The sequence below is a fragment of the Helobdella robusta genome (genome assembly GCF_000326865.2).
Source record: "Helobdella robusta unplaced genomic scaffold HELROscaffold_2, whole genome shotgun sequence".
In the NCBI taxonomy this organism is placed as follows: domain Eukaryota; kingdom Metazoa; phylum Annelida; class Clitellata; order Rhynchobdellida; family Glossiphoniidae; genus Helobdella; species Helobdella robusta.
In genome coordinates this window covers 8,615,490-8,687,578 of record NW_008704083.1, presented here as the reverse complement: position 1 = coordinate 8,687,578, position 72,089 = coordinate 8,615,490, and the positions used below count along the sequence as shown (strand labels likewise).

Below are 72,089 nucleotides of genomic sequence, written 5' to 3'. Positions count from 1 at the left end.
ATCCTGCAGACGGCCTCATCGGCGTGGTTGTCCTCCTGGTAATGAATGTCCAGCAGCATCTCCACGTTCTGCTCTCTGCAGTGCTACGTGCCAGCAGTCAGTAGGTGAATGAAGGAATGAATGAAAATGTGTGTGAATGAATGACTGAGTGAATGAGTGAGTGAGTGAGTGAGTGAGTGAGTGAGTGAGTGAGTGAGTGAGTGAGTGAGTGGGTGGGTGGGTGGGTGGGCGAGTGAATAAATGAGTGAAAGATAAGCTATAGCATTTTATCGTCAATGAATGAACGCATGAACAAGAAAAAGAATGGAAAAATAAATGAATGGATAGATGGATGAATAAAAAAATAAACAAATAAATGAATAAAATGAATGAACGAGTGAATGAGAGAGTAAACAAAAAAACTTAACAAGAAACAAACTTGTAGGTAGAGTTGAAACGCAACAGGAAATAATCTTATGGACCTCAAAAATTCCCCATGAGCCAACTTATCCTTCCATTGAAAGACAACTAAAAATACTGATGGTAATGGTATGTAGGTAGGTAGCATACTAGGATGCATTCGTATAATAATTGTATACATACAATAAAAATAGTCCAGCCATCCAGCCAACAAATCAGTCAATCAACCTAATTAACCAACCAGTCAGCCAATCAATCAATCCAATTAGCCAATCAATCAATCAATCAATCGGCCAACTAACTGAGATCAGTATCGCCGCTCTTGATGGCAGCATTCAGTGCATCAGCTTCCCTGTTCAACTTCAATAGCAACGGTACTTGTTCGCAGACTCTCACTTCTCTGCTGATCAGCTGATTATTAATTAATTAATTAATTAATTCACTCATTTATCGATTTATTGATTGATTAATTAATTAATTCATTCATTCATTTATGTATTCATTCACATATAACAACAACAACACAAGCAACAATATAAACAACAACGTAAACAAAAATTATATAAATGGCAACAACAACAAATCAACAACAACAACAGATCAACAACAACAACCTTAAGAGCAAGATCAATTCTGTTATGTGCAATAGCCTTATCAATGATATCTCTATACGAAATCGGTTGTTGCTGTTGATGTTGTTGCTGGTGTTGCAGCAGTTGATGTTGTTGTTGTCGTTGTTGTTGTTGTCGTTGTTGTTGTTGTTGTTGTCTATTTTCAAACTTCTGCGCTATTGTTTCTGCTAGCTGGTCGTCATCAACATCCAGTCGCTGGATCTAGAGCAGAGGTAAGGATATATAATAATAATAATAATAATAATAATAATAATAATAATAATAATAATAATAATAATAATAATAATAATGATAATAATAATAATAATAATAATAATAACAATAATAATAATAATAATAATAATAATAATAATAATAATAGGAATGATGATAATAATGAAGATGATATTGACGAAAAAATCGGCGGATGACCATGCAGATCTTGACTTGACGATGGTGAGGATGATTTGTGATGCATGAATGATAAAAAAAAATGATGATGATATGTGATAACGTAAGATGATGTACAATGATGAAGATATACGATAAAGATACTAAAGAATGATGAAAACGAGTGAGTAAGTGTTTCACAGAAACAAACCCCGTAACGTCAATACCACCAACCTTATCGCATGCCCAAACAGACAGCACAAGGTGGGTGCCATTCTTGTCATTCAACTTTATGTATCTACTCATTTCATAGGCAACCCAGTACAACTTCCTCAACAGTAACCTCTTTATTACGTTTTCCATTGTTAGCTGGTTTAATCTGGCGATCAAAACGGTGGTAGTGAGAATGATGATGATGACGATGATGATGACGATGATGATGACGACGATGATGAGGATTAGGAGGAGAAAAATGACAACGATGAGAATGAAGATAGTGATGAAGATGGCGATAAAGATGGCTATGAATTTTATGAAGATGAAGAAGATGATTTCAAACTTAGAAATTTCATTTTATAGTTATTGTCCTTTATTTATAGTCAACAAATAATTTGTCTCAAGGTATCGTGAATCAAGCAATCCCAATCATCAACCAACCAACCAACCAGTCAACCAACTTACCAACCAGCCAACTAACCAGACAATCAGCCAAACAATTAACCAACCAGCAAACAAACCCACCACCACCCCCACCACCAGCAGCTTTACTTACTGAAGCAGCGTCAATGGAATGCCGACATCTTTGGATTTCAACTCGTTGAGAACTCTCAACATTCTACACATCTGTATAAACGGCTTGCTGTCGTAATCTTTCAAGAAACATTTGCCGAATGATGATGCCTTGGTAAGAAAATATCAATTAAGATTCAAATTATTCGTCAAAATTGACATTATTCAAGCAATCAAATAATTACGACTTTACCAACCAATCAACCAACAAACCCACCAATCAATCAATCAATCAATCAATCAATCAATCAATCAATCAATCAATCAATCAATCAATCAATCAATCAATCAATCAATCAATCAATCAATCAATCAATCAATCAATCAATCAATCAATCAATCAATCAATCAATCAATCAATCAATCAATCAATCAATCAATCAATCAATCAATCAATCAATCAATCAATCAATCAACCCACCAACCAACCAACTAATTAACCAACCAATCAACCAATCAACCAACCTACCTTCAACAAAGCTTTCTGATTCTTGACATCAAATTCATAACCACTAGCAACGAGGCAGCCTTGTACAGCGTGCAACAAATCATTCCCTATCAACTTCAAATATTCATGCGCCTCCTTCTTACCTTCCTACGCAAATAATAATAATAAAATTTTAATAAAATAATAATTAATTATAAAATAATAATATAATAAAATAATAGCACGTACGATGAAGAACTTGGCAGATTCGAACAGGACCGCACTTGGCTCTACTGACCCTATCTTGAATACGTCTTCTAACTCTTCTGTAGATGTTTTGAATCATTGTTCATTCATTCATTCGTTCGTTCGTTCGTTTGTTCGTTCGTTCATTCATTTATTCAAAATCAGTAAAACAAATAACCAGTGAATAGGAATTAAAGACAAAAACAGTTCACAAATTATTCAGCCAATGAGAATCGAGAATAAATATAATTTCAAAATTGTTAAGTCAATAAGGAGAAAAAAAAACAGACGTAATTAAAAATTTATTTAGCCAATCAAAACTCACTCGGAACTTTTTGAATAAATTCATGCGAATACACACTCAACACTCTCACTCCATCTCTCTCCTGGATCAAGTGCACAGGTGAGTCATAATCATACCTGTATTAATTAAATAATTAATTAAACTATGATTAATAATAATTAGTAATAATTTAATTACTACATCACATACATCATCGTCGTCATCATTCTCATCGTCATCATCTTCACAATCACCACCATTTATGCCGTCGTTGTCGTCATCATCATCATCATCAACGTCATCATCATCGTCGTCATCATCATCACCATCATTAATAAACCTGACGTCATCCATATTCGGACCGACTAGCAAGAGGAACATTGGTCTGTTCATCAAGACAGCTCCAGTCCCACACCTGATCATGGTAGTGATCGTGTAATGGTCAGGATAATGATGATGGTGAAGATGATTGTGATGATGATGACGATGATGATGATGATGATTATCGCGATGAAAAAAATGATGATATTGTTTAGTATGATCCTGATATGATTGATTATGACGATGGCGATAATGTTACGCTGATGACAAATTACAATGAGTTGGAGAAAAAATGACGATGACGTCAACAATGATAAAAAAAAACAAATAAAAATGAATAACTGAATGAATGAATGAACGGACGAACGAACGAATGAATTACGCGATGGGCTAATAAATAAATGAATGAACCAATAAATTAATTAATTAACCAATCAATTAACTAATTATAATTAATTAATTAATATTAAGTAAAATATAGAAAAATCAAACCAAGCCAGTTGTTTAGGCCTAGAATAATTATCAGTGGCATATTTACAGTAGGTATTCTGCGTTTTGAAAGAATGAAAATTATTTATACATACATACATGCATGCATGCCTGCATGCATACATACATACATACATACATAAATGCATACATGCATGCAAGCACACATACATACATAAATACATACATACATACATCAACATCATCATTTTAATGTTTAATTAAATTTGCCTTGCTCTAACTTTACGCAACAATTCAATAGTCATTCTTCATCACCGTCATCATCTTTCTTATCATAACTATCACTCACTATCATCGTTAACATCGTCCTCATTTTTATCATCAACTATACTATCATGATATTAGTCGTCATCAGTCTTATCAGTACCACCACCATCTTCATCACTATCGCTATAAATGTTATTGCCTTTGTCACGTCAAAGATATATAAAGATAGTTATCTTTAATGCTACATTTTAAATTAATGATATAACCAGGGATAGTCGGTAAAGTTAAAACGAAAGCGAAGAATATAATTTTTTAAAAAAATATTAAATAAATGAAAAATTAAATAAATTCACTTTCAAATCAGACGATCCGATCCATAGAGTACCGGAACTGAGAAACATCGCTAAGTATTTGTTGTCCCAGGACAAGCACATCTCCAAGATGGCCGCCGGATGTAACGAGCTGTCGATTTGCTATTGTTGAGATTAGAATGGATTAATCATCATCACAACCATCGTCATCAGCATCAGCATCATCATCATTCTCATCATCATTACCATCATCGTCATCATCATCGTCATTATTATCGTCATAATTATCGACATCGTCACCATCACCATTATCGACATCGTCATCTTAACCATCATTATCATAAGTTGACCTGTTTCTCGCAAGAACCAGTCATATCCAAGAGATATAGGTCAGAATTTCTGGCAATGAGAATTTGGGGCGTCAGGGCGCGATTCAGAATGCACCACGATGATGGTGGGAGATCGCATCCTTGCAGATGATGATGGTTGAATATGATGATGATGTGATGATGAATATGATGATGATGATGAATATGTTGATGATGATGATGAATATGATGATGATGATATATATGATGATGAATATGATGATGACGTAGGTAGAGGAACCTGGAAAATCTGGCAGCTGCCTGACTCTGGCGTCGTAAATATTAGTGACCATGTAGAATCGGAAAGATGCCGTTAGAACAACTACACCTACATTTTTATTATCATCGTCGTCGTCGTCGTCATCATCATCATTATGATCATCATTAATATTATTATTATTATTATTATTATTATTATTATTATTATCATCATCATCATCATCATTATTGTTATTATTATGATTAAACGACGCATCGAAAATAATTATGAAAAAAAAAGAAGAATGTATCTATCACCGATAGATGATGAAGCAGTGATGAATATCTGGGCATCTGTGACCTTCACATTGCTTGCATCCTACCATCATCATGATAATGATTGTGAAAATAATAATAACAATAATAATAACATGAATAAAAACAATAATAATAACAATAATAATAATAAACACTTCAGGAATCCGGTGGACTCTCTGTAGATGCAAGCAAAAGTGGCTTAGGAAAATAACAATAACAATAATAATAATAAGCTAGATAGTAGGCAGTTATGATAATTTAATATTGGTAATTACGGTAATTATAATGATAAGTATAATAATTACAATAGTACTTATATATAATTATAAGTTTAATAATATAATAATGGTAGCCCGTATAATAATAATAATTACAATTACAAGAGCAGTTGTAATAATGAATGAAATAATATTCAATAAATGATCAGTCACCTTTCCCATTGTGAAATTCCTCACAAAGTTACCAAAGATATCGTATATTAGAACATTTCCGTCGTCTTGAATGCATAAGAGTTCCTCTTTTAACGACCAACCCACCTTTAAAAGACTTCCACTGTTCCACTAAATAATCATAGAACATTAAAAAAAATGGTTGCTAGTCTTTATCATATAAATATTTCTTTCAACTATTAATTCATTAATTTATACATTCATTCATTTATTCATTCATTTTATCATTCATTTATTTATTCATTCATTTTCTCATTCATACATACATACATACAATCTTTCATTCATTCATTCTCTCATTCATTCATTCAATCAATCATTCAATCAATCATTCATTGACTCGTTTATAGGATAGTGGATGGATAGTCTAAAAAATGTTCAAAGGAATTTTTGGAAAACACATGCAACAGCACTGACTCTAATTAGTCCTAATTCCTTGCCAGAAGATGACAAAATGAAAATGATTGGCTTGTTGTTAGCAGTAGATGGTTTCAATAACAGGGCTATTAGAAAAGTTTCAGAAAAAACTTGTTAATTTGGTAATGAATGATTAAATTTACTTTAAAGTTTAAATTTAAGGTACATTTCATTTTGTATATTTCCTATTTTATTTCAAATGAAAAACATACAAAGATTTTCTGTTGAAAAAGAATTTTAATTTTCTAATTAATGAATAAACCAATGAATGAACAACCAATGGGCCCTCCAAATGTAGCAGCAGACACTTCAAACTTGCTGAAATCAACAACATCAGGCCATTGCATTAAATACAGTTCTGTCTTTCTGTCATCAACAACAATATCAATTAGTATTAGATAGATAGAATTCAAATTAGTAATTGAATCTTAATGAGATTTGAACAGACACTTCAAACTTGCTGAAATCAACAACATCAGGCCATTGCATTAAATACAGTTCTGTCTTTCTGTCATCAACAACAATATCAATTAGTATTAGATAGATAGAATTCAAATTAGTAATTGAATCTTAATGAGATTTGAACACAATCACAAAACAGTTTCAGAAAGAAACAGCTGGTAATTAATTCAAAAAAATAATATAATTTAAAATTTATTTAAAATTAAATATTTTTAATATAAAATAAACAGATTTTCAATTCAAAAAATTCTACTTGGCTAAAAAACCAACATGAAAAATAATGTATAAATTGAAAAAGTGAAAAATAAAATGCTCAGATGATCATGGTCTCAGTCAGTGTCAGCAGATCATATGATATTTCTTCCAGGATTTTAAAGAGGGGTTCTAGGAAAAAAGAATGAAAAAACACCCAAAAAATTGCATTGAAAAACATTAAATAAACCTGTAAAATACATTTCCAAGCAAACTCCACTCAGCAGTTAGCGCCATTTTGATTCTTTTTTTACAATTTTTTTTCTTTCTAACTGAAAATCTTAAGACCAAGGTTTAAGAACTCTAAAATTTAAATCTCTTCATAATGTAAACAAATTAAAAGTTAATTCGATAAAAACTTTATAAGTAAATTTTTTTTATTTTGGTGAATAAACATTTAAAAACTAACAATTATTATATAAAACTTAAAAATTTATTAAATAATTATTTAAAAATTACAATTTTTTAATTTAATAAATTAAAATAAGGTTTTAAAGAAATAATGTAGCAAGTTAGTTCTTTCCTCACCTACCTTGATTTGATGACATTTTAAAAGTAAATTTTTTGAAATGAGGAACAAAACTTGTGAGAAAAAAAAAAGCTTGGATTTGTGTAAATATTAAAAACTGAAATTTGAATAAATCTGAATTCGTCAAAATAATGAAAACAAATCTTATTAAATTAATACTTCTCACGTCATGTTCGATAGTCATTTTGTACAGTTTTGCCATTTTCATTTTAAGTTCTTCACTAATTTTCGTAAAATATGAGCAGTCTGACAGTGACATTGCCGACCTATTGGCAACTGTAAACGGTTTTGAAAATGATTTAGAACGCATAAAAATGGAAATGAAAGTCAGCATAGATGACGTGGATGAAGCCGTCCGAAGATTTGAACATCCACAGAGAGAAAATCAAAATTTTTGGAAGATCAAACCCCTGATGCACAATCCCTATTTATGTTCAAAAGTTCCAAATAGACAGATGGATGACAAATCTACAAAAGAAAATGATGGATGGATGGAATTGCCTGAGGAGGTTGAAGTGGATCACAGCATTAATTGGATCATGTACGTCCACTCATCTGTTAAAAATACCGAGCTAAGGCAGATTATCAGAAAAACTTGGGGCCAGCCTGATCTGTTTAAAAATTACAAATCAAAAATTATTTTTGCTGTTGGTCGGCCACAAAATGCCCATTGGCAGAGAAAGTTGAATCTTGAATTTGAGATATTCAAAGATATTTTACAAGGGGACTTTATGGATACGTATAAGAATTTAACCTATAAAGCTGTTTTCACATTAAAGTTTGTTTTAGTTATTAATAGTTTTTGTTTTATAATTTTTCGCATTAATTTAAAACTTACATAAATTTACAAAAAAATTTTTAATTATTTTCAACTTATTAAAACTCTTGAATGTTCATACTAATTCTTAAAACACTACACAATCTAGGTGGGTATCACTCTACTGCAAACACGTCCCCATTGTAATGAAAGCAGACGACGATTCATTCTTGAACATCTTCCAACTGAAGCATTACCTTATATACAATTTATCGAGAAGCAACGATGACAACCAGGGGTTCAGTGATGGAAAATCAACAACGACTGCAAAGATAAATTATAATGGTGATGATAATTTAAAAATTCTCTGCCCTGTCTATGGTGATAATGTCATGCCCATTTTAAGGTGAGGGTGTTGGTCGAGGTTTTAAAATTGATGTGTGATGAAGGAAAAGATGATGATGATGATTTCGTTTGTAATAGTGGTAAGAGAAATGATGATGGTGATGATAATGATGATAATGCTGATGAGGACGATGAGGATGATGATGACAGAAAAAATGATTTGGTGAGGAGGAAATAGCAATATTTGTTGCTGGTCAAATAATAACAATATTGACGATGAATAAAATGATGAAATGTATGCAATGGAGAAGTTTTATTATCAATTATTCATTAAATATTAAACTTTAATCTGAGTTATTTTTTTGGACAGCTAGCAAAAGCTAACTGATCAATGACTATTAATTACTCTTTACTCAATGAACAATTTTGCTAGTCTACAGTTGAAAGATAAGAAAAATTACCACAAATTTATCAGTAATTTATCCATGATTCAACTTTTTTTAAATAATAATAAATAATAAAATCAGTAAAATAAAATAAAGAAAGTGACAAAAAATAAATTGAAAAAAAAACTGAAAATAAAGAGACAAAAAGACGTGCATGAAGTGGTGTGTGGACAAACACGACCTCCCCGGCAGAACTGGTTTTCCTACTTACTGTAGTGGGATAGCCTACTTCTTCACTCAAGAACTCGTTCAGAAGATGGTCCAACACATCCAAGTTATTATTTTGTGTTTTTTTAATCTATTTCTATGTTTTTTATTTTAAAGTTCTCTTAATTTTTAATCTATTTGGTGAATTTTTACATAAAGTAAACTTAAGTATGGTAGGAAATTTTTGATATATTCAACTCAAGTACATGTTCTGATGAATGAGTAAAAATAAAGATAGCGCCCTGAAATGAATTGAATTCAGATTGACCTAATTTGAGAAGTTTACCTTGCATACAACAACAGCTAATATAGCTGAGATAAATAAACAATTAAAACCATTAAAATAAATAAAACATTTTATAGTGAGAATGCTTGTACAGCTCTTATCAACTATCGACAGTAATTTACTGATGTTACTAACTGTAATGCTATTAACTTAACTGTTAACTTTGATGTAAAGACTTTAATGTTATAACATTATAAATAAACTAAGTGATTATGTCTGTTTTATTTCTAAATAAATCTAAATAAAATAAAGCCAAAGTCTAATCCACTGCCAGCAGATGCTTCAGTTGATTACACTTTTCTATTTTTAATGCTGATTACAAAGAATTTTTGTTCATGTGTAAAAATATGAATGAATGAATGAATGAACGAATGAATGAACGAACGAATGAATGAATGAATGAATGAATGAATGAATGAATGAATGAATGAATGAAAAGTGTTTGTTGATGTTAAAGTTGTAAAAACAAAATTTAAGAAATTGTTGTATTAGTTTGAAAAGCATAATAAAATGAACCATAGCATTAATGTAAGACATCAACATAAATTTAGATAAATGCATTAGCTTTAAATTTTTATCTACTGTTTTTTTTTAAGTACAGGATTCTTTTTCACATATTTAATGAAGTTCAGTTGTTTAAGAAAAAATTTTTTTTCCTGTTTCTATTTTACATGTTTGCACATGATTTTGAGTAGTTTGAAATGGTAATTCTATCAGATCATTAACATAGCAAAGTTTTACTCATGCACCTAATTAATCAAACAGGTGTACGTACAACACACACCACACACACACACACACACACACACACACACACACACATACAACATACATACATACAAAAATTACAACATGCATACATCTATATACACATACATACATACATACATCTTTAAGCATGCAACTACACCTTACATGTATTCCATTACAAGCATTTAACCATCCTTCAATTAACAGACCACGCCATATTTCTGGATAGATGATGTCTACATAACAGGACTGCTGCCAATGAAGATCCCAAACGTCAAGTACCTTAGCATTTCAGATGAAACCATTTTAGATAACAAACAGGCTTTTAGCGAGTACAGAAATAACACGCTTCCAATCAGGTGATTGCTATTTTCGTTTTTGTGGCCACTTTTTATTATCACTATAACGATATTAATAAATAATAACATACAGGTTACGTATGATTTTTCTGCCTAATTCTATGAACTATCTCTCAAACTTGTTCAAAATAGTGCTGATAAATCATCAACATAAGCTCATACATAATCTACTCATTCATCTACATTATTTTAAAATTTAATTCACGTTTAAATTTATTTTTTACCTATTTGATGGACATTCACGGTAAAAATCTTAGACCATATTTCTTTCATCTTTCCTAAATAGGTACAACGTAGTGCACCTTGGTGATACAAAGGCTTTTGCAATCCTTTGGAATATCTTGCTGAAGAGATTAACAATTGCAGATCTTAATTCTCTAACAAAATCCAGAGATGATTTAAAAGTTCAGGCATTTTCATTGTGATAAGTAGTAGTGCTAGTAGTATTTTCTGTATTTTTTTGTTGTTGCTGTCTTGTTTTTGTTTCGTTTTCCAGTTTTTTGTATAATTTTGTTGTGTCTGTTTTTTATACATGATTTTTTTCTTTTTTTGAACTGGTTGATATAATTATTATTTTATGTGTAATAGTAGTAGCAGCAGTAGTAGTAGCAGCAGTAGTAGTAGTATTATTGGTAGTAGTAATATTAGTAGTAGTAATAAAAATAATAGTAGTAATAATTTTATTTTTACACACGCACAGGTATATATATATATATACATATATATATATACATATATATATATATATATATATATATATATTATTTATATATTATTATTCATTTCAATTATTCATTCATTCATTTATTAATCATAATCTAAAATTAAATATTTTTTCATTAATAATATGTAAATTTATTTTAAATCATTTTCATTTCATTCTTCCATTCCTGCAACTACTCGGCTAATATTAAATCTTACTTCAATCAAAAACATTATCTTATTGTATATGCTAGCTAAGCTATGTTTTTTTGTTCCATGAATGTTCATTTGCCTCCGTTGATAAAAGGTCCCAATGTATTTGATATTTGATTATTTATTATCGTCTGTTTATATGTCTTTGTTTATAATTCCTACAAGGGTTTTTTATACATACGGTTTAGAAATGCGACGGTTCCGGATTCGGATTCGGTACAAATCTTGAGATTTGGTAAGATTTGGATTTGTCGAATCCTACGGATAAAGCCGGATCCATGATTATCGAATGAAGTTGAGTTATAAAAATAATTTAATTGAATATGAACAAACTTTAAATTTGAAATCTTATGGGCGTGTTTGAATCGCGTATTGACCTTGTTCAACAAACGTTTGTAACTGCAGCGCAATTAAACGTCTCTACTTTCTAATTACGTGATGAAGTGGTGTGGGTTGAATTATAAAGCGCTAATCTGTTAATTGTTCTTAGCGTTCTAATTTAGAATAGAACTTGGTTTGAATTATATTTAATTTTAAGCACCCATGCATCTTGGATTTGAATTAGTAGAGTTTGGATCCGTACGAATCGGTCACCTAGATTCTGATCCGGATATCGCAAATCTCGATTTCTTGAATTTGCCCCATTTCTAGTAATATTTTTAACGTTTGCATATATTTTTGTCTGTAAATCTTTTATTTATTTATTTGTTTATTTATCTTTTTTCATAGAGTATAAAGTATAAATATATCGCATGTGTGTAATGTTTCTTCAAATCAACGCAATCAAACGTATTTTTAACAAATTTTAACTTTGAAAAGTGTGAATGTAAGTTGAGTGTTGTATGTGTGTGTTAGTTTTTGTTCGTTCGTTTGTAAGTGTGGTTGTACATTTTGTTTGTCCAATGATTTCAAGATTAAATGCCTTTTTTTATGTATTTATCTAAACCTTATCATTTCGCCTTTTTTTAATTAATTTTACGTTTCCAGAACATCTGTTAGATCATAATTTCAGACAATAAAAGTTTCAAAAAACCATTAAACATTATGACTAATCGTTGGTGGGCTCTACTAACTAATCGCTGGTGGGCTCTACTTATGCCATGGATTCCTGGAACAAAAGGAACACAAACACGTTATTGCGTCTATACAAAACCAGGGCAACTTTTATACATATAGCATCGTTCATGTAGGCCGCACATGTACTTCAATAGCAAATTTTTTCGACCCGGGGAGAATTCATTTTAATTTTTTTTAAACTATTATAGTCTTAATCACAATGCTAACCTTACTAAATTGACGTCATCGAACAAACGCCTTAGAAACTTTATGATTGGCTGGTTGAATCTGCTATATTGCTTTTTATATAAAGATATAATTTTATTAATTATTTGTATCCATGAATTCTAGTAACTTAATATATATATATATATATATATATATATATAATATAATATAAATTCAATATAGAGTGCTATATATGTACGCACGCAGTTCAAAATTTTCGGGGAGAATTCAAAATAGTTTGAGACCACACCTTACTTAACATTCAAATTCCAAACCAAGGCAAGCCAAGCTGAGCCAATATGTTTAAGTTTATAAGCGCTTTTATATAAAAAATTTGCTCGCTTTATATATACGAATTTCCCAATATAACAAATTCTCCATCCTATTTTAAAAATTTACTTTGATGCTTTTTAATCAGTCAGGTCACAAAACTCAGCATCGATAACGCGATGAAATTAAATTGAATTTTTTTAAAAATTGTTGATAAAAGTAACTAGTATGTAGTAAAAAGTTTGAATTTTTCTGAGAGAATTCAAAATAATTTGAGACTACACCATAACACAATTGTACAATTTGAATGTGTAAATACAACATTATAAATGTATTATAACTAAGTATATTACATGTCTATCTATCTATTTCTTTATTTAGTTCTGCCTGAGTATGATATTTGGTCAAATTTATTTGATAGGAATTGAATATAATCTTTATACCGGCTGAATAACTACCATGCAGTAAAATAACTACTGTTAACATGACGTCATTTTCTCCAACGATTTCGCAACGTATTACCCATCCTATTTAATAAAATTTAATCAAATTTTATTTGATATTTTTTAATTAGTCAGGTCACAATCATTATCATCAATATTGCAATAAAATCAAATTGACAAATTGAGAGTTTTTTAAATTTTTGAAAAAAGTATTTTTATTCATTTTATGATACTACTTTGTTCAATAAGATACCATGCAATTTGGCAAGCCAATAAACTAACAATCCAAGCAAGTCAAATAGCCCGACCTATTTTATCAACGTTCACTTTTTACTTGTAAACAAAATAAATGCAAATCCAGACGGTTTCTATAAATAAGAATGTATTTATTTTAACTGATTTCGATAATTGTGGTTGAACCGAATTTTTGTTTTTGTTTTAAAATGATATAAATAAGTTTAACATTTTTTATTGTTTGATTAGTTTAGCAGTTTTATTAACTAATCATCATAGAAGACCTGTCCTAAATATAATACTAATGCTAAACTAAATCAATCAATCTAATCTAATCCAATCTAATGTCTAATTAATTTAATTATATTAATTTATTATTAATTTTTAATTTAATAAATTTGGAACAAACTGCCAATTGATTTTTTCTAAAAACTACAATTGTCTTGCTTGAAAAATAAGAAAATAAAATAAAAAAGTGTACTTATTAAATATAAATTTAATTAAATTTAATTAATTTTTTATATTTGGATGGTAATTTTTGTTGCTTCCATTTGTTTAACAAATTTTTAACTTCTAACAAATATTTTAGAAGTGTATCCAACTCTAAGCTTAAGGAAAAATGTGCTCATGCATCTTTCCACCCCCAAATTACAGGTCCACTCCTGTTAATGCACTGCTTGCGGTCAGTCAATAATATTGCTTGTTTTTCCTTTAAAATTAAAATTATTTGTTAAAAATGTAATTTTATTTGTTTTATTTAATTTAAATTATTACTTGACAAACAAGTAAAATAAATAATTTTTAAATTTGTTAGAATGCTTTGGATCTCTCAGCACCTGCCAGTGATGCACTACTGACTCCGAGAAAGAATGCCTGGGTACAGTTGGCTGGACATGCTGGTTATTATCTTATTTTTTAATGATTTTCTAAAGTTTCCTGGTTCTTTATTAATCCCAATAAATAAATTAGTTACTTTAAAGCCTCAAATTGAAATAAAATTTTTTTATTATCCTATATTGCTATGATTATTTTAATCTTAAGCATATAATAATAAAAGTCTCTTGTTTTTAAAAAGTAAAAAATAAACTCTAGTACATTGGCTAATTGTTTATTCTAGTATTCTATATAAATATTATAGGTTGATAAATTAATGATGATTTATGAAGATTTGTTCATTTTATTTTGTTACCTTATACATTCAAGGATTCTTTGCCCCAGCCAGTCCTGTTACAATTTGGAAGCGTCAAACAGTGGAAAAGAACAATGAAACGAACGCTTACAAGAGCTTCCAAGAGGATGCTATCAAAAGCTTTGTTCCCAAGTTTTACAGAGAAGTTGTCTTCAATGGTGAATGTTAGTAATTGGGAAGGTACTGATATTTAAGTTCTTGTTATTAATTTTTAGAAATTATTTATTCAAGCTTGTCAAGCTGTTTATCTGTGTTGAAAATTGCATTCTGTTACAATGTTAATCACATAATTTATTTTCAAAAAATTTCATTTGATGACTCATAGCTAAATTTTAAATGATTAATCCAACACTTGATCATTCAATGTGGTATGATTTGTTTCTAAAATAATAATAATAATTGTTGTTGCAGTGTTTATAGAAATTGAAGACCTTCTGCAGAATTTCACTGACCCATCCATCATGGACATCAAGATGGGGACCAGGTAGTTTTAAAATTCACCGTATCCTTCAATTCATTTGTGTTTGGTTTTTGATCTAAATATGTTCTGATTGGAATGGTCAAACCCACACAAATACATGCATGCATTCTCATACAAATCAACACATACTTTCATTCATACATACATACATACAAATACAAATATTTGCTAAAGAACTTTGTTAAAGAAACTATATAAACCAAACCTGCACTGAAGATGATTTATGAAAAATCGAAATATGGCCTATCTGCTTGATGAATTTGGATAAAAACAGTTTCATTAGCAAACAGATACACGCTCATGCTTAAACTTGCATCTCTCTTATTTTCAGAACGTTTTTAGAATCTGAAGTGTCAAACACAAAGCTTCGAAATGACCTCTACTTGAACATGATGAAGATGGACCCCAACGAACCAACTGCACAAGAACACACGGACCAGGCTATCACTAAACTGAGATACATGCAGGTGAATATTTACACTGACGGTGAAGATTGAGATGGTGAGGAGATGATGCTGAGTACGAGGATGATGATGATGATTTTGTTAATGATGATGATGAGGATGATTACCAGAAAAGTTATTGGTCATGTTTACATATTTTTTTACTTTTTCAGTTCAGAGAGAATCAAAGTTCATCCAGCGGCCTAGGTTTCAGAATAGATGCTGTGAAGGTCATTCTGACTGACCTGATCATATACATCATCATTTATAATCATTTCACTTGTCATCATTATTGCATTTTTTACTTTAATTTATTTTTATTTGTAATTTTTTAATCACTATATTTTCATCACGTACATCATTTTTTTGATACTTGTTATGGAGGAAAAGTTTTCATTGTCATTGGTTTATCATTTTATATTTTAAGTTTTATCATTATTATCACCATGATAAACATTTCAATCATATTTGTTATCATAATGTAACTTGGGCGTTATAAATGCCTTGAAACATATTAGTGAGTTTTTTTTGGTCTTTCAATTGTAATTTTGTTATTTGATGTAAAATATTCTACCAGATGGCAGGCAAAGCGCCTCTGTTGGATTGGAAAAAGATCAAATCAGTTGAACAGGTGCATAATTATCATAATAATATTATATTTATTTTCATCATTTTATATTATTATCACTTGAAAAATGAAATTTAAATACGAAAATGTAATACAAATTAATAAGTATTAATCTCAAACAAGGTATCCATGGCGTTCTGCAAGTTCTTCAATTACAGACGTTTTACCTGTTTGTCTGTTCTGAGAAGGCTTAAAGATCTGAGGAAACATTTCGAAGCTTCTAAATTTTTCAAATCTCATGAGGTTAATTAATTTGTTAATTAATTGATTAATTAGTTTATTAATTAAACGTTTTCTAATAGATCATTAACACCGCTATCGTGTTCGGTAAGCAAATCACGGACAGCCGTAAAACTTTTGTGGGCAATTTTTTTTCCTTCTAAAACTGTTCATCAACTATTTGTTGCTGTTTTGTTTTTATAATCTACTTTTTAATTTTCAATTAGTTGTGTCTGTTCGGTGTATTTATTTATTAGCTAATGTACAGTGTCGTAGATGACATTTTGTGTCAATTCTTCTATTTTCTAATTCGCCAGCGATTTCATTTTCTTCCTCATCATCCTCTTCATCAACGTCGTCATCATTAATCATCTTTTTGTTATCACCTTCACTTTTTTCATCATCATCATCTTTGCAAATAAAAAGTCTCTAACATCTGTTTCATCACCTTCCTCATGCTCATCTCCATCTTTATCATCGTCATTCTCATCGTTACCATTTCATTATTATCACCCCCACTGACTACATCACCATCTCCTCCAGGTGATTGGCAGTTCTTTACTGATTCTCCACGACGCAACAGGTCGTACAGGTGTCTGGATGATTGACTTTGCCAAAACAACCCTCGCGCCAAACAACAAAAAACTGACTCACCGATCGGCCTGGGAGTTTGGTAATTTTGAAGATGGGTACCTTTTCGGTTTAGATAGCTTGATTCAGGTGGTTTTGTATTTTGCTTGGCTGGTGTTTTTGTGGTGGTTACGAGTCAGTATTGACGCTGATAGCGATGGTAATATTGATTACAATGATGATGTTGTCAGTGGTGATGATGATGATGATGATTATGATGATGATTATGATGATGATGAAAACATTAGTATTTGAATATTTTTCTCTAATGTATACAAACCCCTTTCCTAATTATGGTAAATGATTTGATGTTCACCATATGAAACAATTTAACATTTGTCGTACTGATTGTTATGAAATGTATTAAACCTACGCTGGTGATATATCATAATTTTTATTTACAGACGTTGGCGGACATAAGCGTTGAGTTAACCGTTCCCTCGTCGCCTGTCAGGAATGACTGCACACTGAATCACGTTTAATCTTCGATTAATTCCGATTAACTCGTTAATCGTTGGTTATTTTAGTGAAATTCGAGTTTTATTTCGTTTTATGAATTTTTATTAACTGTTTTTCCCAGTTTTTTTTAGTTTTATCATCTTTTTTTGTCAGTCTTCTAATCATAAATTTTATCAAAATACACCTTTTAATTAAATTATAAAATTGTTCAATACATACGTCAATATATATATATATATATATATATATATATATATATATATATATAAAACATACTTTGTATATTCATACATTATATGCGTACATTTTTGTTTATGTGTCTGTGTTATCGATTTGAACGTGATTATTTAGGTACGTGTTTATTCCCATTTTTATTGTTACAAATATTAAATTTTGTATGGTGGTACCGTGTTTAAAAATTTAACTAATTAAACAATTAACTTCTAGTTTCGTACATCTTGATTAATTAATTAATTAATTAATTGACGTTCGATTAAAAATGGCAAAATCATTCCATTGATATCTTATTAATATACATCGTAACAGTTTGTGGTTATACTTGTTCAATAATTATTTTACTTGACTTTGGCTTGCGGGCCATTATGCCTATATTCCTCTTAAATTTATAACCACTATCTTTCACTCTCTCATCTCTCTCTCTCTCTCTCTCTCTCTCTCTCTCTCTCTCTCTCTTTCTTTTTCTCTCGCTCTTCCCCGTTTGTTTTGTTTGAGAATTATTTTTTCCTTGATGCATTTACATTACGAGCATGATCATAATTTGTTATATTATGTCAGACCTGTGAGTTTTTACATATTTTTTTTTGTAAACCTTGAAAATATATAGAAAGTACTTAAAAGCCAGCCTGGTTATTTAAACTTTGCTTTGCACACGCCATGCTTCTTCCAATTGAAAAAGTCGTGCTTTGTCAGTCGGTCAATTATTTTTTAATTTATTTCCTGTTCATGTTCAACAGCGCTATTCCTCGGCAACGGAAAGGAAAGCATGGTTAAAGAAAATGACGTGAAAATTTATTCGATTTCTGGCCTTTAGGCTGTTAGTCGTAAGTGGGAGATTAAGTTCTGTGTTGACGTCCGATCATGTTTACAAGTGGCCTCGTTCCAATGCTGAAGATTCAACTTATCACATGCCTTGTAGGACTCACGGTTTATCAGGGTCTTCACGTGCCTACGTTGTGTGAGTGTGTGTGTGAGTGTGTGTGTGTGTGTGTGTCGTTGATACCCCTGCTCTGGATCAAACGCAGTAAGGGTAACAGTCTGCATAATGTTGGATGATACTGTTAGATGATCCTGTTAGATGTTAGATCCTGTTAGATGTAAAATTCGAGATTGAGAAAGGATAGAAGACATCGAAAAATATTTGTTGCATGAAATGAAAGGCCTTTAAATAAAAAGAAATTACTCAGCATGTGGGATGTCTTTTTGCGATTGTGAAAAAATTAACATAATGAGCTATTTTTTAAATTATGTAATGCAACCAGTATTTAACGCGAAACATGCACATTTGGTTTAGTTCCAAACACAGGATATATAGTTAATAAGTATAACGCATGGATATATATATATATATATCCATGGTATAACAATGTTAATACATGATGAATAAGAACTACACAAATACGCAGACAGACTGGAGAGTATTAATTTGTCATAAGTATAAAATAAATTCATTTTATATATATTTATTTTCTGTATTTATTTTACATTATTTTTATAAAAAAAATAAAATGAATGACTTACTTTTTTTTCTTCAATCTCTTACTGAAACTATTTTTGATACTACCTTATTTTCTGATGTTGATGATTTTGTCTATGCTTTTAATATCTTTTAATATTACTTCTATTCTTGATAAGCTTATTCCTCTTAAATCTTTTACTTATAGGCTCTATTCTCGTAAGACTCCTTGGTTTGATTATGCTTGTGTAGTAGCCAAGTAAAGTGTTAGAAGATTGGAGAAAGCCTATAGGTTAAATCCATCTAACTCTCTTTATTCTATCTATGAATCTGAATTGATTAATTATAAATATCTACTATTCTCTAAACACTCTACTTTTCTTAGAAATTCTATAAAATCTGCTTCAACATCTAAAAATAGGTGGTCTGTTCTATCTGAACTTCTACATAAAAAATCCTCTCACTCATCTTTTTCTGCTCAACAGTTTCATGACTTTTTTGTAAATAAAATTACTTCTTTAAGAACATCTAATTCTAATTTTTCTTCTCATAACTTTGCTAAACTTACTACTGAATCTTTTTCTGTATTTACTCCAATAAATCTTTTAGAACTAACTAAAATTATTAATTCTATGTCGTCTACAACCTGTTCTCTAGATCTACTTCCTTCTAATTTACTTAAAGAATTTTCTTCAATATTTTATCCAATCATTCTCAAATTAGTTAATTTATCTCTTTCAACCTCTAAATTTCCTACTTCTTATAAGAATTCTATTGTTATTCCTATTCTTAAAAACTCATCCTTAGATCCTACCTCTTTATCTAATTATAGACCTGTAACTAATATTACTTTCATCTCTAAAATAATAGAAAAAGTAGTTTTTAATCAACTGTCATCCTATTTAGACTTTAACTCCTTGCTACCTGTATCTCAATCTGGTTTCAGACCTGCTCACAGTACTGAAACTTCTTTACTTAAAATACACAATGATATCCTTCTCTCTAGTGACAATAGTAATCTTACTCTTCTTCTTGCTCTTGACTTTTCCTCAGCTTTTGATACCGTTGACTGCTGCATCTTTCTTGAGACTGCTGCATCTTTCTTTTAATATTACTGATTCTTGTCTATCTTGGTTTTCTTCTTATCTCTGTAATCGTTTTTCTTCTGTTGTTCTCAATAGCTCTACTTCTAACTCCTCTACTCTTACTTCCGGGGTACCTCAGGGTTCTATCCTTGGTTCTCTTCTATTTATACTCTATACTTCTGAACTACCTTGTATTATTAATAACTTTTCTTTCTCTAGTCAATTATATGCTGATGATTCTTACATTTATACTTCTTTTCCTCCATCTAATCTCAATAGTGTTCTTCATAATTTATCTCTATGTCTTTCTTCAATTATCGCTTGGTCTGACTCTATGTGTCTTAAACTTAATCCTTCTAAGTTTGAATTAATTTGTTTAATAAATCTAAACACTCAATTACTATTCCTCCTATTATCTTACCTGATTCTAAAACTCTTGATGTCTCTCATAAGTTTCGTAGTCTAGGTTTTATCTTTGATTCTACTATGTCTCTCTCTTCTCAGATTAATAGTGTTGCTAGAACCTCTTACTTTCATCTACGTAGAATTAAAAATCTTTTGCCTTTTCTTGATGATCCAACTCTTCTTCTTCTTGTTACTTCCTTAGTCTTATCTAGGATTGATTATTGTAACTCGCTCTACTATGGTCTTCCTGATTCTATACTCTATCCTTTAAGTAAAGCTCTTAACTCTGCTGCTCGTCTAGTTGCTCGTGCACCTTTCTTTTCTCATATATCTCTTGCACTGGCTACCTATAAAATATAGAATAATTTTTAAAATTTGCACGTTCATGTATAAGTTTCAATCTAAATTATTTCCTAAGTATTTATCAGATATATTAATTGAACCTAAACGCCCCGGTTTACGATCGTCTTCTCGCTTCTCGCTTTTTCTTAACTCGTGTTAAACACTCTTGCCAAATCTGCTTTTGCTTTTTCTGGTCCTTTTTTCTGGAACTCTCTACCTACTTCTCTGACTACTTCTCCATCACTTGCGAAGTTCAGAGCGGATCTCAAGACCCATCTGTTTTCAAAATTTATTGAGGAGCGCTGTTGAACATCGCGGAAATAGCGCTTTATAAGCTAATTGATTGATTGATTGATTGATTGATGGATTGATTGATTGATTACAATGACCTGCTTAAATAGAACGCCTTTTACCAAATACGATGCATCGTACTTTTTGGTTCTGCATCACGTGACGTTAATGGCGACTAATAGATTTTTCCAAATTGTCTGAAATTTCCACTTTGATGATTCGTAAAGATTAGAATTTTGAATTTTTATCTGTTTGAGTTAGTTTTTATTTTTTTGTTATAATTAATCTTTTTTCGGATTTAATATTTTTTTAAATTTTTTTAAAGGTTAGAGAAAAGTATCAAAATCCAACTGAGCTACAGTCATATATTTCTGTGATAATTTACGTGCAGTTTATGTTTATTTTGTCATATCAGTGTTCTATCCGCAGTGCCTTCTATCGAAAAATTTATCTTAATTTTTTAACATTACCATCAGCATCATCAAAAGCAACAATCAATCAACTCGTTCTACTACTCAATGAAACAAGCAAGTGATAACAGTTACCAAAGTATTCTCATGCCATTTAATAAATTAAGTAATGAAAACTCATGAGCTATTTTTCTAACATTCATTTTTTTGATTACTTATATGAAATTTCATGACTAAATTTAGAAAAAAAAGTTTTATTTTTAATTAAAAATGCAAATGAATGATTTTGCAAAACAAGCTGAGATAAACCAATTTCTCATGCTACATTCCATGAAAAGTTGTAATCAAGTTGCCAGCAACAAAGCAAGGGAAGATGATTCCGTTTTTGGAGGTGTCTGGGTGTCCCCAGAAGATGATGTAAAAAAGAACACTCTTTCTCTAACTGGGACTGAAATTTGGGGTCCCAGACCAAATCAAATCAACGAAAAGAGTATTAGCTCAGATAGTAGCTCTATAAAAAGTACCCCAGCTGATATTACACCAGAAGTAATTTCTGACAAAGAGAGATTTTTTTTCAAAAATAACAATGCAATTCCCTATTTTCAATTTCCCCATGGACTGAATCACAGTCAGAATGATCAACGCATGCAACAGTTGTTTGGTGATATCAGTCATAATTATAATCAAAGCAATAATGTGCCGCCATTACAACTTCATCAGCAGCAACAGTTTCGATCAGATATTCTCCCATCTGGTGAGGATAAATTCAGATCAATTTTAGATGGCAAATCAAGTGGAAGTTCCAGTGGTCGTGTGTCTGTTAGTGATCAGGATTCAGCTATCTGGGGGAACTATGCACAGACTTTGAATGATCTGAATAAAAAGTCAAACAAAAATTCTTCAAGTGATGCATCTCAAAAAGACTTTTCTTCTCCAATTAATTATCTTGTTGACTTTCCACCAACAGCCTCGATCATACAAAAGGACTTACTAGAGAAATCATTCTCATCCAACATGACTACACCATGGAGCACTGTTGTAAAGCAATCGATAGCCAATAACCAAGAAGATTGGCTTAATAAGATGAAGATTAATAGTAATAATAATTTTCCAGGATCAAATCCTGTTGCTAAAATGATGTCAAAAGATAATTTGGGACCATTCCATAATTCACCGTGGGATCAACCATCGAAACCTCATTTATCCCAGCAATCTACAAATGTATGGGGTCTGCCCCTTTCACAACCAACAACAATCAACAAGCATCCTGGGTCAAATCCAACGAACATATGGGGACATTCAATAACCAAAGACCTAAACATTGGGTCCCAGTGTCCTGTAAAATTTGACCCAAGTGTTCCACCACCACCATTTCCTCAGAAGACACTACCCCTAAATAAAAACATCCTCGATGGTAAAATGCCACAAATGAATAGCAACAACAACACTACTAATGTAAATCGAGACCAGTTGCTAAGCCTATTAGGTAGACCATTGTCATCAATGTCATCCAGTAGCATGAAGCAGGTTGGAGGCCTCAACAACAGCAGAGAACATCAGAACTCAATGCAAGCAACTTATCTACAACAACAACAACAGGCTAATAATATTTTTAAACACTTGAACCAGGTATTCATATGTAGGAATAATGTCTATGTTTGTTTTTAATTTTTTTTCTTAAATTCTTTGTAAATTAAACTTTCATAAAAATTGTAAATTTAAATTCAATTAACCACTTGATATGCAAGTATACAAATATATATATTAGATTAAGACTGTCAGAAATGCATTTATTGATGAAAATCACAGCATGTTACGCATTACTTAGCTTCCTATTTAATTTTTTGATTTTTCTAACTGTAGATCATAAATCATTGTCAAGTTACTTGAGTTCAAAACCAAAATTTTAATTTATTTGAAGCATGATAGAATATGCTCAAAAGCTTTTCAGTAATGTCAAATGACCCACCCACTAATGGGGGAGTCAGAGATCAATGCAGCGAAACGATTTGGATCAACACACGCCCATGAGTGCACAAGTCACCTGGCGGTTTTTGGTGGGTCAAATACCCATGGGAATGAAACTTTTATAAAACTATGATCAGAGTAGACCCCACTGGGATCAACTCAACGGTTTGATGGAGAAAAATTTGCAGAGGTGACAACCAATTTGAGTGTATCCCCAATCTATGCCAGGGCTGATTTATAACATTGCTCAAATGAAATGATTCAAAAATTTTGGATAAACTTGACGCAGAGGCATCATTAGCTTGCTCAACGTGAACACCTGTGCTAATGTTTTTTTTCTCCATTCATCGCATTGCTTTAATAGAAAGCTATGCAATGTACTGCAATAATCATTAGCACCTCTGATATCTTTTTAAAGAGCAATTACAAACACACCAATAATATATATATATATATATATATATATATATATATATATGTGTGTGTGTTGTGTGTGTGTATGCAAACAGACATGGTATCTTATTTAAACTAGCCTACTGCTATGCATATCTCTTCATATGTAGTGTATAAAATGATTGAAATGATGATAATAATACATTGCTGCATTCAGTATTCTTATAAAAATTGAGCTATTGTTCTCTTTGCTGACTGGTGTCTTTTTTGTGTTTTTTTTGTATCCATTATAGTTTGATTCTGCTTATTTATTATTCAAGGGCTCTTGAGTGAGTAATAATGTGAATAATAACAAATAATGTGCTTGTTATTCTTTGTTGCAGCTTGATTTTTTTTTAAATAATACATATTTTAGTGTTTTGGAATACTATCAAACATTCTTATTGACATTGACAATATGGTAAATATTAGCAGTCATTCAACATGGCCGCTACCCACCAAGTCACACCTATGCAACGACCAAGTGATTTACAATGGTCAGAGTTGTACAAGAAGGTATGTCTGTTTATGTGGATTCATGCTTGCATGGTTGTATGTGTTTCAATATGGTTGGCATGTTAGCTCAGATGATAGAAGTGTCTTGTCATGTGTCATTGTTGTTGAGCTTTTACAATGTGTGGGATGGGCATACAGTCCTTCCTTGTAGCACATCAGTTCAATTGCTACTAAAAAAACGTAATGAAACATATGTAAACAACTCTACATTAGTTAGAACTGTATTTTAATGAATAAATGCATTGTTAACCAATACAAATGACAATCAAACAGCTTGCTAGGTACATATGCTCATCAGCACAACTTCCTCAGACTAGAAGCAGGATGATTCAGTTTTTCACTGCGTTGGGATTCAAGGTGATGATAATGATGGTGGTTATGATAGTGAGGCTGATTATGACTGATGATGTAGTTAATGATATTGTGGAATATGCATGTGACAATGATGGTGTGGTTCTTGATGATGCTTGTGATTGTAAATGGAAAAAAAATACTTATATCATCATTATGATGAAGATGATAAATGTTTTGTGGTGTGGATAACATCAACATTATTACATGACTGATGTTAATGAAATGATGCTGGTGACAATTATAATTAAAATAGTAATTGTGGTATAAGTAATGTGCAAAGTTGAATACTTCATATATAAAAATTTATTAATAAATGCAAAGAATGTATTTAGTTAGTAATCACACTAGGGGAAATTTTAAAGGGACATAGATTTACGAATATGTAGATCATTGAAAGTGATGATGAAAACTGTGACAATGATGAAAATTGTGCTGATGGTTTTTGACGTTAATTAAAATTATTAACTTTCCAGAAGGAAACAGCAGGAAAGCTTCTGATAGACAATGGCCTGGATTTTGAATTGACATTGGGTAATTTGCCTGTGATGGTTGTATTAATATATGTGTGATGTCTATTTGATGATAGTACTAGTTCAACTAATGCTGATGGGTATACTATGAATTGGCACTTATATAAGCTCTGTCAAAGTGTGCCACACTTATAAACTGAATGTTTTGCCATTATATACCACAGGTGAATTGATTTTTAAGTCGGCAGTTTCTAGAGGTCTGATTGATACGTCCCTACTATCTCCTGGCCGCAGTCCTCTAGATCCATCTAAGCCAATAAATTCTAACAAGCATGGTGGAATATTGCAGAATTATCTCATTTCACTGCACGGCATCATACAACAGATGTCGTTTACTCAGAACTGCCATGACGTATCAGCATCTGCTCAGGTATTAGCTTATATTTTCTCATTTTGTATTTGTTAAATGCATTAATGTCATTACTATATATTGGTATTGATTGTATTATTTATTTTCAGCCTCCTATCGACTACACCATACAAGCCCTGATAAACAGTCAGGAGAGATTCACCTCTCCGACTCTCTACATGCCTAACTTCAGTTTCACAAGCAACAACTACAACAACGACCAACTTGTTTGTGGCAGTGCTGGTGGTAGCAGTAGCCTAAGTAGTGGTGTCATTAATAACTTAAAGAACCTTATCTCTAGTAACAACAGTGCCAGTTCTAGTATCACCGGCATAAGCAATGACAGCAGCAATGTTCGTTCTATATTACTTAGCAGTAGCAACAATGTTAAAGGTAATAGTGACCTGAATTTGGGTCTTGGATCTAACAACAACAACAGGGGTATGCCTCCGTCATTCTTCACTACTCCACCTCATCTTGGCTTGTCATCTCCCTTGCCCATCTTTGATGTTAACTGCAACAATGAACAGCAGCAGCAACAACAACAGCTATTGCCACTGCTGCATCAGCAGCAGTCAAAATCATCAAGCATGTTGAATCCTAGGAGCCCAGAATGGGTTCCTAATTCAAATTCAATGTTGGATTCGGTTGGTCTTGTTAGTGGTTTTGGTGGTAATGCTAACAGCAGTATAATATTATCAACATCCTCTGCCACATTTGTTTCTTCAGTTGTTAATACCACTGGTATCACACCATTCCACAAACAAAGTAACATTGTTCATAACAACAACAACAATATCCAAAACGAAAGGATGAGTAACACTAACTTGATGGCTATGCTGAAGAATTTAAAGTTGAACAATGACAACCAATTGGCTACTTCCAACTGCTCAGCTACATTTTCACTAGCAAATAGCAATACTTCCTTTTCTATAGCACTAATGACATCAACAGCTGCTTCATCTAGCACATCTGTCACTCTTTCAGGTCTGGCAATTAATGAATTTATCCCAGGAATTCCATGGAAGAAAGATGTAAATAATCATAACCACCAATCAGTGAGAGGTATCAAGAAGGGTATTGATGATACTACCAATGCTAATATGGCTACTACAAATACTCCTCTGGGTGATGATGATGTTTTCAAGACTCGACAGCAATCAAATTTTAGTGGTGCTATCGATAATAATTATGTCAAAACATCTTATGTTAATAGCTTGAATACTGTTTATACTGTTACTACCACTACTACCATTCTTACAGCTGCAACTGCCACTGATATTCCTACTAGCAGCAGATATCAGTTTTCTATCAATGACACTCAAATTTCTTCCACCACTACTACCACCAGTGGTGCCATTGATAAAGTTTATCATCATAATCCTCTGTGGATTCCACCTGTTGTAGCTATGGCAACAAGCAGTCATGTGATTTGTCAAAAAAAGAATCTTTTGAACTCCAGACTCGAATCTAATTGGACGAACCAAGCAAATGATGGTTGTAATAAAATTGATGCCAAACAATCGATGCTGACATATTTTGATGCTGGTTATGGAAGCAGTGCAAACGGAGAGGATGGTGGAAAAGATAGTGATTGTCTTGTGGTGGAGGGAGATGCAGTGCCATATGATGGATTGAATGATGTTCATCAGTTGATAAATATTATCTCTGATGAGGATGCTGATGGTGGTGGTGTCGTTGATGATATTATTGATAATTCTACAGGTTTGATTTTTTGCAGTCATTTACTCTAATTATTATTTATATGTTGTTGAAATTTTATTTTAATGTATCTTTTTATTTCCTGATTGAGTAGTAAGTTTATGAAGCTGATACTGTTGTTAATTATTAATTTGACAATTATTTCAATTAAACAATCTTTTAGAAGTTGTAAGATCTGATCCTATTCAATCAAACTGGATTGTCATTAAGAATATCTCTGACAATGTTTGTATTGACTGAATTGTTGATTGATTGTTTAGTTGTTTTTGATTGATTGAGGGCTTGATTGTTTGATTACTTGGTTCTTTGATAATTTCATTCATTTTATATTCTCTATTGATCATCAAATTAATTGAATTAATTTTTTTTTAATTTATGTAGTACTTGATGTCAAAATGTTCTAGAACAATAAATAAAGTGCTTAGGACAATTCAATTTATTAGATCATTTAGTTAACTTATTATGAAACAATTTTTCAAACAATCAACCGACAAATGAATGAAGTTAAAGGAAGAAAGCTTGACTGCCATGTTACTGAGTTATGGTTCGTTGAAAAGTGTTACATTCATCAAGGAAACAAACAGCGTACTCGTCTGCTACATGGACAAACAACAAGCTGTCTTGGCCAAACAAGGTCTGTGGGTCTTTAAATGTTTGTATATATATATATATATATATATATATATATATATATATATATATATATATATATATATGGGATTGTGTTTGCATATTTTTTCAGAAATTTAATCTGTAAAGTTTTGTATCTGCTATTGTGCTATTTGCATACTACTTGCTTTTTTGTGTTTCATTATATGCTCATGGCTTATGCCATATCAGGGATCCATTTATTTGTTTGCCTACTTTTCCATCCTTTGTTCATAAATTCGTTCATAACATTCGATTTCTAAAAATAGGTTTTGACGAGTTTGGCCGTAGTCAAGATGCTGAAAGTTATTCCTCTGAAAACAGTGTGAACAACAACATGAACAACAACAATAACATCATGTCTGCTGAATTTGTTCCTGATTGGACGACGACCTTATCCAATCACCATCAAATCAACAATATCTTAGATGAGGCCACCGATTATGGAGCCAGTGAAAGAAAGAAAACAGACAGCCTTCTATCTCAAACATATACATCGATCGATACGCAGGGCATCGGCTGCACGACGCCAAGTGGATTGTGGATACCTTCAAAGATACTAGAAAATTTGGATTTTTACTCTGGCTCTATTGATAATGATGGTGATTGTGAGAATGATGTTGAGCATGTTGTTGGCGATGCAGATGAGATGCTGGATGTTGCTAGGGCTGACAATAAAGATAGTAGTCAGAGTGTTTTGAGTGGTGACGAGTTGTTGCTTGGTAACCAAGTAGCAGGATGGATGGATGGCGATGCTGGCAATGGTGATGGTGGCGATGTCGAGGATAATGTAGGAAAGAAGTTTTAAGGAAGGATTGTATTTTTTCTATCATTTGTTCACTCACTCATTTTATTCTTTCATTTCATTTGTCTATTCATTCATCCATCCAATTGTTCGTTCATTCATTCACCACTTACAACATTCACGACACATTAGGCATAATCTATAGATATATATTTATCTATATTACTATCATCATCTCCAATCTATGAACTATTTTGTATGGTGTGACCTTGTTCATTTATTTATTTACTAAATTAAGTTTTTATTTATTTTTCTACTAATTGATTTATTCATGTAAAAACTAATATCAATATTTGTTTTATTTATTTTATCGATTTACTCACTCACTCACTCATTCATTCATTCTTTTCTTTGTTCATTTGTTTTAAGTTTTTCCATCCATCCATTCATTCTTATAAAATAGCTTGAACAAAATACATAATGCTAGTCGAAATGTGTTACTTCAAATTTATGCATTTAATGTTATGCATATATATATATATATATATATATATATATATATATATATATATATATATAATAGCTAGATCTGTATCAATCTTCGTTTAGTGTCCGGAGACCCAGTTCCCCCGAGGTAGGACGTTGTTTTCTTTGCCATCAATTTTTTGTACAAGGTTTGTTATAAATTTTTGTATAATTAATCAAATAGGTTTATTATACTTTGGATGGTTATTTTCATTTATTTGCACTGTTTTTTTTTATTTCATTTTGTGAAAGAAATTATTCAATACATTTAAAAGATTTTCTAAAAGCGTTATTCATCCAGTGACTTACTTACATTTTTCTCTTTAAGTTTAAAATGAAATCAGACATCAGAGCTCTTAGATTTTGGCTCCATCGTCGTCGTCATCGTCACCATCACATTCCCTTCGGTTATATTCACCATCACCATTCATTTGTTGTAATTTTTTTTTCATTATTTCTTTTTATTATTGTTATTGTCTCTTGTTATATTTATTTTTATAAATATTATAGACTGGTGGGGTATATTGTATGGGATTTTTTGATAGTACTTAGCTAAAGAGTTGATGATGCAGATGATGACGAGATGGATCTGAGGATGTTGCTGGTGCTGGCTGTGTTGTTGATAAAGACTACAATGTTGATTGATTTTTAAGTTATTACACATTTTATTCTTCTCTAGTGCTGAGTTGATCTAATGAGCTAGCTTTCGATCTATCTGTTTGTTTATTTATTGGTCTATCTGTATATAAGCCTTTTGTACTAAATATGTTACGTATGGTTTGGTGGTGTTGATGCTTTTGAAGATGAAAATTATGTAAATGATTTGTTGATGACGACGACGATGAGGACGTGATGATGTTTGTTTGGTTCGGCTCTCTCATTTCAACGTCAGCAGCACTTTAAAATTATTAGTTATTAGCCGTACAACTGTAATTAGTGTTGATTGGTTAGTTATTTTAAAATTATTTTAAATTAAAATCGATTTACTCAATTAATCATAGTATTTCTGATTTTTTTTCATATTGTTCATTAAAGAACGCCTGATCTCATATAAATTGACATTAAATTAATTAAGCTAAATGGTCGTCGCCCATGCATACAGCAACTAAGCCACACCACCACTCACACACGTTTGTACTCGCATTGATGCATATTCGTATGACACGGCGTGCACATTTTTTTCATTTTTACCATTCACTACTCATTTAAAGACATTTTGGGTTTTTTTCCATCTGATGATGTTAATAGAATTAGCGATAATTATTTATATGCAAGGGTTCTCTGTATAAGCTCGTCTTTTTTGCCTGCGAATCTGTGTGTGTGTGTTTTTATACCTATGTGAAAAAATTTGAAAGCCACTCAAAAAGAATAATTTTCAATGATATTTTTCTTTCTCTCTCTCTCACTCTCTCTCTTTATTTCTATTTGAGCTTATGTTTTGTTATAGTATAAATTGCAGTTAACAATATCTTCGTGATTTGCGTTTGTGATGATGATGATAGCGATGGGGATGGTGATTATTTTTTCCATGTTAATTTTTTCCAATACTTGAACACCAATCAGATTGTTCGGTCACTTACTGATAACCCTTCACCTCCATGCGCAATAATAATAATAATAATTGCTGTTTAAAAACAACTTTGCAGTTTATATTTGGTTTCGTTTATTGGTTTCGTTTATAATTTGTTGGATGGATGGATGGATGGATGGATGGATGGATAAATGGATGGATAAATGGATGGATGGATGGATAAATTGTTGGATGGATGGATAAATTGGTGGGTTCAACGAATTTTTCACACCTTATAAATTGCAGATTTGGTTTTTGTTTTTATAGCAGGCAAGAGATAATTCAATATCACTTTATAATGATGATATAATAACACTGGCAATTTATTAATGATAATGTTGATGATTATCATAGGAGTGATTGTACTGACGATGTTGATTGTTTTCACATTCGATGATTCCTCTCCCTAGCATATACATGTGATTTACATTATCCGCTCCCGTCTGCTTTTTTTTATGTGTGATTCTGTTCGTCTGTGTCTGTCTGCGTGTTTGTGCGTGTGTGTCTGTCTGTAGGTGTGCTTGCTGATTATATTTTAGTAAAAGGTTAATTTAATTTTTTAATTTATATTCATCATAATTAATTAATTGATTGGTTAATTAGTTAATTTTTGGATTTTGTTAGTAATCCGTGTTATTGGTGTTATCATTATTGTTACTATCATCATTGTCATTATTATTGTTGTTTTTATTATTATTATCATTATTATTATCATCATTCTATTCATTCTATTATTATTTTTCTATTTTTGAGTTATTTTCACTTTACCTTACGGATTGAATTCCTTAGTAGCCATTCATTCACCACCATTGGTTTTCTATCTCCACTTTCTTCAACACATACTCTTAGTCATTCTTTTCTTTCTTTCATTCATGCATTTGTTTGTTCATTCACTTATCTCACTCACTCTCTCATTCACTCACTCATCGTCTTACCTATTAATTATTTATTTGTTTATTTATTTATTCATTCATTCATTTGTTATTTATCCATTTTGATAGTCGTAAACAAACATTGAGATATTTATTTATACATCAATTGGTCAAAAGAATATTTAATTGATTAATTAATTGATTGATTGAATAATTAATTAATTGACTTATTAATTTTTTATCGGTATTTTACTAACTGAACGTAGCAAAGGCCGGACTTATTTATATGGAGCATGGATATTGTCATACAGAACAGCTAACGACAAATGTATCGCAGAGGAATTGAAACTTGTCATTATACGTTCGTAAGTGTACGTTCTTATACAAATTCAGACGTAAACAGGCACGAATAGACAAATAGATTCACATGTGTGAATGTATGAACACACGTATTTCAATTCAGCCAACGACATCACCAGCAAATAATAAACCACACAGGCAGGCAGATAGATATGTCAAATATCTTTCATCACTTCATTGATTTTCCTTTTCATTTGATTGAAGTTGCTTATGAACATATTCAGATGGTGATATATGAACAGATGGACGGATTGAAACCAATATGAAACTGTAGTTTTTTTAAATAGTTATGCGCGTAGCTAAATATATATGTATATATATATATATATATATATATATATATATATATATATTTGGGTTCAGACTACCGTATATACAGTTGTTAAGAATTAATAATTATCAAGAAAAATGTGGTGATATTTCTTAATAACTGTATATATATATATATATATATATATATATATATATATATATATATATAGCTTATAAAATGCCTTTCATATGTTTTATTTCGGATTACATTATTATACTATATGTAAAAATATACATATGTCTGTGCGTTCGTTGTTTGCATGTGTGTAGGTGTATGTGTGTGTGTGTCCATTGTTTGTGTGTTTTTCTATGTAGAAAAAGGCGAATTCAATCAACCCAATGTTCCAATTTCATGAGCTGTGGAAGTGATGTTTCGATTATTTTTTTCTATTAAATATTGATATGTTATTTTAAAAAATGTATTGATAGTGTTTATTCATTTTTTTTTTTGTTTTACTCTTTCCATCAACAACACAATATTCAGTTATTTTTTGGTTAATTTTTTCGATTTTATCTCATTTGTGCGTTCGTGGGTACGCACGTGCCGATGTATTTTTAGAACTTAATGAACGATATTTAGAATTGTCAAAAAAAGATTGTTTGCTCGTCTAATATCTCTATGTCCTTATGTATGTCATATACTCGCGTATGTATGTATGTATATATGTATGTACGTATATGTATGTATATATAATCATATATATATATATATATATAATACGGTTTTTACTACTGATAACATGCAAATTTTGTCCTTAGCGATTCAAGCATTTTTTCTATTGAAGTTACGGACCCTGAATTATATAAATAAATGAATGAAAAATTAGTTAATATTTTTACATGTGTATAATTAATTTAATTTTACAAAAATAATAGTATAGGATAGTGATGATGATTATAGGTAACTGTAATATAATAAATATCTATACCCTTGAAGGCGTGCACTTTTGAATGTCAGTCAGATAAAAATTTATATACAACATTACGAAGACGTTTGTACCATGATTGAAGTTTTTATGCATAATGAAAGTTTGTATGTTTGTGGCGAGATATTAAGCTGCTCTGTGCGTTGAAGCAAATTTGTATGCAAAGATACAAATTTGTATGCGAAATTATTAACACACATGTTTGGAAGAGTCAACTAATATTTGCTCATTTCATGAAAAACTCTCTTTTTCCTTCATTTTTTTGTTGTTAAATTTTTTTATTTAAATTTTTTTTTGTCCGAAGATTTGTAAACCTTTAGAAAGTATTAATCACCTCTGAAGTTTTTTCAGTGCAATCATTTGTTGTTTTTTTCTTACATTAAATTTAAAACCTATATTAATAATGAGCTTAATCGGAGATTCATTTGTATCATATAATGATTAGAGTTGCGTCTCTAAATTATATCGTTGAAATAAGTCGGTCGTTGCAATTCAAGTCAGTACAAATTTTTTACTTTAGGCGGATTTACAACTGAACCTTGATTGAATTAATATACCAAGTGTTTGGATTTATAAACTTTATTGGAAACAGAGCAAAATATACGTACAAGATGATATAAGGTGAACAAATACTATCTTAATTATGTAATTTCTTTAACTGTTTCATTAAATTGAATAAATCGCACATTTGGTTGAATTAATTCCAATTTAATGCTTTAAAATCAACTAAAATTAAAAAAAATTACTATTCTGTCTATTCAAGATAATATAGTTCAAAAGCTTCAAGATTTCCATTACCAAGTTATACATTTACATTCTACCAGCTTAGTTCACTATATCAGCACCACATTCCAAAATATGTCAAACTATAGTGCGAGCGAAAATGCATAATGATAACTGTTCAGTCAATTCAAGATACTTCAAAAACGTTAAAATTTCCATTATCAAATTATACATTTTCATGCTCAGAAGATTGAGTGTTACATGAATTTAGTTAAAAAAACTGACAGCTCGATTCGCTGCATCAGCGCCACAGAGCCAAAAACTCGAACTATAGTACGAAATCACTAATACATATGGATAACTATTCGGCCGATTCTTAACTCCTGGAATACCGACGTAAAAGATTTTCATTGGAGTAGTAGCATCAGTGATTGGAGACTTCGCAATGAAATTTCTAAAGTTAGGGAGATGATGAATTCACCACTTTAAATTCAACATCAACACATAGCACCTTAATAGATATAGTTTGGCACATATACAGAATAATCAAAAAACTTTAATGAGAACACTCAGTAAATGTTAGATATGGCCAACCCAGCCGTCCATCCTTTCGAGACTGGTAAATGGGTAGACGACGTAAGTTGTCGCTTGTTTGCCGGCGAGATGGCTCAGTGGTTCAAATGCTCGCTGAGCCAAACATCTCAATGGCTATCATATACTCAGCGTATATGATGCGGTGCTTGCGCGTGTGTACGTCGTGTGAAAAGGCCTTTGTGGCGAAAATGGATGCTTCAAATCAATGGTTGAAGATATGAAAAACATAATAAAAGATATACAGATAATATATCTAGGGATGCACCGGATTTAGGTTTTTCAAATCCGGCCGGGGCCGGACTTGGCCGGATTTAAAATTCAAAAACCGGCCGGGGCCGGATTTTAGTTACTATTTTACATACGTTAGAAAAAATACTCACATTTACGGTTATCTACATGTTGAACACCAAAAAATAACACAAAGCATAAAGTGTTGATTGTTTTTTTATTGAAAAAATTCCAGTGTACAAAAAAAGTTTATTATTTTTTTTCAGCCATTTTTATAAAATTCACCAATAATAAAAAATGCTTAATAAATGTATTGTTCTTAAATTATGCGCTTTATAGCTGCATCATCCGTCATATGCTATTATATACAAGTGCACAATTTCTTGTACACAAAGATCAGCTTATAATTTATGCATAACCCATGTTATAGCTCAAAGAAAATTGTCCAGCTCAGCTCACAATTAGTGATGTTGTTATTATGTGCCATGCAAGTCTAGCCTAACCTTTAACATACCATGTTCTTAAATTATACGCTTATATATATATATATATATATATATATATATATATATATATATTATGTAGCTATATCATCCGTAATATACAATTATGTAGTATATATCACGTGCACAAGTTCTTTTGCACAAAGATCAGCTTATAATTTATGCATAACCCATGTTAGAGCACAAAGAAAATTGTCCAGCTCACCTCACAATTAGTGATGTTATTATGTCATGTATGAATTCAACAAATTTTTTTTTTCAATTTATAAAATTTTTAAATGTTGATAGACGCTTAAATCCGGCCCTAAATCCAGCCACCAAATCCGGCCGGGGCCGGATTTGAAAAAAGGCCGGATTTTGGCCGGGGCCGAACTTCGGTGCATCCCTAATATCTACAACATTGTAAGTGGTTCTGCGTGTCAGAGCTGCAATAATAAAAAACTAAAAAAATATATGATAGTGAGTTCATAATCATAACTCTCTAAGCTAACCACAAAATTTGTTGTATCATTGTAATAAACGGTTTGTTTGGAGGAAAAAAAGTATTTTAGGTTTTCCTTTCGTTCGTACATATCATCGACTTGGCCATAATCATTGCATTACTCGGCAAAACACCACTTCTATCCTTAGATTTTAGTATACATTTATTTTTTTATCATATATTTTTATTCATATATGCTTATATTAACATACACACACACACACACACACCTATATGTATATATATATATATATATATATTATATATTATATATATAAAGAATAAATGTAGCTGTTAGCTGTAGACTTGGCCATAATCATTGCATTACTCGGCAAAACACCACTTCTATCCTTAGATTTTAGTATACATTTATTTTTTTATCATATATTTTTATTCATATATGCTTATATTAACATACACACACACACACACACCTATATGTATATATATATATATATATATATTATATATTATATATATAAAGAATAAATGTAGCTGTTTATTCTCTATATATAGATCTTAAGTATTCTATAAGCTGCTCCTTTTCGTCCTTGCATAGTTTTTCTGTTAGATTTATTATTTTGTAAAAGTAAACCTAAGTTTTAAATCATGGCTTGCGCAAGCGAGTCTGATTCTGATTTTGATGAAGTAAAAAATCCTAGAGTTCGTAAATTTATCGAAGATTTAAAATTCTTGTAAGTTTATTTATTGTTTTTTTATTAAAAAAAAGTAATAGTTAAAATATAAATTATACGATAAAGCTAGGTGTCTAATTTTTGCACATGTTAGGATTAGTTACACAACGCATGGCATGGGCGCGTGACGCCATCCATGGTCCGTGACGCCATTCATGGTCACGCGCCCATACCATGTCTTTTTTAATTTAAAAGTGAAATTGTAATTGACTTGACAGACAATTTGGCTTGTTGATTATTTAAAATTTAAGAAGTGTTACATCTAAAATTGGCATATCGGTATGAATAAACAGAAACACTAACTAAACAGTAAATGAGTCAGTAAATTAAAATTAGCTATATAAACTTTTCACACAAAAGACAAGATAAGACTAATCTCAATCGGAAGAAATACTGACTGAAAAACTTTCTAACTTATCATTGCTGCCATCTTAACTATATCTGAATCTTCTTAATAATTAATTGATAAAAATAATTCAATTACTTTCAGTAATGTCATTGGTTCGTACAACCTGGCTACTCAAACATGTGCCTTGTTAAAAGAGTTGATCAGTGAGGAGCCCTGGAGCACCACAGAGTTGGAAAATTTCACTTCTTTCTAAATAAATAACTTCTAAAATTCTTTTTCCATTATTTTTTATAATATTTTTTCTATTTATATTAATTTGAATTTTTTGTATAATATTTTTTCTCAGTGATATAAAAAGTAATCTCAAAGAGATTAGTGTGCAGATCGCAGAGGCTTTTCCAAAGGAAACATGCTTCACTCATGTCTTTAACAGATGTCAGTTTTTTTTTAATTTTCTTTTATACATTAAAAGGTTAAAGGTTTCTCTCTCTATTTGCGTTTGCTTCAGAGGTTTCAACGACAAACTCACACAGCGTATATGAATACGCGTGCAAACCACGTATCATACACATTGCATATGATAGGCGGGGATCTCTTTGTATTCGAACCCAGTCATAGCAATAGCAAGACCAGGTGCCTTTAACCATTGAACCATCAAACCATTACCTGTTCATTAGTTTTATCGACTGTTTTCTAATTTTATAAATGTTATTAATATTTGGCAAATTTTCTCTTTCAGTCTTCAAGTTGTTTCATGATGAAATCAAGTAATTTTTTTCACTTAAATAGTTTATTAATAATAATAATATTTAAATAAAGTTAAATTAAATCATTAATTTGAAAAATTAATTTGTCTTTCTAGCAAAGGGATTAAAGACTTGAAGGTAATAATTTTATAGTTATTCATTGCTCATTTTTTATTTTTTGTTACTTGAAAATATTTGATGCTAATATGCATGTGGAATGGCAACTGTATCTATCCAAATATGATTAATTTTCAGTTAAATACCTTAGAAATTGTACAAGAAATGACAGATGATATTGAAGCAAGGTAGATTTCGTTTATTTATTAATTATTTTATTTTATTCATTCAAATTTTTCAAAATAGCATCATATCCCAGAATATAAATTTTTAATTTTTTTTTTCTTTGAAATAAATTATTTACCGTTTGTTTGCAACTGAACAGTCGAGACAACATAGCGAAACATGCCCTCGAAATAATTCGTCCGCTTGAGATGATCATGACAATGGGCAGATCAAAAACAGTTGAAATGTTTTTAAAAGTTAATACATGCTTTGCTTTGTACTTTTTTCCTACTTCAGTTGTGTATGTAAGTGTAATGAAATGTGCTCAACAAATTTGTTTCACTCTGAAAATTTTGAAAATTTTCAAAGGCGGCAGCTAAAGAAAGGGACTTTCATGTCATGGTATTGGAATCTTCAGCCTCAAAAAAAGTAAAACCAAGCATAAACATAATAGATTGTATTGTATTGTAATGTATAGTATTGTATTGTATTGTATTAAAATAAATAAAAGTCTTCATTTCAATGTTATCATATTATCTATCTTCAAAACAATCAGTTATGTAAAATGCTTAATTAACTTCTGTCTCATCAGCTTCTCATTTATTTTCTGCTATTTATAATGTTGTCATGAGCAATGTTGTCATAATGTTGTTGTTGTTTATAATGTTGTCATGAGCACATCTTAATATTTTTTCCTAATTAGCAAGGTAGGGAGATGGCAGCTGCCCTGGCCTCGCACGACATTCCAACGACCTTGATCAAAGATGGGTCCATGCATGCAATAATGTCTACAGTGACGAAGGTCATTGTTGGTGCTCACACAATCACTTCTAATGGCGGCATTAAAGGGTTGATAATGTCTCTCAGCTTGGCACAAGTTGCATCTTTTGAGAACAAACCTGTTAGTTTTTCGCCTTTAATGGCTCTCTTCTTATTTTTACTTGTACTTGCAGTTTTTTCAATATTGAATTTATACTTTGCAGTTTATTGTCGTTGCCCCATCGTTCAAGTTATCAGAAAAACATTTCCTCTGTTTCGATCAGGTTGGTGAGATATATTCAATTCAATGTAAAAATAGTTGATTTTTTTTATTGTTTTTGTCACGTTCACCAACATCAGATACAGTCGAACATATTCTTGAGCCCCTACGAAACCCTGCCTGCAGACGACCCTCTCTGGAGGCTCAACCCCAAAATCATCAACAATCACGTCTTTGATTTCGTCCCTCCAGAGTTCATCACCCTCATCATGACTAACTTGTTAGAACGATATTCACAGATTATTCTTTCCAATAAATTCCTCTTTAGTAATAGAATAAGTTCAAAGATTACCAGGGAATAATAAATAAATAAATTGATTGATTGCATTGCAGAGGTCCCAGCATACCCAGCCAGTTGTACAGATTGGTGAATGAAGTGTACAACCATGATTCAACTGACGTCAGTGTAGCTAAAATGAAATGAGATCTTTGCCTTTTTATTTGCCTAATATAGGACATTGAACTTCAGTATTAAAAATAGCGATAGTAAATATGATGGTTTCAGCGCTATCATAAGTAGTAATAATGGTTATAATAAGTGGCAGTCCAATTGTTCTCTTTTATGCTGCAATGGACCATTGAAGTGTCCACTGTTTTACTCTACTCACATGGTCATTCTCTTTCTTTGGCTTTTGTTATTGACTTTTTAAGTTTTTATACAGATTATGGAATAGACTCTTTTTAACTTTGTACTGTCATTCTATTTCTTTCAACTTTTCTCTTTCAGTTTTTCTTCCACGTTATTACATATTTCCTTTAATTGTCGTCTAGCATTTTGCAAATTTTTTCTTCAAGTGACTTTTTCATATGTACTTTTTTGTTTCTCAAGCTGATTTTGAATGATTTAAATTTGTACCTTCTAGTACTGACTGATTCTTCTGTAACTTTATTCTTTGCTACCATCTCTGTTCACTTCAATCAGCTCTGTAAACCATCTGCACTGGCAGCTGGGCCAACCTGAGCTTCTTTATAGGTGTGTCTTCATTATCAATTCCATTTTTTCCACTGCTCTTTCAAATAACATTCAAGAACTGATCATCCTTGATTGCCATGTTAATGCGATATATTTTTGCTAGTTTTAGTGGTCCTAGTTGTATTGTAAGTAATTAGTAATGGTAGTAATATTTTTAGTAATAGTAATCTTAATTTATGATGGTAACAATTGTCGCGCTATTCTTTGGTAACAAAATCGTAATATAACGCTTATCAAAATTATTAATATGCTTGTGTAATTGCGGCAATATGAAACTTCGTGTTAATTTTCAAGTGAATTAATTAATTGCAATCATGTATCAGTGATAGTATCGATGTCGTCATCGACGGTTATAAGGACGATTTGGTTTTACATATATTCATAATTGTTTTAACAACGATGTCGTAAACTTCATCACACTATCACACCATGTGTAACTAATTTTTTGACACTTTCACCACGTATATGTATATATCTGCTACTTATCTTAATAAATTAATCAAGTATTTGTGACTGACGGGTCAATTGGTTACTTTATTTAACCTAAACTTGGTTTTAATTTCTCATCTTAATTGACTAATTAACTATCTATAATGATAACTGAATGATTACTTTTAAAAGAGACAAATGCATAACTTGAAAGAACAGTCTCCTACGATGAAATCACAAATGAACAATCAGCGTTGTTATTAAAAAAAAAATAAATAAAATAAACTAATGAACAAAACTGATTGACTGGGTAGACATGCGAAATAAAATATTTATTTTTATTTTATATGATATATAACGCTAATGACGTCATCGTCATAATGGCTTCCTAGCAACAAAAAAGACAGAATTGTATTGATAGGTTAGCATGGAGTGAGCATTCTGGTTGTAAGTACTTGGCTGATTGACTCGTTCTTTCTGTAAAAATTACGTTAAATAGGTTTTTATGAATTGAATGAAATTTTTAATCTAGCTATGATATAAATTATTGAAAATATTTTAAAATCTAATAAATTGAAGAAAGATCCAACAAATCTTATGATACTAACGATGATTTCGAATTTAAACTGTTCAATAACATGTTTGACTTGATCGTAACTCAATTCTATTGAATTCTCATTTGCCATGTCAGCGAAGTGGTAGAGTAAGGGACCTTTGTAATGGAGAGGGAAAGCCAAATGTAACATTAATATAAACAATTTTTTATAATAATAATAATAATAACAATTAATATTATTGTGAAGAATATTATTAAAATAATATTATTGGATTAAAAAGGTTTATATTATCATCACCATCAATTATGTCGTGAATGTAGCTTGGAGTGAAACTGAAGAAAAGAAAAAATTAAACAAGAGGATGATGTCAACTGATGATAATAATTGTGATAATGGCCATAAAAAAAAGATAATAATAGTGATGATAAAAGGAAAGATTACGATGATGGTAGTTGACGATGGGGAGGTAAAGAGAAAGTTGTGATAATGACGTAACGATGACGATGATACCGAAATTGATCCAGTATCCCCCTGGTTTAAGAATTTTGCAGATGGATTCGATGTAAGTTATGACGTTGGGAGCCGTGTCCAGGAAGAATACTGTTGCAATGCAGTCCCATGAATCTGATTGGTGAGTCAGTTGGATTGAAGATTGATAAGAATGATCTATTTGTTTGCAAGATGATTAGGTCACTTAGATGGTTGGATAGTTGACTGATCAAAGGATTGATTAAGCAACTTGATTAGTTCATTGACAGATCTATTTGTCATTTGGAAATGATTTTTAATGATTCATTCAACGAATTTATCAAATGCGAAAGGAATACAAACAACTAATGCGCAGAAATTATTGGAAAATAAATCACCAGGATCTGTGTAAACCTCCAGAAAATCGCCAGCAACCATGGAAAACTTTGGATTGTCAGGGAAGTCACTCGGGTTGATGTCGGGGAACGTGACGGGGAGAACTTGATCACATGTCCTCATGTTGTTACTTGTCTGGTGGACCCAAGGATAGATGGTGAATGCATTCAACTCCTTGCATCTATGGTTTGGGCACAAGTTTGTTTATGTAAGAGTGCATGTGAAACAATAATGTCAGTCACTAAAACATATGCATAATTTTTTTGTAAGTAAATATTACAAATGAAATAATATTATTGAAAGTATTTTTGATGAAAAATGAAGAAAGTATATATAGCTTACTTGTTGAGAACGAAATTTGATGCAAAGAGCATGAAGAGGCTGAATTCATTTCCCTGACATGCAAACCCCAACCTCGCAAGCTCAAATGAAAGTCGACCCATTCCTGCTCCTGGCACCAATATCTCTACTTTGCCTAGATCACTAGAATTAGGAAATTTATGAAAAATATACAATTACAATAATAAAATGCAAGAATAATAAAATACTCATTAGAGCAAACTTTAAAAATCGGCTCAATAAATCAATTTAATTGACAAATTAAACCAAAAAAATTGAAAACGCCACAAAACTTGCAATTCTAAAAACAAAAAATTAATCAAAAGATCTTCATTCAAATTGCCAAAAATTATTCATACAAACCTGCAATCAGAGTATATGTGAACAATTTCGTCGATGACAGGTTTGTAGCACGCATCTCGTTCTGCTTGCCCGTCACTACTCCAATCTCTCATGAACTGTTTCAATGTGCTCTTCACCTTGTCCATGTCAAAATGGGTTATTCCCAGCTGCTTCTTCATCTTAACAGTCATGAAATTATTCAAAATTTTAAAGTTAACTGTGTTAACATATATTTTGTTTAATTTAAAAAATTTTACAAAAATAAAGAAATTCAACACATCAACATTAGTAAGTTCCAAATTTCATTGTTAGCTCACTTTATTCATGAACTATAATACTAAAACTTAACAAGCATTCATTCCATATACTCTCACAATAGTATTATACAGTATGTCAACAATAATAATAAAATTACCGTAAGGTAATTAGTTGAATAGACATCTTTCTTATTTTCAAACATATTCTCAGTACTTGATATTATTTCCTTGATGACCACATAATTCTTGTCTATGCACTCTGTAACAGTGTTAAGGTTTTTTAAAAAATTAGGCAGGAGCAGTTTGTGGTGGTCAGGTAGTTTTTTATATGAATCTTCTGTTTGCTTGATTTGTTTCATGGAGTAGGATCTAATAGAATTTGGTATGATGTTGTTAATTAGTAAATTAAATATTTAATTTAAAAAAAATTTAAAAATAAAATGTTATTAATAAATGAATTAATTAATTCAAATCAAATTCTAATTAAATAATATAATTAAATTGAAATTAATTTTAATTATTAACAACAATTTTAAAAATTAAAATATTTCAACTATTTTAAAATAATTATTAAATTTATTAATCTTCTAAAATCTAAACTAAATAAAAAGAATATGTTTAGTTAGTCACAACTGAATTTTGACTTCAGTCCAGATTTGAAATTAAAATTCGGTTATATATATATTTATAAACTATATTATATAATATAATATAATTATATTACAACTAATAATAATAATAAATAAAAAACAATAAAATAAAATAATAAATAAAAAAATGTTAAAATTAAAAATAAGTTTAATTCAGAAGATCATTACAGACTTGTAGCATTTGAAAGCAAAGACAACACGCAAAAAATGTAATTGTTCTTTCGCTTCTTCATCCTCAATTTCCATCTTGTTCTAATTTTAGTAAAAATGTTTCTTTTGACAATACGAAACGCCGCTTTCCAGAGCACTGAGTATTTTAAATATCTAATTAACTTTTAGCCGCAGTAACACAAGAGCTTTTAGTTACTAACAAAGAAATTACATTTAACATCAATCCATATATATATATATATATATATATATATATATATATATATATATAGTATATAATGTATATATCTTTTATATATCAATCAATCAATCAATCAATCAATTAGCTTATAAAGCGCTATTTCCGCGATGTTCAACAGCGCTCCTCAATGAATTTTGAGAACAGATGGGTCTTGAGATCCGCTCTGAACTTCGCAAGTGATGGAGAAGTAGTCAGAGAAGTAGGTAGAGAGTTCCAGAGAAAAGGACCAGAAAAAGCAAAAGCAGATTTGGCAAGAGAGTGTTTAACACGAGTTAAGAAAAAGCGAGAAGAAAAAGACGATCGTAAACCGGGGCGTTTAGGTTCAATTAATATATCTGATAAATACTTAGGAAATAATTTAGATTGAGACTTATACATGAACGTGCAAATTTTAAAAATTATTCTATATTTTATAGGTAGCCAGTGCAAGAGATATATGAGAAAAGAAAGGTGCACGAGCAACTAGACGAGCAGCAGAGTTAAGAGCTTTACTTAAAGGATAGAGTATAGAGTCAGGAAGACCATAGTAGAGCGAGTTACAATAATCAATCCTAGATAAGACTAACGAAGTAACAAGAAGGAGAAGAGTAGGATCATCAAGAAAAGGCAAAAGTTTTTTTATTCTACGTAGATGAAAGTAAGAGCTTCTAGCAACACTATTAATCTGAGAAGAGAGAGACATAGTAGAATCAAAGATAAAACCTAGACTACGAAACTTATGAGAGACATCAAGAGTTTTAGAATAAGGTAAGATAATAGGAGGAATAGTAATTGAGTGTTTAGATTTATTAAAACAAATTAATTCAAACTTAGAAGGATTAAGTTTAAGACACATAGAATCAGACCAAGCGATAATCGAAGAAAGACATAGAGATAAATTATGAAGAACACTATTGAGATTAGATGGAGGAAAAGAAGTATAAATATAAGAATCATCAGCATATAGTTGACTAGAGAAAGAAAAGTTATTAATAATACGAGGTAGTTCAGAAGTATAGAGTATAAATAAGAGGGCCAAGGATAGAACCCTGAGGTACCCCGAAAGTAAGAGTAGAGGAGTTAGAAGTAGAATTATTGAGAACAACAGAAGAAAAACGATTACAGAGATAAGAAGAAAACCAAGATAGACAAGAATCAGTAATATTAAAAGAAAGATGCAGCAGTCTCAAGAGAATAGTATGGTCAACAGTATCAAAAGCTGAAGAAAAGTCAAGAGCAAGAAGAACAGTAAGATTACTATTGTCACTAGAGAGAAGGAAATCATTGTGTATTTATATACATATTATATAATTTTATATAATGGATAGAATATATATATATATATATATATATATATATATATATATATATATATATATATATATATATATATATCGTACCGGTTGTTAATGTTAATCATGTTGTTAATATTTTTTTTACAAAAATTACTCTTGAATCAACAATTTCGCTATTATTTTTCATTACTTATACTTATTTTTATTGCATGGAGACATATTTATTTGTGAAGTTTGTTCTAAGCCACAAGCAAACAAAAGATTTCAATTGTATAATCCATCCCATTTCTAACTTTTAGAAGATGGTAACTATGGAAGCTGCCTACATTGCAAGTGCTTGTGAATGGTTTGGTGCTAAACATGTTCAATTAGTCAATGAATTAAATGAATTAATGAGATAAAACAAATTAATACATTTGAAAATGTTTCTGAAACTGCCTTTAATTGAGACTGCAAGTACTAGGCGCTCATCAGATCTTGGTGAGTCTTCAAGGAAAATTTCAGAGAAACCTCTGCTGAAGTTCAATTATTTTGATGAAAAGTTAGCATATTGGATATTTTTATGTAAATAGAATATTTTAAATTGTACAATATACATATACAATACCTCTTACTATTATATAATTATAATTATATAAAAGGATTTGTATTGTAGGATTAAAAACTTATAGTCGTTACGTTACATAAAATAAATTTATTGTTTAGTTTCCGATGTAACAACTACCTCTCGGTTTTAAAAGAATTTCATCGTTTAATGTTAAGTTAATGTTTGGTCATTTAGGAACTTGAATGTTTCACAATTATTTTTCGAAAATTCAATCCTACAACAAACAGTTCAGAAACAACACAACGTAGTAACGCTAGGGTCATTCTTGTGGACAAAAACTTCAAAATGTCCACCATCGAACTCATCACTATACTGCAGTTGAAAGATTATGAAGCTATGCTCTGCAACAGCAAACAAAATGATAAAATAAATAACAATAGGTGCATTAATTACCATAATAACGGCATAAATGGTAATAACAAAAGTGTTGATGCGACAGAAAATATAACGTTTTATAACATGAACTTTTTGATGTTCTTAAAAACGGCTTTGGTTAAAGCTGAAAAATTTTTACAGAAAGGTAGGTTCGTTTCGCATTTTGCAATTTAATTTGTCGTTAAAATTTTCAAATGTCACGATTAGTGATAATGGTTACTACTTTTGATAAAGGCGATTATGAAAAGTATTACGACGTCCACAAAAAACTCGCAGCTCACTTTGAAAAAAATGACGACCCAATACTTGCTAAACATTTTATAAAAAATTGTGAAAACTGCTATGAAAATTTTTTGAAAGACAAATACAATTTGAAGCCAGATGAATTGCTAAAAAGAGGGTTGAAATTTGTTGAAAAAGGTTTAATTTTTTAAATTAAAATCAATTTTAATTTATCAAAAGAAAAAAATTCCAATTATTTTAATAGAGAAATATGAACAAGCAACGAAAGATTTTGAAGAACTTTACAAAATTACTCTGAAAAACATCGCAACTCCTGAGGTGGAAAATTGTGAAGAATTGCATGCCGCAGCCTGTGAGAGCCTCGTAAAAATTAATCTTCAATTGATCAACTCGTTAAAAACGAATCATAAAGAAAAGTTACCAATTTTGCAGAAATCTTTCCAACTTGGAGACAAAAGTAGTTGATTGTTTAAATTTAATATTTTCTTTTTTTGGCTTTAAATACATTATTATCTACCGCGGAAAATAATAATTAAATAACTCGAATAATTTGATGTTCAGTTGACAACGCCGATCTACTAAGTGACCTTCATTACCAATACGGTCTACATTTGACACACGAAAATAACTTTGATGAGGCTTTGCCGGTAACATGTTTAAAAATCTTATTTCGGATATGATGTTTATACAATATAATTTGTATTGTTCAATTATTTTCACATTACTTAATTACTTATCACAAAATAATATTATAAAATGCAAAAAATAATTCTCGACAGTCACTTCACAAATGTCTAGCAATTTATGAAACCACCCAAAATATAAAGGGCATTACAAGAGCTTCTTATTCCATATTTGAAGTTTACAAAAAGTACTTATTAATTTTTAATTTATTAAAACTTAACATTCGTTTGAATAAATATTTCCAAACAATAAAGAATCGGGAAGGCAAGCGAAAGTTTGGAGTATTTAGAGAAATGTATTGGTCTACCAGTGTATAATTCCGATCAAATTGTCATAGCAAAGGCACTGTGTTCATATGGCATTTTGTTATTCGAATCGGTAAGATACAGAATGTTAATTGATAAATATTTATCAGCAATGTCCAACTATTTAGTTTTAAACATACAAATTTAACACACACACACACTCACACACACACAAACAGACATGCAAACATAACAATAAATTAAAATTTTACCTTCTGATGTTAAATGCAGAAACAGTTTGAAGAATCGTTGACTCATTTCAAGAAAGCCTTCAAGGTGATAACAAATGCCGTGAGAGATTGCCATAACGATTGCAACATTGACTTTGATGTTGAAGGAGTTGATGAGATTTATTCAGCTGAATATTTTGCAATATTGGAGAAATGCAGAGCCTATGTTGGAATTGCTACTGCCCGATCTTACATGAAAAGAATGCACTCTGCGTTTAACGTCAAAGATGATTTGAATTCTGTTATTGATTTGAAATCTATCAATTTAAATTTAATAAATAAATAATTTGCCTAATCTGAAAAGTATTTATCATCATTAGAATGACTTGAATATTTAACGGCTTATCATAAACACGACACACATGTATTAGTAACATATTTGTATAACTGTTTTGGAGCCATTTGATGTAATGTAATTCGATTTGCATATAAATAAACTTTAATTAACACAACAAAATGTGTGATTTACGCACCAGTTAAACTTGATTTATCAATTACATTTCGCATGAAACATATTCATACAGGCTGATTGGAGAAGTACTTTTGGAAAGGTGTGTGCAGATAACAAAAAATATACATTTAGAATAAATGTCACTAACCCTACATAGAATCACAATATCAGTTGATTGACCATATAGAATCAAAATGCATAACCAAAATAGATAGCTAAAAACACCACAAAGCATCCAACACACAAACACACGAAGGCACGCCAACATATAAGGGTATGTAGGATAAAAATAGTTTGGAAAAGTTAATTATCTAATTCCACTTTTTACATATTGTTCTATTAATAAAGGTAGAAAATTTCCCAAGTTTTGATCGGAATTTGAACTTTGAATGCTTTGTAAAAATTAAATGACTTTGCAGGCAAAAAAGTTGATCTAATTCCAAGATTTGAAAAAACGTTTATGTCTTATTCGGTCGATTATGTGGTGTCTTTTTAGATCTTGATGTTAAAAAAGAAAATGCGTACCTGCTGGAGAAATCGTCAGGTTTTTAACTTTTTACTACACATTTCATTTACATTTACATACACCTTACTATCTATTCTATATGATAGTTGACTTGATGATAGTTAGGCTTGCATTAGTGAAGGTTGTGTGTAGTAGTTTTGATTGGTGGTAGTAGATCTATTACAATATTTACTAAAAAAATGAAACCAAAGGATTGGTGCAATGAAGATTTGCCACTAACGACAACTAGTGATGAAGCAGCTAAATTGTTTGATGCTGTTCTAGAACAGGTGTGTATGTGTGCATATGTGTACATGTTTGTACATATGCATGCTTGTGTGTATGTACATATGCATGCTTGTGTGCATCTATGAATGTGTACGTATATTGTTTGTATAGAGATATAAATTTGTGTGTTTGTCTGTATTCATATTTGTAGATGTGTATGTTTCTGAGTCTGTGTGCGTGAGTGTGTTGTAGGAAGTGTGTATGTAAAGTAAATTGTATATGAGAATTAAGTGTTATTTTATATTATAATTAATTGAATTTAAAATATTAATTATGAACATTGTGATGGCTGATAGTGTTAGTTAGTTAATAATGTTGATTTTGCAAGCTGTTCCACTGGGAAGAGTTTGAAAGCATGGGAGGTTTACTGGGCACACTGAAACAAATGATTGATTCTGATCCTGATTTTGGTTTCTTTATATAATTTTAGCATTCATCAGACTTTATTTTCTAATCATTTTAATATTTAATCTTTTTGTTTATATTTTAGAGTTCAATAAATGTCAAATATTAACTTGCTTTTTTCCTTTCAAATAAATTTTTCTGTGATGGGACATGTGCTGTTAAACTCCATACAATTCCTGGGAACCACCAGCAATCCTCTGACAAATAAAGAATTTCGAGAAAGTCTCGACCTGACATACAGACTGGCCATTGAAAATGTCAATCTTTCCGAAAGGGAGAAGCTGCATGTTGATGCTCTGAGAAAGTTAGATGAGGGGTTCGTTTGTTTTCTCTTTTTCTCGTTTTTCTTTTTCATTTTTCTGTTTTTTATGCTTAATCATCTGTGTTTACATGTTTGATAATTGAAACAGTTGAACAGTTAGTGTGTGTGTACACACCACAAACACGCACGCACGCACACACACACACACACGCACACTCTGACACAGCAATGCAAACATGTGCACACAGATTTATGGGTAAGGCCTCAACAATCTGGGAAAGAATCCTGCAGAGCCATCCAACAGATCCACTGGCACTGAAATTAGCTGCCGAGTCATATTTCTACCTTGGTTACAAAAGGGACCTGAAAGGTTCTATTGAGAGGGTACAAGACAAGTGGAGCCCTCAAGTACCCTACTGGCACTTCCTCTTTGGGATGAAGGCTTTTGGATGCTGTGAGAATGAGGAGTATGAAGAGGCTGAGAGATTGGCCAAAGAGGTTGAGCCAGTCACTTTTAAAACATTTTTTATTTGATTTTTCTTAGTAATTGAATTGTTTCAGAAGTTCTTTTTAATTACACGTGTGTCCATCTTCAAACATGTAACTAAAAAATTAAACGTTTTTATTTGCGAGTAATTAATTTGTACTTCTTTAAAATGTTTCATCAAGTTTTATATTTTTATCAAAAGATATGCAATTGTTCAAATATTTTCATACTAAGACCACCTCATCTTTTAATTATGTCAAAAAACGTTCATTTTAGTTATAATTAATTAATTAATTAGTTATATAATTAATTAATTAATATTGTTAGGGCCTGAAGCATTTAAGAAATGACATCTGGAGTACGCACGCACTTGCCCATGTATACGAGATGATTGGTCAGTTTAATTTGGGGGCAAAGTTTCTTGATGAAACTGTTGATGATTGGCAGGTTTCTTAATTAAGTAACTAATTATGTAATAATAATAATAATAACAATAATGATAGTATAATAATGCGAAGAATAAAATTACACTATAAGTCCTGCAACTTAATGTCTTGTCACGTTCATTGGCACAATGCAGTCTTCAACATAGAGAGAGGTGACCATGGTAGGGCCTTGGCTATATATGATGCTAAGGTATTTTATTGATTATAATTTGTTTTATTCTTTTATTTTTTGTTCGGTTGTTCCTTCATTCATTCATCCATCCATCCATCCATTTATTCACCCATTTGTTCATTCATTTGTTTTTTCATGATGGTGATGATGATGATAAAAGATTGGTCCAAGAATTCAAGAAGATCCTGATAACATGCTCAACGTTGTTGATGCTTGTTCAATATTATACAGATTGATGTTGGAAGGTTAGTTGATTGAATGGTTGTTGATTGGTTAGTTGATGATTGGTTGATTGATTGATTGGTCGATCGATTGATTGATTAATTGATTGATTGAATGTTTGATTGATTGATTGATTAATTGGTCGGTTGATTAATTGACTGATTGATCGATTGTTCGGATTTTATGAAGTTTTTTTCATGTTTTAAGCATCAACTTTCTTCCCCACATGTTTCCATCTACCTTCCTTTCTTTTAGACCAACAACTCATTATCTATCAATCATTCATTTTTCTATCCATTTGTTCAATCACTCATTCGGCCAGTCAATCAATCAATCAATTAATCAATTAATCAATTAATCATTCAATCAATCAATCAATCAATCAATCAATCAATCAATCAATCAATCAATCAATCAATCAATCAATCAATCAATCAATCAATCAATCAATCAATCAATCAATCAATCAATCAATCAATCAATCAATCAATCAATCAATCAATCAATCAATCAATCAATCAATCAATCAATCAATCAATCAATCAATCAATCAATCAATCAATCAATCAATCAATCAATCAATCAATCAATTAGTAGTAAATCCGACTGATCAAAAACATGTTTGGCATTAAAAAACTCCCCCGCCACAACACAACACTCCTGCTAATACGTTTCAAAGGTGTTGATTTGAAAGACAGATTTTGCGGGCTAATTAGCACCTGCGAGAACCACGCAAACGATCACGTGTACACTTTCAATGACCTTCACTTTCTCATGGTCTTCCTCGGGTCAGGTCACAGGGTGAAGGCCAGACAGTTTGTGCAGTCCATTGAGGATTATTTGAGGTCGGATGGTTATTTTATTGGTTTATTGACTGATTTGTTGATTGATGGATTGGTTGGTTGATTGATGGATTGATTGATTGGTTGATTGATTGGTTGATTGATCGTTATATATATGCTCGTTGTATTATTGTATTAATGTATTTGCTGGTATGTTTTTTTTTGATTTTTTAGTTAAGGTTTTAAAATAAACAAACAAAGGAAAATAAACTAACGAACGAACAAACAAACAAAGCACCCAGCCACACGCGAACGAATATACGATGACCTCGAGATTGGTGGGCCTCAAGTTGTCACGTGCCATGCTGGCCTATCACGAGGGCTTCTATGAAGAAGCTGTTGAGTTGTTCCGTGAGATGATGAAAGAAATTCAAGAGGGGAAATTCGGGAAAGGCCGCGAGGGGCTGGAAAAAGAGATGGGCCCTAAGGAAGCAAAATCCGGGGAGGGGCTGTTTGGAGCATTCCAGCCGTCAATCAAACGTGATTTGGTGGTTGTTATTGGGGGCAGTGACGCTCAGGTTGGTGATGATTAAGATGATGAAGATTGCGATGGTGATAATATTGTAATGATGGAAATAGTGGAAGTAGATGGTTACTATGGCGATGATGAAAAGACCTATGATAGTGGGATGGAATTTATGGTGAAATCAAAATTGGTGACAATGACAATAATGTAAAGAGCCTTAATGATGAGAATTTCAATGATGGTGATGAGGATGATGATGATGATGATCTAATTTTCTTCTTTTATAACTTCCAGCGAGATGTTTTTGCGCAGTTTTGCATACACGCTTCCATGAATTCCAAAAAGCCCGAACATCAAAGCCTGGCTCGGTCAGTGATGGCTGATGAATGAATGATGATTAACGATGGCGGTGATTTTTGGGATGGTGGTTTTGTAACGATGGCGACGACGACGAAGTTGCCGATGACGATGGAGATGATGATGGATGGCGAGTTGCTGCTGCTGCTGCTGACATCGATGATAGGGAGGAAGATGATGACGGCGATGATTAATGAAGAGGCATTCGATGACGATGATTTGAATGATCAAATTGATGATAATGTAATGGAATGGTTACCTGTAATGTATTACATAGGTTACATGTAATGTATTACATAGGTTACATGTAGTGTATTACATAGGTTACATGTAATGTATTACATAGGTTACATGATATCAATGCATCAAATTAATGACATATTTCATTTAATTTATTTTTAAATTGTAATTTTAATATTTTTTTTAATCCAGAGACTTGTTGCAGCAAAGAAAAATAATAAAACCCATATCACCCTTAACTGACAGATTGATGGCTAAATTACAATCTTGTACGAGAGATAGGTAATGATGATGATAATGATGATGATGATGACGATGATGATGACTACGATGATGATGATGACGATGATGATGACTACGATGATGATGACTACGATGATGATTATGATGGTGATGATGGTTGTGATGATAATGGTGAATAAGTGAGGATTTTTTTATTCAATTTAAAAATTCGAGTCAAAAGATACAAAATTTTTTTTAAAAAGATTTTTTAGAAGAAAAAACATTTCATTGAAAATAATTCAGAATAATAACAAGATTAATTCATAATTAATTCAATTAGTTCATAACAAATACAATTAATTCGTTATAAATTTTAAAAATCTATTTATTTATCTTTTTCGTCGCATGTTAATGATCTGACATCAATATTCATTCTAATTTATTATAAATATTGCAATACATGATCATGTAAATAATTTAGACTTACATCAGATTGACATTAGGCCGTGAAAATAAATAAAATACGTTCAGAAAAATAAGCCTAATATGTCATTGGCTTGATTCAAACGTGTTGGAGTCTCTGGCGAGGATGATTTTGAATATGATGATGATGGAGATGATGAGGATGATGGTGGGGGAGACTATGATGATGATTTTGAATATGATGATGGTGGAGACGATGGTGATGTTGGTGGTGGAGATGATGACGATGATGCCGATTATGATATTAATTATTAGATATTTATTTCCATAGTATGTTTTACAAAAATATCTATTTATTACATAGATCGAATAATAATAATTGCTAAGGTGTCCGATACGTATGTAGACTGAAAATAATTTAAACCTATTTCTGCGCCTAACCAGTTAGTTACATTTTAAAAACTGATAGATATAATACTTGCCATTACAATAGATGATATTTGAAATGAAAAAGTAAGTTGACCGACATGCACAAACAAACAAACACATAAACAAACAAACACACAAACGAACAAACAAACACAGACGGAAACGAATAGAAGAGACATGCTGGCAAGAAGAAATGTTGAATGAACGTAGTAACGAACGGCTATGTAGCTATGTTGGCTAACCAAGCAGAAATAAATACGTAAGATGAAATGGAAGAATGATACACATGCTTTTTCTTTTCTACTTTCTTTCTCTCTCTCTCTCTCTCTCTCTCTCTCTCGCTACGTACATACAAACACATAATGCATGCTTTATGTTTACACAAACACTCACACACCACACACAAGCATACACGCACACCAAACACATAAAATGTCAATATAACTAATAAACTAATATTATAGATGAAAAATTAATGTCATTTATGATGCATTAATTAGAGTATAAATTAATTTATGGATGCGTCGTAAATAACCCACGCGTTCCAAATCACGTATGACATTTTGCATATACAGCATAAAAATAATTATGGATGATTTATTTCTGCTGGGAATGTATGAGCGAACCGTATGCTTTTTTTTTCAATCTCTAATTTGTATTCTATCTTTATCTTCTCTATGTCTTTTTTCTATAAATCTCTGTATCTATTTCTTCTTCATTACTTTTTATTTATTCTCTCTTTCTTTTCCTCTCTCCTTCTCTCTCTCTCTTCCTCCTCTCTTTCTTTTACGAGGTGGACCCCTCGTGATCACCGGTAGCAGAGGGACTATGTTTAGATGCATTCGCGGTCTTTGATTGGTTGGCGGAACTTTCGAAATAACTACCTCTCATTGGACTAGGGAAGAGGTCTCGCCTACTGATGGCAGGAGCCCTTCTTATCAGACCCAGCACGCCATCTCGCAACAACAACTTTTCGGCACTTTTGCTGTTTCGCACCCGAATTAAACGACCCTTGGATTGTTGTTGTTGTAGCTGCTGCTTGAGATGTGGTTGAAGTAACAATTTTTGTTGTGGTTGGTGAGGTAGCTGTTGTTGTTGTTGTTGTTGTTGTTGTTGTTGTTGTTGTTGTTGGTAAATGAAGGATGATTGCGGATAGATTTGTAAGGAATACTTTCTTGATCTTCGTTGCTGCTGTCGTTGATGCGGCTGTTGTTGCTGGTGTGTTAGATGTAGAAATTGATGAGGATGAAATAGATTGTGTTGTAGCTGTTTTTGTTGTTGTAATGATTGTTGTTCTTGTGGCTGTTGTTGTTGTTGTTTGTCAAGTTGCTTCAGCTGCTGCATTTGCTTCTGCCTGGTGAACTCGGACAGCAACTCAGCAATGGACGTGTGACCCATCTGGAGCGCTATGTCCTCTGCCAGGAAGCCATTCTGACCAAACATTCATTTGTTTATATTTGTTTTAATTTTATAAAACAAAGTATAACAATCTCGATAATTTCTAATTTCATTTTGCACCTCCGTGATCAGACCCCGTTTGAATGAACGAATGATACAAAAAATAGAAGTCGCCGTTCATATTTTCATATAAATAATTCCACAAATAATGAATTATTTGCTGTTTTATTCAGCCATTTTTCCTTAAATACGTTTTTAAAAAATTGAATTTCGTTCAATGTACCCAACCTTTCAATTTAAAAATTTTATTTGGTCCGGGTAAATAATAAGAACAAGATCAATATTTATTCAAGTAAATGGGGATTTAACTAAGATCTACAGAAAGCGGAAAACGAGATAAAGAAAACTGGAAAGAGAGTGAGAGAGAAAGAGATAGACAGACAGATGGAGATAAAACGAAAAATAGTTTCTTCGGAATTAATTACATTTTCGGATTAGTTCCTGTAGATGCAAGTTAGCCATCCTTCCTTCCTTCCTTCCTTCCTCTCATTCATTCATTCATTCATTCATTCATTCATTCATTCATTTATTTGTTTTTTTTATTAATGCATTCATTCATTAAGTACATCCATTCATTAAATCTACCGTTGATGAAGTGTTTAAACACAACCAACAACCACGCATTATTATAACATACGTGCTGGACACATACATAAACATACACACCTACAAGCAAGTATACACATACACACGTACAAACAAACATACCGTTGTTTTGATAGTTGGATCGGCACCGTGTGCCAATAGCAAGGTAACAATTTCCTGATGGCCACCTTGTGACGCCATGTACAATGCAGTGAAGTGATCCTGATAACGATAATAACGACGATGATAGTAAAGATGATGATGGCGACAATGACAAACATGCACATACATACTCATACAAACATACATACACATACCTAAAGACAAATAAACACGCAGTAGTTTTGATAGTCGGGTGGACACTATGATAAGGATGATGATAACAATGATACTGATAATGATATAGATGATCACCACGCTACAAACCTCATTGCACTCGCACGTGTCGTTTAGTTGCACCACATTCTTTAAAAGAACTTTAACAATTTCAACGTTTCCAGACAAGCAGGCTGTATGCAGGGCCGTGTTGCCCTTCTGCGTATCAAATAATTAGGACGCGGATTAAAATATGATTGAAATGATTAGAACGTGATTAAAAGGATTACAATGGCATTAAAATGAAAATACAGATAGTTGTAATAACGATGATGATAATGGAAAATGTATATGTTTTCAGTTTTGGAATTTTAATTCTTCTACATCATAAGTTTTTATATTTATACTTCGGCTTTTGACATTTGCTGTCAATGTTTTTGTTCGGAGCAAATCCCATAACGATGTATCTCGTAATGTTGAGTTGGTTTACCTTTTTCGTCTCAATGTTTATGTTTGTTTATGTTTGCTTAATTTTGTTTATGATTGTTTAATTTTGTTTACGATTGTTTAATTTTGTTTATTTTTGTTTCTACGTCACCTCATAAAGTATTTAAATTTAAGAAAGGTTATTTTTTTGGTCAAAAAAATAAAAATTTTTCTTCAGAGAAAGGCGTTAAAGAAGAATGATGGCTGCACGGGCGTATGCGTATATAAGTGTGCATGTGTGTATGTATGTGTGTGTGTACGTATGTGTTTATGTGTTTGCGTATGTTTGTCTTTGCATGCGTGGCATCATGCGTGTAGGTGTGTGTGTATAAGCGTCTGTGTTATTTTTATGGAATGTTTTTCGTGTAATATAACATGTGAATTTTATGTAAAACAAAGTAACGATCTTTCGGTACAAAAGTTGCTCGTATAAAGGAGCGTGTTAGTGCCTATTTACCGAAACAATTGAGTTTTTTTAGTCGTAATACGTTAGTTTTATATCTGCTTCTTTATACATTTTAGTCAGTAAGAATGTGATAAAAGAGAGACACACGTGAATGTACCTTATGTTTTTTCACTGACGATAGAAAATCTTTCCTTTTGTTATCTTTTGCTAGATTTTTTTTTTAAAAGTTTGGAATCAGAACAGACGCCTCTGTTGGGTACACGCGTAGATACGTGCAAACATACGCACATATATACGTACATGCCAACATATCATATAATCATACCAAGTATGCACTAGAACAAGTACACACCAGTACGACGTACGTACATGATACAATCACATACGCTTGTACGCAAGCATACATGCACAACACACACACACACACACACACGCATCTGCATATACACATGTGCGTACGTAGGGAGAAAAAACAATTTTTCACAGAGGATTGTTTTCTAATTGATTAAAACAGAGAAAATAAAGAATAAATAAATGCAAAATGATGAATGGACGGCTGGGACAGAAGGTGAATTGATGGATGAATGGAAAGCAATATCGGCGCGTAACTATCATGGCCGTCTCGTGCGTGTACACAAAATTTGTTGTACAACATCCAACGAACACGCTTGTACATCAATTATTTCTCGTAACATCTTTTCAAGAAGTTGCGCAAGGATGTTAATTAGATGTACACCGAACCAATTCATAATTATCACGAATATCTCGCATTCTTTTCGTAATATGTGCCCTAAGTATACGACAGTTGCATGTATCCAATCTATGATTTATACGCATGTACACAAACACACACATACCACAAAAACACACACATATACCACAAAAACACACACACATATCACAAAAACACACACAACACACACATATACCACAAAAACACACACATCACACACACACACACAATATACAACATGTTGATGTAGATTTATTATGCAAGATTGTTTGAAGACAAGTTATAGAGTTTAAGCAATGAATGAAGTTAATGCAATGATGAGGATGATGGTCGGGGCGAGGACTCTGTGATGATTGTGATAACAATTCTGAGGCTCATTCAATGGTGGCGGTTAATCATAACAAAAGATGGATGAAAAATAAATAAGACGATTAACGAGAGAGCAATTTGATATGCAATCTCAACGCAGCTCCCACCATGCACCATGCACAAGCGCATGCAATTAATTTTTATGAATGTCGTAAAATGTATAACATTTTTATTGAACATTGGACGTTGTTGAGGCTCTTTAAAATGAAGATGACGATGAAGCAGAGCTGATGACCATTTAATTACTACTCACCATCATCATGATGGGATGGAGATGATGTCAGAACGGTTGTGGAGTGACCAGGATGAAGAGGAGGATGACGACGACGACGATGATGATGATGAAAGGATGGCGATGAAACGACGGAAACGATGGAGAAGGATGATGATGATATGATGATGACATCTTGATGATAACCATGATGGAGGAAGTGGAAGTTTTAAAAGGATAACAAAGAACAGGAATGTTAAAAATGATGACGGTGATAATAATGCTAATGACGTCAGTGATGTGGCTAGTTAGAACAGCAATATCGTTTTTGAAAAATAGCCTTTTTACGTGTGAATTTTATGTACGTACGAAGGAATGTACGATATGTGCGCGTGTGTGCGTGTGTGTGTGTGTGGGCATATATGTTTGTATGCATATGGTATTTTTTTTAGAAATACGCGGTGTCGAGCGTATGATGCACCATTTTCTGGGTACAGAGGCAATAATTATTTTCGCGAGCGGGCATTTGTTGGCGAATAAAATGTTGTTGGCTGGTCTGGTAGAATGTACAACATGAGTTAGCGATGATGATGATGGTTATGATGTTGATTATGGTGGTGGTGATGATGGCGATGCTGATGTTTGATGATGGTGGTGGTGGTGATGATGATGGAGATGACAATGAGATTGATGATGATGATGATGGTGGTGATGATGAAGATGATGAAGAGAATGGTGATGGTGGTGAAGATGACGATGAAAATGATGATGGTGGTAATAATGATGATGATAGTGATGGTGATGATGATGATGGAGAGAAAAAATGTAAACAAAAAATATGAGAAGACTTCAGACATTAACTCGAAGATTATTAAAGTACACTGCTGGTGAAAATAACTCCAAAATTATCATCGGTGACGATGTGTTATGATGATGTTGATTTATGTAGATGATGATATGATATTGGTGATGATAAGATGTTAATTGGAATTGTGATGATGACAAACAACATAACTTTGATGTCAATATTGTAATGCTGTGACGTAGTGAGGTGACGATGATTATGATAGTGGTGACGACGATGATGATGAGTAGAATATTAAGTATGGTTAGTTATTAAGGGAAAAGAGCTTTCAAATTGTGACAAATGTTAACATGAGGTAGAAGCTGTCATGGCGGCTGATGGGTGAGTGAGAGAGTGAATGAATGCGTGAATGAGTGCGTGAGTGAGTGAATGAGTGAGTGAGTGAGTGAGTGAGTATTTGAATGAGTGAATGTGGAATGAGCAAATAAATTAAAAAGTTAATATGCAAATGAGTACAAAATGCAGCAAAATAAACAAATGAAAGGTAAACAAAATACGCAAACTTGAATAAATGTATTATTATTATATGTTATATGATCATTTATATAGCGCTTAATAAAAACATTCTCATAGGCGCTTTACAACTATGGCAATTTTCTACAAGGAAAAAAGATATGTCTTCAATTGACTCTTGAACTGGGGAAGTGTCAGACCAGACCGGCGCAAAAAATATGGAAGTTCATTCCAATGCCTTGGTCCATAAACTGCAAAACTACGTGATGCAATTTTTAATTTAGTAACCGGGACCACTAACAAGTTTCCCCGATCTGATCGTAGGCCAGTTTTTAAAGAAATCGATGATCTGTCAATCAACATTTCGGACAGATATTGCGGAGCCAATCCGTTTAAGCATCTATAAACCAAAACACAGACTTTAAAAACAATTCTTTTGCTGACCGGCAACCAATGCAACTCCGACAGAAGTGGGCTAATATGTTCAACACGACTAGCACCAACAACAATTCTTGCAGCTCTATTCTGAACCATCTGCAACTTAGCAATCTTATGTTTCGAAACACTATAAAACAAACTATTACAATAGTCCAATCTAGAATGTATGTACGAATGAATCAGAGTAACCATGGTTGATCTGTTCAAACTCTTTTTAATTCGATACAATTGCCGCAATTGAAATGAACAAGATTTTACCAAAACCTTTATATGTTCACCCATACATAGATTTTTATCTATTTTAAAACCCAAAACTGTAGCCATTTTTCCAAAATCAATAATCATATCACTTATTTTCACAAAATCAACGTTAATCCTAGAGGTTTGCTGCCAAGTTCCAACTGGTACCAGCTGAGTTTTTTCCCGATTCAATTTTATACCATTCAAACCCATCCACCCATCCAGTGCACCCAAACAATCCAACATTCTTTCAATCAGAAAATCAAACTCCCCAGTCGCCGCACTTGCAATTATCTGAACATCATCTGCATAAGCAAAACCCTTTAAAGAAAATTCATCAATGAGATACATAATATCGGCTGTATATAATGTAAAAAGAAGCGGGCCTAAAACAGACCCCTGGGGAACCCCAGACAAAGCATCAACTGTATTTGACCAAGAATTATTATAATAAAACTGCTGGGTACGTTTGCACAAATAAGATTTGAAAAATTCCAAAGCTAAGTCACAGACACCGTAACTTAAACATAATCGACGTAACAGTGTATCATGATTTACACAGTCAAATGCGGCACTCATATCAAATAGAGTCAGAAGAGAGACCTGATTGCGATCAGAAGCCTCAAAAAGTTCCGACAATACCTGTAACAAGGCCGTCTCCGTCGAATGAAAGCGTCTGAAACCAGATTGATTATTCGGAAAAAAGTTATTATTATTTAAATACTTTAGAAATTGTTTATGAACAATTCTTTCTAAAACCTTCGAAATAAAAGTTAAATTCGAGACAGGTCGAAAACTTTTAAGTTCATTCATGTCTAAAGACGCATGCTTCTGAAGAGGAATAATAATTGCATGCCTATAAACAGCTGGAAATGTGCCTGTTAACAGACACAAATTAATTAATTCCGTAAAATAGGGCACAAAATAATCTATATATTGTTTAAAAATATTAGCAGGCATACAATCAATCATACAGGAGGTTGACGGAGAACTAATTACAAAGGTTCTAACTTCAGACTGCGATACCCGCGAAAATTCACAAAATTTTATGTCAACATTAGACCTACACTTTATAGTAGGCTCTCCAGCTACAGATATATTGTTTTTTATCCCTTCAATTTTTTTAATGAAAAATTCAACGAAATCGTTAGCTGTATGGGTCATAGTACAATCATTTGATGACTCTTTACATAAAATTTTATTTAAAATTCTCCATAACTTTTTAGGATCATTAGCATTTTCATCAACCAATTTTTTCCAATAATTTTCTTTTTTCTCCCTGAAATATTTGTTTTTTAACCTTAATGATTCAACCCACAATTTTTTGTCCCCCATTCTATAATGTAATCTATATTTTCTTTCTGCCCTTCGACAATCACGCCCTATCTTACGACACTCACCATCATACCAAGGTGCAGTCGCCACAATTTTTCAACCATATGAATCGGTGCAACAGCATCAGCAATTTTTAATAATTCATTATTAAATAGCTCAGCAGCTTCATTTGCATCAATAATATCACAAAATTTAACAATTGGTGATTCTTGAATTAATGAAATCAATTTATTTTTATCAATTCGATTCCAAGAGCGCACTGATTTTTTCATCTTACGAGAAAGCGGACGTGATATAGGTAAACACGCCGTTATCAAACTATGATCCGAGTGTACCCCACTCGGATATATCTTGATATCATTAACCGACATTTGATAACCAGACACGATGAGGTCTAGTATGCCTCCTAAATTATGCGTAGACTCATTTATGACATTACGCATTAGAAACAGATCAAACAAATTATTAAGGCGGATAGTGTGACCACAATCACACTATCACACTCAATATGTATATTGAGATCACCCAATAAAATTACTTTATCACATAGTGATGTTACAAATTCTAATATTGAAGACAGTTTCTCAAAAAATAATGAAGATATCATTACAGAGCCAGGCTGATACATCGCCAAAAAAAGTATTTTAACTTTATCAATTGTCAAGGCAAGACAAAGTGCCTCGAATGATGAAAAAACAGGTACATTTATTTTTTCAAATTTGTACCAATTTCGAAAAAAAATTATTAACCCCCCATGGTATGGATCATTTACTCTTAAATAATCAACAAACATATATCCAGGTGGCATTGACATTTTCACCGATATATGATCAGAGGAACCATGCCACGATTCAACGATAACAAAAATTTCCAGACCCTCCATTAATAATTGATATACATCCCCCTATTTAGTAATAATTGACCTAATATTTAATAACCCAAATTTTACCCCATTATTAACCAACCCAACACTATATTTAAATATGTGTCACATGTATGTATGTATGTATGTATGTACGTATGTATGTATGTATGTATGTATGTATGTATGTATGTATGTATGTATGTATGTATGTATGTATGTATGTATGTATGTAAGTATGTAAGTATGTATGTATGTATGTATGTATGTATGTATGTATGTATGTATGTATGTATGTATGTATGTATGTATGTATGTATGTATGTATGTATGTATGTATGTATGTATGTATGTATGTATGTATGTATGTATGTATGTATGATTGTATTAATGAATGCACGAATGAATGAATGAACGAATGAATGAATGACTAAATAGATAATAAAAATAACAAGATAAACAAAGAATTTTATAAGGGCAATTGGAAGAAACAATTAGTGAAACGGTTAAGCGTGCATGCAAATGATATATGCAGGCCATCATCATCACCATTGCCACTACCAACATCACCACCATCCTCATCATCATCATCATCATTAGCAACAACTAACACGTGACCGAGCGTTGATAGAAGCCCCTCTCCTTAGCAGCATCTCCATCATCTCACTATCTCCCCTTTTAGAAGCGAAGTGGATTGCTCTAAGGCCAGACTGATGATGATAATGATGATGTTAGTGAAAATGATGATGTTGATGATGATGTTAATGTTGATGATGATGATAATAATGATGATGTTGACAATGAGTCGACATTGATTGATAGCAGTGTTAACAGTAATTCCGCTCGTGATAGCTACAACATGATAACAATGATTATGATAATGAGTGAAAATGATGAAGAAGATGATGGGTTTGATGCTGATAAAACTCTTTTTTCATTGCGAGTTATTTTTGCCAAATTAATGACTGTCCAAACTGAATCAATATTATTTCAGATTATTTTATTTGTCTACAATAATTAGCGTCTAATCATATCATCATTGTTGATAAAATATGATGAAGATGATAATGACCATCTTCATATCACCATCGCCAAAACTATCCATCCACTATCATAGTCATCTTCATCATCATCTTCATCATCGTCATCAACTTCATTTATCATCACAACCACAGTAACAACGTTAATCACAATCATCTTTATCATCATTATCACCATCATTATTATTATCATCATCATAATAACCATCATCATAACCATTATCATCATCATAACCATCATCCTCATCATCGTCGTCGTCGTCATCATCATCATCATCATCATACCAAATTGGCAACATCAACAATCTTCATCTTCTTCCTCTTCTCTATCATCATCACCAGCATCTTCTCAGACTCCTCAACACTTCCCAAGTAGACACAACGATGGAAAGCTTTTATCTGTGTGTGTGTGTTTGTGTGTGTGTTTTTATATCTGTGTGCGTTTATGTGTGAGTGTGTGTGTGTGTATGTGTGTGTGTGTGTGTGTTGAAACAATAAAAATAATGTTTGCATTGAAAGTTGTCGCAATGGACAGAATTTTTTTTTTACAACCTTAGCTGAAATCTCTGAACGGTGGTAACACTCGAGCAGTATTTGTCGCGGTAGCTAAGTAGTAATTCATAGGTTCATGGTAGTGTATTTACATTTAGTAGTTATATAAGTTGTAATAACAACAGAAGGAGTAGCTGCAGTAGTAGTAGTTGCTGCTGCAGTATCAGCAGCAATAGTAGTAGTAGTAGTAAAGTAGCAGCAGTAGTCATAAAAGCGGCATGCGGCAACAGTAGAAACAGAAGTAGTAGTAGTAGCAGTAAAATTAGTAATAGTAGTAGTGGTAGTGTCAGTAATAGTAGTGCCAAGTAGAGAAATGTTATTAATCATGCCTTCACGCTTTGCCATCAAAATGATTTAAACCCAAGTTCACTTTTAAGCTTTCGAATGATGATGGAAAGGAGGACGGCAATGATAATGATAGCGTTGTTTAGTGCCTATGATGTTATTAATAATACACACACACAAACACACACATATAATATAATAATTTATGTATCCAAGAGATTGAAGGACACAATGTTAGTGATGGCAGACCACGTAGGCAGAGTTGATGATGGTGATAATGACGATGGTGATGAGAATGATGACACCTTATCTGGTGATAAGGATGATGAAAGTGCAATAATACAGCGATGCATTTATAATTGAATTGCTCCGAAGATTTGTACGCTATGATGGCTACCGCAATATGAGGGTTTATGAACATTTCTGCTGAAATGGTGAGTACGATGATGATGGAATAATAATGACAATGGTAATAATAGCAATAATAATAATAATAAAAACAATAATAATAATAATCATTGTTATATCTTTTATTTCTTTTATTGTTGTTGTTGTTGTCATCATTGTCATTGTAAAGATATAAAGGGTTATAATTTATAATTTCCGCTGAGGATTGGTTGCTATTGACAGCCTACCAACTCTCTCCCTCTCTCTCTCTTTTTCTCTCTCTTTTTTTTGCTCTCTCTCTTTTCTTTGCCACTCAGTATCTCACTCATTTTGCCCCAATCATAAAAAGGTGGTGGCGTAGATAGCGATGGAAAGATGGAAAAAGTGAGAAAAGAAAAAATGAAATAAAAGAAATAAGAAGGATAATGAAATAAAACAAACTGATGAAAAACAGATAACACAAAAAAACAAAACTGTGTATTAAAAACAAGGGAAATGAGAGAGAGAGAGAGAGAGAGAGAAATAATAATGATGATCATCAGAGTAAAATAAGAAAATGGATAAAATATAATAATGAAAGAGCATAGATAAACAGAGAAAGATGAAGGTGATGATTTAGTTAAATGCTGGTACTAAAGAAATATGCATAAACAATTTTATGACGATGATATAGCAATGAACGCAACACACACAAAGAAAAGAACTACGAGTGAGTGAGATTGTGCTGATGAAATAGAACATTGTGACGATGATGATGAATGATAAGTAAAATAAAAATGATTGCCGAGACAAAAAATAAATGAGCGAGTGTAGAAAAAACCCAAAAGGTAGATAAATAATTTTTGAAACTTATTTTTAGGGCATTCACCATATGTGTCAACATCGTCTTCAACGACAGTATCATCATCATCATTGGCATCGTCATCATTTTATCATCATCATCATCATTCTCATCCTCTTCATCATAGTAGCATCATCTGGCTCTTACGTGACCTCAGCTTGCTTCGCTTATTACGATTGGACTGTTTTGAAAATTTTATTTAAAACCATTTTTCTTGAGTTTGTTTCAAGTCGCTTGTATGTATGTATGTATGTATGTATATATGTATGTATGTATGTATGTATGTATGTATGTATGTATGTATGTATGTATGTATGTATGTATGTATGTATGTATGTATGTATGTATGTATGTATGTATGTATTTATGTATGTATGTATCTATGTATGTATGTGTGTGTGTGGGTGGGTGGGTGGTGTGTGTGTGTATGTATTGTTGTTTCGTAGGTATACAAATAAATTAATTTGATATTCTTCCACATGTATCTATGTACATGTATAAAAACACAGGGTATTTAGGGTATAAATATTAACGGATGCGTTTATATGTGATTACGTATTCAACATAGTATATATGTATACAATGTTGGTGTAGTGTTTATAATATAAACAACTATCTATTCTATTTTGGTATGTTCAAACTTTTCAACCTACATAATCAACAAAAACAAAATCGAAGTAATATAAAAATACAAATAAAATGTATAGACATACAAACCAAGATTCTTGCAAAAAAAATACACAAAAGATACCAAAACAGAGCTGTGAATACCGAAGAATAGCGTGAAATACCTCTAAATACCAGCCTACGACTGACATCCGCGTATAATAAAGTCGCAAATGTGTATGAATGCCTTCGGTTGTTTTGGTTGTTTTGGTTATTTTTATTAGTTTTATTTCTTTTATTATTTTTGTTATTTTGTTATTCTTATTTTGTGTTATTCTTATTAGTTTTGTTTTTCTTATTATTTCTATGTGGGTTTTTTTGTTATAAATCTTCATCGTCGTCGTCATCATCATTAAAATGACGATAATAATAATCATGTGATGATGATATTTTCACATTCATCATCATCATTATCATCATGGTCTTCGCATCATCGTCATAATCATCTCATCATTATCATCATCATCCTTTTCTTCTTTTCGTCATCGTCATCACCTGTAATCGTGACGTCATTAAACTTCCGGTGCGAAACTGATGATGACCGCCGCCGGGGAATAATGTTATTAATAACGAATATTAAATAGTAATAACTATAATAATAATAATTATTATTATTAGAATTATTATTAATATTATTATTGTTATTATTAGAATTATTATTATTAATGTATTTATAAATTATAATAACGAATATTAAATAATATTAATAATAATAAAACAACTATAATAATAATTGTTATTATTATTACATATATTATTATTACTGTTTTTGTATTTATTAATTATAAGATTAAATAATATAAAGGAAAGATTTTCTGTTGCGTTCGGCTTGCTAATTTCGAGCTTGAAGTGTAGTAAGTAACAACGCTGGTGTTTACTTATTATTTAGTGATCTGTAACAAAATGTTCCTAATACCAAGAAAAGATTGTGGCCCCATAAAACCGGGTTCACAGTATGCACTTAGGTACTGTATTCTATTGTATGAAAGACAAAGCAAAATGAAATATTTTTGGCTAAATTTTGCCTTAAATTGTTGAGTCTATTCATTTTTACTGAATTGATGTTGTTTTTATGGTTTTTAACATAAAATTTGAATAATATTTAATTCATATTGCATAGTTTATCTTTTTAATATTGTCAAAATATTCTACCTCATCACCACCAAGACCGCAACATGCAGCTCCATCATCATCATCATCACCGACATCATCAGTGACGTCATCGTTTTTATCACCATCATTATTATCATTATTGGGAGTAGCAGCAGTAGTGGTAGTAGCAGTAGCAGTAGTAGTAGTAGTAGTAGTAGTAGTAGTAGTAGTAGTAGTAGTAGTAGTAGTAGTAGTTCCATCTATCTTGTTTTCGATTAATTTAGTGGGTTCTGCGTTAATGTTGATGTTGTTTTTGTTTTCGTCATTACTCTTGTTGTTGTTGTTGTTGTTAATGTTATTACTGTTGTTGTCGATGTTTTTAATGTTGTTATCCTCGCCATTGCTGCTGCTAATGTTGTTGTTGTTGTTGTTGTTGTTGTAGGTAGACATTTTAATGAGTAAAATACTAATAATTCTATTACGATGATGATATGGTTTTCTAAATGTGAAAATGAATCGTCATCCTATATTTATAACTAAGCATAACGATGGTGGTGATCATAATAACATTAATAATAACAAATAGCAAACAAACTCCTTATTTTTCTGACAGCTAGTGTTGCTAGCAGTGATGTTGTTCTTATTTTGATCAGAGGTTACTGTTCTTATTATTTAGCGAGTTATGACTCATTCACTGTCTTAGCCAGAGACCTCATCACATACATAACGCTGTCCCAAATATCCCGAATATATGAGGGTGATAATGATGGTGATGATGACGACGACAATAATAGAAATATTAATCACTGTTATTATTATTATTTCTATGCCTCTTATTTCAATGGTGAAATTACTATGGTGACGATGATGATGATTAGAACAACGATGATGATGACGGTGATGATGATGAAGAAGAAGATGATGCTGATGAAGATGATGATGATAACAATGACGAGATGACGATGACGAAAATGATGTTCGTCTCGTCTCTGGGAATAAAACTAACAAAGTTGTATAAACGTTTTTACAGAGTTTTTTCCGCAGACAATGTCGTTGTTAATGATTTTGTTGTTGTTGTTGTATTGATGTGATAAAAACGAAAATAAGATAATGATACGAATAATAATAATAATAATAATGATAATAATGTAACAATAATCATTTATCATATACAAAGTATATTTATATTTTACATGATAATTTTTCTCCGTGTTGTATGAGCAAAGAAAAGTTAACACGCTAAAAATACTTTCTCTCAATATTCTCTTACCATTTTATTTTTTATTATTATTGCTGTTATTATTATTGTTAGTTTAATTATTATTTATCGGTGACAATCTTTATCAGACGTGTATTATTATTATCTACTTGTTACACTACATGTTTATCCAATCAAAGCTATATTTTTATTTTTCAATTTTATTATTATTATTTATTTCTGTAAAAATTCAATGAAACATTTGAAACTAAACAAAACAAAACCGAAATTAACGAAACTAAACTACTAGACCGAACAAAATGTTAAAATGTCTGATGTGCGAATATGGGCTATATAATGTGTGTGTGTATATATATATATATATATATATATATATATGTATATATATGTATATATATATAGGTGTATATATATATATGTAGCTATACATCTATATATATTACATATATTATATATACAATTCAATAATTAAGTGTATTTGTATTTATATGTATATATAAATATATTATATGCACCTACATACCCCTGTATCTGTATACGTGTGTATGTATTTCAATTTGCATGTACCAGTGTATTTGGGAGATGTTTATGATAACAATGATACTAATAATAGCATGATAATGACGACAGTATCATAGTGACGATAGTATCATAATGATGATAGTATCGTTATGACGATGGTTTCATAATGAAAGTAGTATCGTAATGACGATAGTATCATAATGATGATAGTATCATAATGACGGTAGTATCATAATGATAATAGTATCATAATGATGATAGAATCATGATGATGATAACGATAACATAATGATGATGGTGTTGACAACGATGTTTACACTACTATTACTTTAGAAGACGATGAAGATGACGGTGAAGAGAATTTTTATGCTCTGAAAAATGTTGGTACATTCTAGGTTTCATCAAATTTATTGCCTCTCCTGGACTTTAAAGGATTTCACAAATTTAATCTATCCTATATATTTTTACTCGTGATGTGTTTATACGACTACTGCTGCTACTACTACTACATCATTATGATACTATCATCATTATGCTTTTATCATCATTATGATACTACCGTTTATACTACTGGTACTACTACTACACTATAGCTATTACTCCTACTACTGATACATACTGAGGCTGCTGTTACTGCTGCTGCTGCTACTGCTGCTACTACTTCTATTTCTACTGTTTAAATCAATGTGTCACTTGTTAATATCCAACTCAAGATATTAAGAAGTAACACTAAAATATATTTGATAAGAAAATTTTCAAATTAATACTAACAAATATTTTGGCGCAAATAAGGCAATATCTGTTATATGAAGGCTTTTAAAAAGGTACCAACATCGCTATCACCATCGTCATCATCGTTCTCATCATCGTCGTCGTCATTATCGTCATCATCTTCGCATCATAAATCACCATAAATTTATTTTAATCATCAAACTGAAAGTCATCATTGTTATCTTTGTTATCATCACCATTGTTGCTATCATGTGCCGCGTTTGACATCGTTGTCATATTGTTGTTCTTTGCTCGTGTTCCGGTTATCCCATGCACCATCGTCCTACTTTTCATATTATATTTTCTCATTTTTCAGGCCTTATCATGCATTTTATCTTTAATATTATTGCTTTAATCTATATTTTTATCATCGTCGTCATCATCACAGTCATCGTCTTCATCATTTTCTTTTATTACAGAATTACATAATTTAATTCTCAAAAAGAAAATCTTTTGAACAAAGCATTTCCTTTCATTATTTAATCTTTTCTTCAAACGTTTTAAAATTAAATTTTCATGTTTTTAAGGACGAAATAATTTGAAATAAAAATTTAATTAAATTAGCACACATGCCGACTCGTCCAATTATTTTTTTGCTGAACACATGCTACGCAGCTGCATTCCCACAAACGTCTGTCTGTCCGTTCATCTGTCAAACCAAGATTTCTTTTTATTTTTTTGCATTTATTTATTTATTCATTCTTCATTCATTCGTTCAATCAATCATTCACTCAGTCTTTAATCCATTTTATCATTCATTCATCCATTCAATCATTAATTCAGATATTTTATCCATGATACCATTTTTTCTTTTTACTATCGATTATGTATCCAATTTATTCATCTATTCATGTATCCAACTCATCCATATATTCATTCATTCATCTATACATTCCTCTTTCAAACACCTATCCATACATCTGCCCAACCATTTGTTCATATACCCGTTCATCTACCGGTTTATCTACAAACCCATCCATTCATACATCCATCAATCCATCCAATTATCTATCCATCCATTCATTCATCCATCCACCAATCACACATACATTTATCTATTTGTTTAGCTGCATAGAAATGCATACACTTTATGCTTTTTGCCATATTTGCTCTGCCTAAATACACGTTAGTAAATTTTTTTATCATCATTTTGTTTTTTTCAACTTATATCATATTTCTTCTTTTCATTGGTTGGAACCTCCTGCTAGATCGGTTATTTAAATTTGCATGTCTGTGACGGCTCATAAAATCTTTATTCTACTCGCTACAAATAATTTTACTACTATCGCTACTAGAATTACCATTATTTTTCTAGCGCTACTACTGCTACTACTGTTGCTGCTACTACTACTACAACAACAACAACTACTACTATTACTACTGCTACTACTACTACTACTACTACTACTACTACTACTACTACTACTACTACTACTACTATTATTATTATTACTACTACTACTACTACTACTATTACTACTACTACTACTACTATTACTACTACTACTACCACTACCAATTTTCAGAAGAAGAAGAAAAATGTAATAATTATAATAATGACGATAAAACAGACTAAAACAATATTTCCAGATAATTGTTTAAAGTGCCCTCCATCCAATTATGACGTCATGTACTAGCAATATGGCATGGAAGCTATAAACTATCTCCTGGTC

At 31.6% G+C, this 72,089-nt stretch overlaps 9 protein-coding genes across 9 annotated transcripts in view; 6 read left to right on the top strand and 3 right to left on the bottom strand.

Annotated features, from left to right (window-relative positions):
• HELRODRAFT_106217 (hypothetical protein) overlaps positions 1 to 6,612 on the bottom strand; it is an 8,699-nt gene extending 2,087 nt beyond the window's left edge. The window contains exons 1-18 of the mRNA XM_009017722.1: positions 6,522 to 6,612; positions 6,245 to 6,330; positions 5,810 to 5,938; positions 5,379 to 5,439; positions 5,104 to 5,190; positions 4,845 to 4,963; positions 4,537 to 4,656; positions 3,959 to 4,014; positions 3,486 to 3,560; positions 3,188 to 3,282; positions 2,866 to 2,942; positions 2,659 to 2,784; positions 2,173 to 2,300; positions 1,602 to 1,779; positions 1,014 to 1,100; positions 702 to 810; positions 419 to 516; positions 1 to 83 (exon numbers count right to left, since the gene is read on the bottom strand). The exon at positions 1 to 83 is cut by the window's left edge and continues 22 nt beyond it. Of these exons, the coding sequence (XP_009015970.1) occupies positions 1 to 83; positions 419 to 516; positions 702 to 810; positions 1,014 to 1,100; positions 1,602 to 1,779; positions 2,173 to 2,300; positions 2,659 to 2,784; positions 2,866 to 2,942; positions 3,188 to 3,282; positions 3,486 to 3,560; positions 3,959 to 4,014; positions 4,537 to 4,656; positions 4,845 to 4,963; positions 5,104 to 5,190; positions 5,379 to 5,439; positions 5,810 to 5,938; positions 6,245 to 6,330; positions 6,522 to 6,591 (1,784 nt within the window). The 5' untranslated portion in view covers positions 6,592 to 6,612. The remainder of the gene's footprint in view (positions 84 to 418; positions 517 to 701; positions 811 to 1,013; positions 1,101 to 1,601; positions 1,780 to 2,172; positions 2,301 to 2,658; positions 2,785 to 2,865; positions 2,943 to 3,187; positions 3,283 to 3,485; positions 3,561 to 3,958; positions 4,015 to 4,536; positions 4,657 to 4,844; positions 4,964 to 5,103; positions 5,191 to 5,378; positions 5,440 to 5,809; positions 5,939 to 6,244; positions 6,331 to 6,521) is intronic.
• A 1,006-nt stretch (positions 6,613 to 7,618) lies between these two features.
• Positions 7,619 to 11,062, top strand: HELRODRAFT_160790 (hypothetical protein; the record flags this gene model as incomplete). Its single annotated transcript, XM_009017721.1, has 5 exons — positions 7,619 to 8,265; positions 8,414 to 8,650; positions 9,174 to 9,309; positions 10,486 to 10,637; positions 10,924 to 11,062. 5 exons carry the CDS (start codon positions 7,619 to 7,621, stop codon positions 11,060 to 11,062), a joined length of 1,311 nt encoding a protein of 436 aa, XP_009015969.1.
• A 3,340-nt stretch (positions 11,063 to 14,402) lies between these two features.
• On the top strand, positions 14,403 to 17,855 carry HELRODRAFT_160789 (hypothetical protein; the record flags this gene model as incomplete). The annotated part of the gene is made up of 10 exons (XM_009017720.1): positions 14,403 to 14,465; positions 14,598 to 14,682; positions 14,987 to 15,136; positions 15,384 to 15,456; positions 15,785 to 15,920; positions 16,070 to 16,126; positions 16,474 to 16,527; positions 16,648 to 16,767; positions 17,287 to 17,463; positions 17,778 to 17,855. The coding sequence occupies 10 exons, from the start codon at positions 14,403 to 14,405 to the stop codon at positions 17,853 to 17,855; spliced, it is 993 nt and encodes a 330-aa protein (XP_009015968.1).
• Positions 17,856 to 22,328: 4,473 nt separating this feature from the next.
• HELRODRAFT_188414 (hypothetical protein) lies at positions 22,329 to 26,939 on the top strand (the record flags this gene model as incomplete). The annotated part of the gene is made up of 6 exons (XM_009017719.1): positions 22,329 to 23,687; positions 24,891 to 24,974; positions 25,248 to 25,331; positions 25,802 to 25,859; positions 26,023 to 26,228; positions 26,318 to 26,939. Coding segments are annotated over 6 exons (2,412 nt in total), but the record flags the coding sequence as incomplete, so codon positions are not given.
• A 10,083-nt stretch (positions 26,940 to 37,022) lies between these two features.
• HELRODRAFT_188412 (hypothetical protein) lies at positions 37,023 to 39,951 on the top strand (the record flags this gene model as incomplete). Its single annotated transcript, XM_009017718.1, has 12 exons — positions 37,023 to 37,111; positions 37,602 to 37,688; positions 37,807 to 37,895; positions 38,200 to 38,226; positions 38,322 to 38,344; positions 38,462 to 38,511; positions 38,649 to 38,745; positions 38,858 to 38,917; positions 39,192 to 39,389; positions 39,472 to 39,531; positions 39,608 to 39,747; positions 39,861 to 39,951. 12 exons carry the CDS (start codon positions 37,026 to 37,028, stop codon positions 39,949 to 39,951), a joined length of 1,008 nt encoding a protein of 335 aa, XP_009015966.1.
• A 1,353-nt stretch (positions 39,952 to 41,304) lies between these two features.
• Positions 41,305 to 44,184, bottom strand: HELRODRAFT_64289 (hypothetical protein; the record flags this gene model as incomplete). Its single annotated transcript, XM_009017717.1, has 8 exons — positions 41,305 to 41,406; positions 41,538 to 41,641; positions 41,997 to 42,110; positions 42,353 to 42,531; positions 42,693 to 42,833; positions 43,053 to 43,204; positions 43,447 to 43,657; positions 44,111 to 44,184. 8 exons carry the CDS (start codon positions 44,182 to 44,184, stop codon positions 41,305 to 41,307), a joined length of 1,077 nt encoding a protein of 358 aa, XP_009015965.1.
• Positions 44,185 to 46,046: 1,862 nt separating this feature from the next.
• On the top strand, positions 46,047 to 48,354 carry HELRODRAFT_160784 (hypothetical protein; the record flags this gene model as incomplete). The annotated part of the gene is made up of 8 exons (XM_009017716.1): positions 46,047 to 46,165; positions 46,459 to 46,751; positions 46,814 to 47,026; positions 47,094 to 47,306; positions 47,411 to 47,496; positions 47,629 to 47,720; positions 47,788 to 47,911; positions 48,070 to 48,354. 8 exons carry the CDS (start codon positions 46,047 to 46,049, stop codon positions 48,352 to 48,354), a joined length of 1,425 nt encoding a protein of 474 aa, XP_009015964.1.
• A 1,503-nt stretch (positions 48,355 to 49,857) lies between these two features.
• On the top strand, positions 49,858 to 53,944 carry HELRODRAFT_94141 (hypothetical protein; the record flags this gene model as incomplete). The annotated part of the gene is made up of 10 exons (XM_009017715.1): positions 49,858 to 50,033; positions 50,228 to 50,477; positions 50,794 to 50,913; positions 51,004 to 51,102; positions 51,245 to 51,329; positions 51,986 to 52,151; positions 52,384 to 52,666; positions 52,909 to 52,982; positions 53,404 to 53,505; positions 53,563 to 53,944. The coding sequence occupies 9 exons, from the start codon at positions 49,861 to 49,863 to the stop codon at positions 53,495 to 53,497; spliced, it is 1,344 nt and encodes a 447-aa protein (XP_009015963.1). The 3' UTR covers positions 53,498 to 53,505; positions 53,563 to 53,944.
• A 1,127-nt stretch (positions 53,945 to 55,071) lies between these two features.
• On the bottom strand, positions 55,072 to 68,354 carry HELRODRAFT_160782 (hypothetical protein; the record flags this gene model as incomplete). The annotated part of the gene is made up of 8 exons (XM_009017714.1): positions 55,072 to 55,716; positions 56,452 to 56,550; positions 56,755 to 56,862; positions 61,856 to 61,956; positions 62,457 to 62,673; positions 63,653 to 63,751; positions 64,367 to 64,480; positions 67,965 to 68,354. The coding sequence occupies 8 exons, from the start codon at positions 68,352 to 68,354 to the stop codon at positions 55,072 to 55,074; spliced, it is 1,773 nt and encodes a 590-aa protein (XP_009015962.1).
• Between the last annotated feature and the right edge of the window lie 3,735 nt (positions 68,355 to 72,089).